Genomic DNA, 72089 nt, shown 5'->3' on the forward strand with positions numbered 1-72089 from the left:
CATGTGACCAACAAAGATGATCATCATTCAATTGAGAAGGAAAGAAAAGAAAAAAAAGGAAATACATGGATCAGCCCATTCAAAACCCTAGCAGCCCCTCCTCTACTCCTTCCTCTATAAAAGGCATGGCCTCTCTCACAATTCACGATCTCCATTCTCTCACAAACAAAGTCGAATTGCTGCCCAAGAACATCCAGAAAATTCAAGCCAAAAACCTTCATCCATCATCACCAAGCCGTGCTCATCTTCCTCCTCCACCAATTCGAATTCATCCTTGCTTCATCCTAGAAGGTTTCTAATGTGTGATTCATCCATGGCTTGTAATCTTTCTTTTTATTGTCTGCAAATTTCGAATTCATTGTATGAATCATTGGATGTTATTTTCGGTTTTATATATGAAGAGCATAAATTCAGACTTATTTGGCTTTATGTTTTGATTGCATGAACTCCTGAAATATGTGTGTATGTCGTGTGTAGCATCTATGGGCAGCATTTTTTCGATTTCTATTTAGATTTTATTTTAATTTATTCCTTGAATTTGTGCATCTAAATCAATGCTTGAGGAAGCCAAGGTTCTCCTAAGGTTGCGATTTCATTCACCAAAGTGTTCATTGATTGAATATGCGCTTCGTGTTTCAATTATGGATACTTATATAGGGCTGTGATAGTTCTAGGAATTTGCATGTTTAATCAAGATGAGTGACGCCATGCTTGTGTAACATGTCTCCAATTCGACTTAATGTGCTTATGTGCTACTTTGTTGTTTAACTAGAACGCTTCGTTATGTTAAACTCTCTTTAGCATATGTTTAGGATTGAACGCTTCGTTGATTCTAAATAATTAAGAAGTCTTAACGATTAGATGAACCGCTTCGGACTCTAATTAGAATTGGAATTGAAATGGACTTAAGAAGAATCAAAAATACTTGCTGCCTATATGTTGTTCTATGCGTGTCATACATGTTTCTTGAGTTGAATTCGTGTTTTGGTTATGTGATGAATGGTTGATCAATTGTATATAAGTAATTTAGGATTTATTTTAAGTTGTAGTTTTAGAATCCAAATCAAATCCCCCAATAATATGATAAGTGTTGAGGCCCTTTTGATTCCCCGGACTGAACGATCCCTGCTTATTCTATACTAACGATGATGTTTTTCAGGGTATTTTATAGACGTTCTAACAAAATGTTCTATCAAGACACCCATTTCAAATATAATTTGTGTATATAATTATATATATACACATTTATTTTTTGTGTTGGTATATAACGATGCATTTATTTATATTTTTCTAATTTATTTTAACATACCATTACACGTAAAATTAATAAATATATTAATCAATAACGTGTTTCAGAAAATAAAAACGAAGTGCCAAGTTTTCCTCTAAGTAATTTTATTTATTTATTTTATTAGTAAAAATAAAAATTATAATATAATAACAAGACTACCCTGAAATGCATGGCATGTAACTTAAAATTGGATGGAAACCATTAAAGTTAAAGAAAGAGGGTGCAAATCGGTAATTTTTGCTATGTTTATAAGGTAAATTGACTTAATTGCAAGTTTTGGTGCAAACTGACAATTATGTCCAAATTTGGAGTGTAAATTGTCAATTTTTTCCTAATTATTATATGAAAAAATGAAGAAGAGGTGACTCATGATAAAATGGAGAGAGTTTTTTTTATATGAAAAGAAATTACATTAACTCAAACGGAAGCTTCTCGGGCATTCGGTATTTATAATGTCAAATAAAAGCGCATTACGCGCCTCACTTGTGACAAAGTCATTCCAAATTACATCATTAGTACAACTATGACCTACACTAACAATAGCATCGGCCACAGAGTTTGCTTCTCTTAGAACATGCTTAAACACAACCACCTCAAAATTATTTACAATGGTCTTGATATCTTGGATTAGGTTGCGTAATCTCCAAGAGATCTTGACATTCCCATTTACAATGGAGAGAGTTGGTGCTCTCAAAGGCTCAAAAGAAACAATGGTAATATTGTTGGAGTCATAAGGGGGAATTGAGCAAATTGTGATTCACACATTATGTGTGTGTACTGTATTTACTTATACTTTGATTGTTTGTGAGCCTCATATTGAGTAAGGTTCACTCCCTTACACAACAAGGTAAAGATTACAGTACTTGGTACTCTCATGCTTACTTTAATTTGTTGATGTCATCTACATGTAATCTCAACTTGCTACATATGTCTTTAAGGATTGATGATTAATTCGCTTGTCTTAAAGCTATGCTTTTGACTCAGTTATATGCTCGGATACAACCCACTTATTGTGTGTGGTTGCATTTCAATCTTGCATTCTTCATCTCTTAGGGGAGTATTAATACTTGTTGTATTCTTCATACTTGCTTACGTGATTCATCCTAAAATTGTGATTCGGCTGCTCACTTTTCAATGTTTTATTTTTATTTTTTTATCTATATGACTCTAATATACAATTCCATTGAACCCTGCAATAATTGTAACACTAGATAGATATACCAAAACTGCAAATAAGATTATATGGCCATTAATTTGCAATACACAGATGATCTTGCGAAAAGGAGAACCTCTCAAATACTCATCAATTGGAAAACCAATAATATTTGACTTGAAGATGAATTGATACAACTTACTATCACCAAAAAAGTAACAATTTTGGCGTGAAGGGAAAAGTGCTTACTCTAAAGCTATTCTTGCACCTTACAGGATTGACTAGGTTATTATGGTCCTCGGCATCCACGTCAGCTCCTTGCAAATGATAAAGGAGTTTTAACGGAGCAACCTCCCCTCACTTTCCATTTGCTAGGCCTCACCGGCCTTCTTCTTGGAAGTGTGATTTCTAGGAAAGTCACCATCGATTCTCCAAAAAAAAAAATCTAGTCACTCAGAAATAAAATCTTTTTTATGGTAGGTACACATAATACTCCTTAACATACATGAAAACCAGATTAACAATGCCTATATCAATTAGGAATATGGATCGTATAGGAATTTATTAGGAGTAGGAATACCCAGCATGTGCTCCATCAAAGGGTGATTGATCTAATTAATCCCTCTTTCTATCATGCCCGCGGAAATCAAATTCCTAAGGAAACACCAAACTTATACGTACATATCGATCTCGTATTGTACGTTTGAATTTCAATATAGCCAAATGAACACAATTAATTACAAGAACAATTAATATCGGTATATTGTATAACATAAAAAGAATATTGAAGAACAAATCTGATCCTAATTAGAGTTTAAGCGTCAAATCAATTTCATTGTCACCATCTTCATCACACTTCGGAGTCTGCTCTACTCGAGACAGAAGATCAGTACTTCCACTAAAGGTCGGCCGTCGTGGCGGCAGCTTACTCTTGTTGTTGTTGTTGTTGTTTTTGTTGATTGCGTTAAGGTTCCAACTCCCACCGGTGTTGCGAATTGCACTAGTACTACACTCTTCCAATCTTGATGAAGTATTAAACGTTCGTGCACCAAACCCTAATTCTTTGGTGTTGATATTATTCTGAAGACCCTGAAAGATGAGCCTATGATCATTACTAGTATGGTTCTGCAGGAGGCTTGATGAAGCTGGCCTCAACCACCCAGCGCCGCCACCTAGGCGGTCGTACCATGGGGTATAAGAAGGCTTATGAATCATGGAATCTAGCCGAACACCAAGAGACGTCGACCTTGATCCATAAAGTGAGTAGTGTGGAGAAAGAGCAGACGAAGAATAGGGGCTGAAATTATAAGGATAATATGATTGCCCTAATCCAAATCCACCACCTGCATCCCGTCCTTGGCCATGCCGTTTTGCAAGCTGTCGTTCCGGCTTATGAGCATTTTGGTGGCCTCCCAAGGCTTGGGAAGTAGAGAAGTTTCTGTTACAGAAGTTGCACTTAAAAACCCTATTGTCTACTTTTTCTTTCTTCTGTTGATCACGCGTGCCATTGTTCTCCTCCCCGGCCTCCTCCTCCGGCGGTTGATCATCCTTGAAGAGTGCAAGTTCAACGTTGGCTTTTGCCTCCTCCGCCACCACCTCTGTCTTCTGTTGATTATGGGATTCGTCGGCGACGTTGATCTCCTTCATCTTCATAGTATTCATCTTCTCCGGGCCGGCCGAGATAATGCTCGAGGTCTCGGGAGAATTAGCACATACTTCTAGTAGTACTGGTTTCTCCATGCCAATATATTCACTGAGATTAGAAAATTTGAGGTTTGATGAAAAGATCGGGGGAGATCAACTCCTTTTTATTGAGGGTTAAACTTAATGCATTATCGTTCATATTTGGAAAGAAATCTCGAATCATAATTTGGGATTTATTGTAGTAGCTAAGTTTTCTGATACTGTTTCTGCAAGTACACTGCGTTTCGGCTAATCTCTATGTAACCTTCCACTGTGAAGCTTAATGTGTGGTGGTAATTAATCACTGCATCGACTTTTCAAGCAGTTTGAATCTCAATTTGAACATGGAACCAATTTGGCAATAATTTGCGCACGCAGGGAATGAAATTTAATATAATGTTCAATCTCTTAGTTCTTGTGGTCAGTTTATCAATTTATTATCTTCCAAGTAATTCAAAATTATGTATGACCTTCAGACCTTGCACACAGAATCAGAGAAAAAATTATGTATTATCAATTAATGAGAATATATCGATGGTATAATATATATATATATATATATATATGAGTTGTACGTTCATCAGTTACTTATCTTCAAAGATTTCAAAAAGAAAGTTTCATTAATGATTGATAATTTGGTAGAGATGATGAATTAGATTACTTTTGCCGCGTAAGATGTCTGAAATTACAAAAGGAGTCTGTATACCAATTTGTTTAGGTAATGTTATTACCAGGACACCATAGAAAATGTCCTTTTTGAAATTTGATACAGATGTACCTTGAACTAAGAAATAAAGAGGAAAATCATGATTCGGAATTGTGCCATATTAATCCCATTATGTACTTGGAGTGCAAGATTAAAGGGGAACGTAAACATCAGATTATATTCTTTCCTTGTTGATCTCCTTATCTTCAATGATCTAACCATTCAGCAGAAGGAATGTTACAACTAATACAAATCAATGCGCTGCAGATCTAGAGTTTCAATTAAAGATAGAGTTTGGCTTGGTCATGAGTAAGTAGGATGGCGAATGATAAACGTCAATGCAACATAATCCATCATTTCCATGTGTTGGGTTCGAGTCCTGTTAAGAAATTGTTAAGAAGGAACTAAAAGTTTTGCTACAGAAACTCTAGGCCTTTTGGTTCCCCACATAATATTCACTATCATTTAGTTTTGTGAATCATGACATAAGACGTATATTTTAATTAAAGTATAAGCGATTTACGCTGATCGATTATAATGCATTTTAGATTTTGAACAAGCTGTCTAATATATACTCTATAGTTTAGTTACTTAACTCATTGCACGTCATTTGGTAAGCACAATTGTAAAATCATGAACTTTATGAGTTAAATAATGGTTTGTAACTCCTCCATGGAGTGAAAATATAATTGAGATCAGAGTCAGAAGTTGCTCTTGCTCTTAAATCTCAAGGGTTTAAGGACACGTGATCAGCACGTGTTAAGATAAACCCATTAGCAACGGTCAAGAGTCAAGAAGAATGCTGAGGATAAGAATTGGAGTGTAGAAGGAGACACAAGTGAGTTAGAGCTTCAAACACTTTGATTCTTCTTCATCTGCTTCTTCTTCTTCTTCTTCTTCTAGAACATGGCTGCTGAATCCGCGTTTGTGAGAAATGGTGGGAGCAGCAGCAGCGCTACCACTGCCGCCTTATTCAGCAGCTCTTATCAGTACTCCAAGAGAAACACCCACCAATCCATTCCCACTCGATGCGTCCACGGCAAGAACAGGTTCTACAAGCAACTGGGTATGTTCTCTGTACTTATCTCTATATCTCTTGTTATGAATTGGGCGGACCCAACTCAAATTTAAGCAATTTTATGTGTTTGTATCTCGGAATTCATTTTTGAAAAGCGGGTATGGCTTAAATGTAATGAGGAACTAGCGGTTTATATAATTAAATAGTATAATTTGCATGAACATATATAAATACTTGTGTGCTTGCTTGAACATTTATTTACACAGTAACTAATTGAGGTCCCAATAGCAGGTTGTTAGTTGTTGGTCTTGTCTTAGCAGATTAAACAACTGATCATAAGGGAATTCTTTTCTCAAGTTTGCTGTTAATGTTGGGATGTAATTAATTGAAAATGATGGTTTGAGTTTTCTTAGGATTATTTTCGTTGAAAAAGAAGATTGACGATGCTGTTCTACGAGCTGAGATGTTGGCCCCATTGGCGCTGGAACTTGAAGAAGAAAGACGAAATGAGCAGGAGCAACTGATACGCAACTATGACCTTTGGGATGACACTGCTAAGTCCAACGAGATTCTTGCCAAATTGGCTGATAGCGTTAGAGTGGTTGATGCTCTCAGAGATCTGACGTATAAGGTAACACATTATCGAACTTGGTGTATTGGCAATTATACTATAAAACCATGGAGCGTTTAATGGATTTTAGCATGCTGCACCATTAGGAATTAGAAGTTTAAGTCCCCCTGGCTGTGCTGGCAATAGCCATTAATTGCCCCTCATTTTTCCAGTCAAGTCTTCTAGTTGCATATTAATTTATCTTTCCACCAAAAATGTTTGCGCGAGAAACTTGCTGGATCATATTTTTCTTTCTTCATTTGAAGTTGGGTACTTGACATTTACAATTGCTTCTTTGCAGGCTGAAGAAGCAAAGCTTATTACACAGTTGGCAGAGATAGATGCTATTAATTATGGGCTCTTTAGGCAAGCGTATGATGCATCTCTGGATATGAGCAAGATTTTGAATAAGTATGAGATTTCCAAGCTTCTTAAGAGACCATATGATATGGAGGGAGCATGTCTAATTATAAAAGCTGGCGGCAAAGGCTACCCTGAGGTTAGAATGTTCTTCCTTTAGTTTCCATACGAGAGAGAGACACTAAGTTAGATGCTTTTCCTTTTGTTTTTATATGAGAGAGAAACACTAAGTCTCATATTTATATGCCCTATATGTGAAGTCCTTGGTTTTAACCCACTCTGCATATAAATGTTCATAATTCGGTTTTTTTTTTCAAAAACGGAGAGGGACAGTGATAGTTTTTATTTGCATTAATTCAGTGTAAAGTTCATGTTGTGTTTTAAATAACACCTGAGTCAGTATTTTAGGGGAATCTCGATGTAGTTTTCATTTGATGTCAGCTCAAATCTCAGCCCAAGTCTTAGAAACTATTGCTTTCCACATTTTGTCTTTTATGATTTGATTTTTTTGTCAATAAAGAATGGTTGTGGTCCAGAGCTTGATAAACCTATATGAATGCGCTACAGATGAAGTTATTTCATTTTTTTGTCTTTCCACACACACTCTCCTCTCTCTCTCTCTCTCTCTCTCTCTCTCTCTCTCCAGATGCACATACACACTTCTATTTATCTGTAATTTGATTTTGTAAATTCCATAATTCAGGTTTGGGCAAAACAACTAGTAAGCATGTATACCAAATGGGCCAGAAAGCAAGGTTACAAAGGAAGGGTTGTAGAGAAGCGTTCTTCCACGAATGGTGGCATCAAGTCGGCAACAATTGAATTTGAACATGAGTTTGCTTATGGTTATCTGTCAGGAGAGACAGGGGTGCACTACATCATGAATTTTAACAATGAAACTGCTGTGCACGAGGTACAAGTCTGTCTTGTGAAAAATCAATCCAATACTAATATTTTCAGAATTGCTTTTATTGCTTTGTGTAAAGAAAGATGTGACTGGTGAATGAAAAGAAAAGATGATATGAATTACCTGATCTGTCATTGCAAGTAAAAATCACATGATACAAGTATTACATTTTTATGTCAAAATCGGCAGTATGTAGTTCACATTTTCTTCAAAGATGAAAGGCGGGAAATTAGACTTATGATGTAATGTGTTAAAGATTTGCTTCTCCTAATGCTCATACATTTAGTTTACCTCGGTTTGTCATTGTTTACTTTGTGAAGATTTCTGATAATATGTTGCCAATGAACAAGTTAGAAACAATGCGATCAACAGCTTTTCAGTTTTGACACCACTTTCATTTACTTAAAGAGTTGGTAACAAGTTTACACAAATGTGATGAATAGATTAGCAGACATCATCTGTTGATTACCTTGATGTACTAAGATTTTCATTTCTTTCCTAGGTTTTGGTGAGGGAGTGATGGTTAAACTTTAAGGCGTTGTTTGTTGTTAGATATTTTTTGGTTATTCAGCTGGCACTCATAGGAAAATCTTTTAGAATTAGGGGTAGTAGGGCTGGAAGAACTTGGTCTATCTTGTGGTTATCAGTAACACAGTCTTTAAGGGTTTCTCTTTGACATATTTTGTACGATTTGCTCATATTGTTCTTGCAATATGTTGGTTAAAATCCCAAGCAGTAGTTTCACGGTTTGCAAATTGAATGTCTTGCAGGTCAGCTCAGCCTGTGTGGATGTTGTTCCTCTATTTCTTGGAAGAGCTTACGACGTACAAATTGATGAAGAAGGTTTAACCATTGTACTGCCATCAGAGGTTGAACAACAGCAGAGCCAAAATGCTTCTTTAGTTTACATTCATCATAAATCCACAGGCATAAATGTCCAATCATCAGGTGCTTAATGATTTTTACTCAAAACCCTTGTACATTCGTACAGTATAGTAATTAACATCTGATCACATTTATAGAGAGAATACTAGCATAACCAAATTTCCGAGTGACTACAGTATTGCAACTTCCCTATTTTTACTTGAACAAATCCATTTTAACCCTATTAATACTCTAGCAGTCATTCTGTAATTAAAATAACCAATTATGTGCAGGTGAGAGGAGCCACTTTGCAAATAAGATGAAAGCAATGAACCGATTGAAAGCCAAGCTTCTGATCCTGGCATTGGAACAAGGGGTTACTGGGCCTAGTGATATCAGGAAAGATGATATTGTCAATGTGTGGCAAAAGGAGACCAGAAGATATATGTCTCATCCACATAAGTTGGTCAAGGATGTAAAAACGGGTATCCAACTACTTGACCTTATGTCTGTTTTGGATGGAAATCTTGAGCCTCTTATTGCTGCTCATATTAATATAAGACAATAGTGTATTAGATTCTCTACATTCTCTTTTTGATGAATCTGCAATTCCATTTGCGGTTTGAACACATTAAGTACACTAACAACTGTTTTGACATTTAGAATCTCTATGACTAGCAAAGGTGCTCATATTCCTTGTACTGCAATCACCCCCATTCCTAAGCTATACCTGTTTTAGACTGTCCTTATTGAAGTAACCTAGTGATCAAATCCGAAGCGTGTAATTGATGTATTCACAAAAAAGTCATCAACAGAAATAGGAAATTCCATAATGGTTAATTATATATAGATGTATAATTTTTGGGGATCTAAGGATGAGTATTAATATTCATATGTAAGTTTCAGATATAACTTCATCAAGCAGCAAGGCAGCAAATGATGGGCATTCATTTGGATTCTATAGCTAAGAAGACTCGTTTTATTCAATATGTTTGGCTTATAATATTTCCAAAAACAGAAGACTGACAACCAAAATACCCCAGCTGTTATTCAAACATGTACCATACTAATCCTCTAACCACGTATAAGTACATAGGCCTATAGAACTCCGCTCAACTCATAAATTCACATTTTACTGCAAATCTTCATCGATGAATTTCACATTTTACACCAACCATTTACCTGTTGAATTTGACAGAAAGAACAGTGTTTCGACCAGAGGCGGCGTGTTGAATACCAAGGGATTAGACATGCTCTTTCTTTACAGCTCCATGCATGGATTTCCCCAGAATATTTGAGTTCCGTAAGTTCTACATAACCCAGAATAGACTGTCGCAATAGGTAATGTCACTAGTATGTATAGGCTGTTGCCTTCTTGGTATGGGCGTGATACATGAACCTCAAAGTTGGCGACAATAATAGAAATCAAACTGCTTCTTGGTGTTCATGACATAGACCCAAATTATGGTCTAGAAGGATCATAGTTACAGAAAGCTAGTAATTGCAGATACCAGAATGATCTGCATTTTTAACTATGCATGAGTGTTCCATGATCTGAAGGGAGAGCATTCTTAGCTCCTTGAGGTGCATTCACCACAAGCTACAGACTTAAATCTTAAGGTAACGCATAATTAATACCAACAATTACCGGAATGTCAATCGCAGACCTTCCATTAAGTACAAACTCATGGACTAACTTAACCTAGGTAATGAGATCTTTGGCTTCAGCCGAAACTTTACGGGTGGCAGGGAAGCTCAGGTCAACCTTCACTCTCCTGCATCAATTTCAAGCATGCCATCCCATATATGGTTCAGCTCATGTTGATGAAAACAGATTGACAAACTGCTTAATTTCGGCCTCAAAAGGAGGAACACCAAAGGAGTAAAGAGAAAATCATAGCAAAGAACACCCAAAGTCCAGTTATCAACTGAGTAGTCATGAGATTTGTTATGCAACTAAGTAATTTAAAGTTCCACACATTGTGTGTCTCTTGTTCCTCGACTATAATATGACCATCCAAAACCTCTTTCCCCATGCATGGGACTAAACTCAAATTTTAAGCATATAAAGAGACATAACAATTGCTTATACTATTTGGGATTCTGAAATGTCAACATTGTTGCACACTTTCAGCACGTTAAAAACTGTTCCAAAGCTTATACATAACTCAAGATTTCAGGTTTAATGTCCCTCTGAATCACAGCTTTCTTAATTCTTATGCAAATGTACCGAAGCTTTCTGGATTTCAGACTCCGCCGTGATAATGAGAAATAGAGAGTTTCTGGGTTTTGAATCTTTGAATTTTTACTAAACAGCGGAAAAGAAATGTGAAAAAAGCTATGTGCATGGTACCTGTTAGTCTGTTACCACACACATCTAGATTATTTACTGATTGGTTGCGATCTTAGTTTTTTACCTTATGGGTTTTACCATTCTGCAGAGAATCTTTCTGCCCCAGACTTAGAATACAATTATTATATACGTGAATATCAGTAGAAGGTTGGTTATTCTACATAGAGAGATACAAACAATTTGTAAACTCTAAATTAGGTATACTTAATTGTATCTTGCTAGTTCATATATCAGTACCATGCATATATATCGATGACTTTGTACGACTTGCGATTATTAACTTGCAGGCTTGGTCTTCAAATCAATTTCGAAGAAACCTCCAGAACACTACAGTATGAAAATTCTGTCAGTTTCTCTACAATCAGAGGATAGATATGAATCAGGGGAGTTTGAAGCTGGAGGATACAAATGGTAATTAATCTGTTATGCCTAAATTACTTTGTTTTTCATTTCATAAAGTTTAAATTGGGGAGTATTAAACATGAGCTGTATAACGCTTAACTCATAAGCCAATACTTATACATGTTTCAATGTTCATGGCAGGAAACTAGTGCTCTTTCCAAATGGAAATAAGAAGCGAAATGTGGATGACCACATTTCTCTGTACTTGGAGATGGGTGGAGAAACACCAATAAGAACTGACAGGGTTGTAACGGTTGATTACAAGTTGTTTGTGCTCAACTGACAGAAGGAAACGAAGACCTACCTTGTTGTTGAAGGCATATATTTGTTAGATTCATATAATTAAGAACAGAACTTGAGTACTGCTTCAACGGACAATTTTAGATGTTAACTACATTTTTTGTATTCTTTTTTTTATTAGATGCCAATAAAAGGGAGTCGAAGTATTGCTTCTATCGGACAATTGTTGGCAGTTATGCCGGATTTGATCGGTTTATCTCTCTTAAAGAATTTAATAACGTCCCCAAAGGTTACCTCGTTGATGACCAGTGTGAGTTTGGAGCGGAGGTCTTTGTTTCTGGGATGGAAAAAGGGAAAGGAGAGATGGTATCAAGGAATCTCAACACTGATATGAACAAGCATACTTGGAAATTTAAGTTTCCAATATTAAGTTCTGATAAACCTTATTACTCTCCACCTTTCATTGCCGGAGATCAGAAATATTGCACTTGGTAACAAGACCTCTGATCAGTTATGTCCCTAATACAATTCTAAAGTAGTATTTAACATTTAACTATGTGTGTTTGTGTGGGATAATAATGAGAATGTTCTTATGGATGCATGTATGTTAATGTTGCAATAAAATTCGGCTGTACCCCAAGGGAGACGGTAGAGGATATGGCAGTCAATATCGGGAAGTAAATGAGACAGATAAGCTTCCTATTGGCTCTAGGATACTTGCGGAGTTTACACTAGGTGTTGTGGATCAGGTCCATGGCAAACATCATTTTGCCAAAGGTAATAGAATTGAATTGATATCTATACTAGAACTAATTTGGAATTATTTACTTCCAACACCAAATCCAAGTAACAAAAGAGCCACAGCAAAGCTAGACATGCTCTTTGGGAACTGAGATGAACTCTATCTGCCCAATGGCATTGGAAGCCTCAGCAAGTCCAATTAGGCAATGTTGTGGCACTAACCACCAAGCAGACATAGTCACCACACCATGCTTGTTATTTGCAAACCCTTCTTGGATTGCTGTGTATCTTCTGCGCCTTTCCACCTCTGATGCCATAGCCATTGCCAAGCAGGAGGTGGCTATCCCTGTACCCATTAGTTGCTTGAAGCTCAATCCTCCAGGCCTCTTCGTGTACTTTGATATCATGGGACTAGAATCCGGTCATATATTGCCACCCAAATTGTTTGAGAACTCCAAAGAGAGAGGAGGCTGCTGGTAGTTGAATTTGGGGGGAAAATGTGCCTGTCCATGGCGGTTGCTTGTACTACTGGAATTGAGTGTTTTTGTATATGGCTAACCCATCAGGGCCTAAATCCTTCTCACGGCTTCTAATCGTGCAAGCTTTGTTTAGATACCTGAAAATTAAAACAAGACAAAGATAAGATATCAACTTTGAACGTAACTTTAATATAGAAAGAAACAAATCAATGGTTAAGTACCATCTCATGAACTAATATACTAACATGGTTATGAGTATGTATAAGTTTATTGGTTGGGGTAACAAGCTTTGAACCTTTGAGACTATACCATCCTCTAAAATTCTTCGGTGGCAAATCCAAGTGTCTGTTTTTCCAAGCTGCAGCAATCACTTACACAAGTCCAGCAGACGATTTCTTGTCTGGGGGCACTATAACATAAAGGAAATACCCAGAAAAAATAAGAGAAGAGTAGACAACAACATGAGTCCTGCTGGAACACTAAAACCTACAACCCAACCAGCTGAGTCTTGAATATAAACTACGACTGTCACTGCAAATATAACTGAGACTCCAACTGAAGCATAATACCAGTTGAAGAAGCTCCGCAGTATCTTTGCACTCTTTGGGTTTTCGGGTTTGTACAATTGATCTGCACCAAAGGCTATTGAACATGGTTTGATGCCATCGGATCCAATTGACATGAGACCAAATGCTAAAAATAGTACCATGAGTTGAGCTGAGGTTGGTGAAAGACATTTATCTCCAGATTTCTGATCACAAAGGAGCGGCCTTGCTTGTGGAAATATTGCTGTTAAGCATAACACTAGCTTTCCCTGCCACAACAAAAATGGCAAAGTACATACTTCCATAGAAACTTGGAAAGTTGATTATAAACACTAAATTTGCTTACAAGTAGACTAACTACTGATCCTAAAGCAATCATTCAAAACCGGCCAGAAAAGCCCCATGATAGGAGTAAAGTTCAATGCGGCTGTCCACAAGAACAGGATGCATGTTCCAGTGGCCAACTCCAAGTTATACACAAATATCAAGTACAGGATCATATTTGCTTGAAAACCATAGCTTGCAACCTTTTCAAATGTCTCATGTGCTGCACATTTTATATTCACACAAATTAATCATTAAATTTCTGAATAGGAGACAAAATTCTTAAACATCAAACACTAGGAAAATTCTTAAATATGATGATAGGCATGAGAGGCCACCCAGCTTCCTGCCTGTTACTTCCTCGGTGGTTTTGGCTTTCTCCGGAGATACCTCCATCATTTCCTCTGCAACCATCGAATAGGTCTGTTTTGATGTAATCAAATAATGTAGCTAACAGAGATATATAAAGCTATACGAATAAAGACAAGAACAAACCCATGCCTTATCATAATTTAGTACTTAACAAGAAAGAAAAAAAATTGTATTACTTGCTGGTATTGTTTTTCTGCCACAGCATTTTCATTTCTTTTTTGGTTAATTCAGCATTTTCATTTCTGGATTACACAATGCATAAGATAGCCTTTTAACACTGTTAATCTGTTAAAAAAAATCTTAATAATCCAAAAAAATATTTAGTAATCTATGCTTTGTAGGTAATTCCAAGATTGTCACATAGAGCTTATTATCAGGGAAACATTTAGAAAGGCACTATTGTCTGGAGCTGGCTTCAAAATGTGAAAGGTCTTGTAGCTGAAGTTCGGTAGATTCCCTCATCTTTATATTTTTTTCAAACTCAGCATTCAAGTTTAATTATCATGCCTGCAATTCCATATTATGAAAAAAGAAAATACCTGGGAAGATCATAAGTCCAAAACTAGTACCCCTAATAATCAGCCACTATCACCCTGATAAAGGTGAAACAATACAGCTAAAACTCTGAAGCTTGAACTCTGAAAATACTATTTTATTTTTAATTTAACTTACGATCTTAAATTTCTCAATATTATTAGACTTTCAATTACTTCTGAAAAACGCTACAACCCTTCACTAATTTCTCGAGTCACTAAAAAAAATGTTACATCAACTAGCAGTCATGAATTTAATAATGAAACATTCAGACTTTCTTTCCTCAACTAGCTGCTGTCCACCCTATCATGGATGGCACAGCTGACAGTGTTCAGGGGAGTACAATGATGACCAAACAATTCATAACAAGAGTATCAGTTGAACTGTTGAAGTAACAGATGAAGAAGATTTCGGCTGTAAATACGAACAAAATGAAAATACTAGTCTCGGAAAAACTCAGTGAATAAGCTAACTTAATCTGAAAATTGTAAAGGCACTCCACAAAAATGCTAGCTAAACATAGATTTATATAAAATTATTATTATTATTATAAATATGAATAGTAATGATTCTGATTTATGATATTATCTCCTTTAAGGTCCATACAGAATTGAAAATTATATCTGAATATATTCACAAACTTTCGATTTCCGGTTTTAAGACATCAAGAATGTGTTTTACCATAACAGGTCATTTTAAAACTTGCAAATAGGAAATCATAATAGGTGGGATACGCATTATAGATGCAGATAGACACTTCTTTGCCAAAGCTAGAAAATGAATGAATTATACAAGATACAATCATAGAAAGTACCTCATACTATAGGAAAAGGTAACACTGCAATGTACAAACTAATCTGTTGTTGTTGCCAAAAACGGTGTTCAACGTGCTAGCTTTTTTATTGTTGAGGGAGCTTACAAACTATGTCGTTACCTATCTGCACCTAAGTTTTCAACACCTAATCCCGTGACCTGCTCAAACCTGTTGAGGCATTCCCAGACTCTGGACTCCCTGTTGAAGACAAAAATGCTCCCAAAGCCTCTAGAAAGAACCTCTTATTAGGGACAATACCATCTTTTTCCATGGACTTTAACAATTTGTCTAGAAGCTCCTTCATGTTAGCTTTAGTGTAAGCCTTGTAAAGAAGTTTGTAGGTAGATACATTTGGACGTATCCCAACGCTATTTACACTCAGAAAAAGGTTATCTGCTTCCATGGGCAAACCATTCCTGCAGTATACATCAAGCATCACATTAAGCGTTGAGACCTTCATCTCCTGTCCAGATTCAGCCACCCCATCAAATATCTCCCTAGCCTTTGAAACAGAGTCACAGTAGCCGTACATCATTATAAGACTCTCATATGTAATGAAGCTCGGTGAGTATTTCATGTCGATCATCCTCTTAAACACACCTTCTGCTTGCTCTTTACGCCTTGCCTTCCCATAGTTTATGATCATCGAATTAAATGTAGGTAGAGTTGGTCTCTCCTTGGAATTAAGTAAGCTCTTAAATACCTGTTCCATCTTGTCAAACTGCTGCTTCTTCCCATATGAATCAATCAACAAGTTGAAGGTGATGGTATCGGGCTTGCATTGATTACTTTTCATGCGAGAAAGCACAGATTCCATATCTCTGATCATCCCATTTTTCCCATAGGCATCCATCACACCATTGAACGTATAAATATCAGGTGAAGCAATGCTCTCATCAAGATCCTTAAACAAAGAATTGACCTTCTCCACATTTCGAGCCTGCGCAAAAGCTCTCAATAGAATATTGTACGTGACAATGTTAGGCTGACACCTCTCAATCCCCTTCATCTTATTAAAGTACGCGAGCGCCTTCTCCAACGCCTTCCCTTTGTCCTTGCTGTTAAGGTGTGCCGAGATGAGTGCATTATAAACAGAAGTATCAGGGCGGCACCCGCTATTACGCATCTCAGAGAAGAGCCACATTGCCATCCGCGTCTGGCCCTTCTTTCCCATAACCGAAATCAGTTTGGAATAAACACCATTATCAGCAACATACCACCGCTGTTTTTGCATCCATCTGAACACCTGATTGTCGGTTAGGTAAGTAAAAATCTACCTTCCGATCCTATCATATTAACTGCTACATTACGCTTGCCGCAATTCAAACTAGCCAATAGTACCAACAACATCAACAAAACTTAACTAGAACTACATCAACAAAACTTAACTAGAATTACATCAACCAACTTAACTAGAACTACATCAACAACCTTAACTAAAAGAGTTTTTTTCACCAACAGTCCCTCAACTCTGGTGTACCTACCAATGTGATACCTCAACTCTTAATCGTACCAATGTGATACCCAGACTCTAGTATTGCTATCATTGAAGTACTTCCGTTAGTTTTTTTAAACTTTTCCGTTATCTTGGTGACGTGGCAGGTACGTGAGGCCCACAAAGAGGGTTAAAAGACAAAATTAACCTCATCTGAGAGGAGCAATGTTTTTCCCGCCCTTTACTTTGAGAAAGACACCCAACAATTCCAATTTTGGCGCCAATTTTCCCTCTCTACTCCTTAATTTGTGTCTCTTATCTAAACTAAAGAACTACCGTCAACCAGTCGACCACAATCTGATAAAACCTAGATCAATCTCATTTTCTATTTTTACCCTAGCACTTGTTAAACTAACAGAATAAATATATAAATTTATATGGAACATCTCATTTCCACAATCTCATAAGAATATAAAAACACATAACTTAACGAAATTCAAATACATGTTTAAGTACCATTAGTTGCCACCTTTTATGTTGATCTGCCATGATTTTTTGCTTGTAGGAACTAATAGTACATGTAGTTGAATTTCGTTAAGTTATGTGTTTTTATATTCTTATGAGATTGTGGAAATGAGATGTTCCATATAAATTTATATATTTATTCTGTTAGTTTAACAAGTGCTAGGGTAAAAATAGAAAATGAGATTGATCTAGGTTTTATCAGATTGTGGTCGACTGGTTGGCGGTAGTTCTTTAGTTTAGATATTAGACACAAATTAAGGAGTAGGGAGTGAAAATTGGCGCCAAAATTGGAATTGTTGGGTGTCTTTCTCAAGGTAAAGGGCGGGAAAAACATTGCTCCTCTCAGATGAGGTTAATTTTGTCTTTTAACCCTCTTTGTGGGCCTCACGTACCTGCCACGTCACCAAGATAACAGAAAAGTTGAAAAAAACTGACGGAAGTACTTCAATGATAGCAATACTAGAGTCTGGGTATCACATTGGTACGATTAAGAGTTGAGGTATCAAATTGGTAGGTACACCAGAGTTGAGGGACTGTTGGTGAAAAAAACTCTAACTAAAACTAATGAGCACAACTCTCAAACTAGTTTTTTGATATTGACATGTGATTGAATTACCTCCAAGCACTGAAGCCACTTGTCGGACTTGCCGAGCTCTTCAAAGAGAAGAAAGCAGTGCTCGGTCCTGACAACCTTGACGTACTTGTTGAGAGACTTGACAATGGGCTCTTTGTCGCTGAAGCTTCTGATGAGCATGCGAACCATCTCGCGGGCCTCCGAGTTTTCGGGTTTCCGGGTTCCGGGTTTTCTTCTGAACCGGGTAGAGATGCAGGAGACTCGAAGTGGAAGGCATGGCAGGGGAGCCGAGTAAGAGGGAAATGGGGGGAGTGTGGAGGCGTGGAGAGAGTTGGGTAAGAGATTAAGGGGCATTTTGGAGATGGGTTTTTTTGAGTTAGGGTGAGAGTGAGAGGAGGAGCATGATGGGTGAGTTTGGCTTTAGCTCTGAGATGCCGGCAATGGAGACTTTGGGTTTTTGGGGTTGGGAAACAAGATGAGAAGACAAGACATGTATCTACACGACTACACTTTTAAGTTTTAACCACCCTGTCTTACCTTATGTTTTATTTTACTTTATTAAATCAACCGCGGTAATTTTATAGTATTTTGATCAAATGTACTCTTTAATTTCGTACAGTATTTTGAGTAAATGTACTCTTTGAGTTTGGTACGAAGAATCTCAAAGCACAAGTCAGAGACTCAAAGCTCCACTGATGATTTTGTACTGGTTATAATTGTACTTACTGCTGAAGGGAAGCCTCTCACTATCACTGACGGTAGTGAGGTGAAAAGAGTGTTGGAAGAGTTTCTGTCCTTTAAACTAAGTAAACAAGTACTAGGAGAGTTTGACAGCCAAAGAAAGGATGGTAAGAAGTTTTTGACCCACATCTAAGGTGTTTTCCTTATATAATTGCTAGCGCTTGGTTCTAACGGATCTATATTTATTTTCAAAATTAGGATTCTGACTCGAATCAAACGGAAACTGCCAGTGCAGTTTGGGCTGTTCCATACAGTTCGTGGGTCTAAAGTTCTAGACTTACCTTTTTCTTCTATTAAAAAAACGATGTGTAAACTACAATGCATGTGTCTTGTTAACTAATTTTGTACAAGAAAAACTCCGATCAATATAAACCAATAGAGCTTTGTGCTACAAACTTTTAGCCAACTTAGTATTTGATAAGGTATCAACGTAGATAAATGATCGAACAAAAACTATCAAATATGAACAGTTTAAGTTCATATGAGTACATCATTTATGAATATCTTAACAATTTTTATAAATGATCTACTTATATATACTTAAGTAAATAAATTAACTCAACTAGTACTCGATGTCCTCCATGGAAAAGCTCTCCAAATTTAATATCTACAACTACAAGACTACTGTTATATGGAATATGGAATTGGATCTACTCATTTTATTGATAATCTATTTTATATAAGTGTCAGGATTACAATAGAAGTAAATAGTAATTACAATGGTAATTAAGGCTACATAATGGTGATTGATCCGTTATGTCCGTTGATCATAAACGACATTAACTCATTCCGTTATTTACTTTAACGAATGCACACTATTGGTGTTTTCCTTCAACACTCCCTCTTGTGCCGAGTTTAAAGATATAATGGTGCATAGGCTCTGTTCGAAAGATCGGCGATATGGCCGATATATCCCCGATATATCGCTGATATTTCGAATCCGATACGATAAGAGCATATCGGTCAAAATTTATCGGTCAACGCAAAAATGATGGTCAACAGTCAAATATCGGTCAAACTTTGATTTTTTATTATTTTTTCACTTTTTGTTTAATTTTTTAATATTTATTTCCTCTTTTTTTTTTTGAAAAACTTATATATATTTTTCATTTTTTCATATATATTTTTAATTTATATAAATTTTAAATATATATGATGAATTTCAAGTCTAAATAATCATTCTTAAATACCTAATTTTATTATTAGATGTCGTTCGTGTACTTTAATTGTCATTAAATCAAGTATTTATTTTCTTTAGTTTACTTAGTACCGTTTTTTTAGTTTATTTGGTACATATTGAAGTATAATTTTATAAATTTTATTGAAAATAAGCAAATCCGATAAAACCGATATATCCTCCGATATATTGTTTTACCTCTCGACCGATACGATGCCGAAAACGATATTTAGACCATTGTGCATAGGGTGTTGCCTGACTTGCCTCATTAAAAATTTTGCTAAGTAATAAAATCCAGTGGGAGAAAATAAAACCTTGGTTGAAGGGGAAAAGAGCACAACGCACCTATTACATTTAAGATTAGCATATATGTGCTAGACTCCCCCTGATGTCTGCACCTCCCCCTAATATTTACATTAATCATGGGAGCTTTGATAACTTTTGCATATTTAATTATGCATTTTATTTGGTATGTATTTATTTACGCCAAATATGTAATGACGTGAATTGTATCTATTCTCATCATGTCGTTTTCTCTTTTTTTTATAGGGACTATAAACATAAACATTTAGGTATTGTTGTTACGTGGGCGCTAAACTGTACAACGAATGAGAGGTTGAGTCAAGTATATTGTGTTAAGTGAAATAATGCGTCTTTGCACTTATATAGGGAATCTCATTTCCCAACACTTAATTCGTCATCTTTCAATTAGACGAAAACGGATCTATCTTTAAAGACTTCGACTGATCATTGGAACTATAGAAGTCTCATTTTTAACCTTTAGAGTGCTTAAAGTCGATTGATGGTTAATCATTAATATTACAGTTCTCAAGATCCATTTTGAGACTGTGTCTTCCCAAGGATCTTTTTCATTCTCGACTTAGGATTTGTAATGGCAACATCTTTTTAGTTCAGCAAAAGAATCTGCAAACTCATATTGAATACGCAATGACATAACACATCTGATCCATATTCATAATCAAGTATCTTACTTCGTGAACGTTTCAATTTCTTTTGTAACACTACGTGGTCTAGAACAATTTCTTGGGTGGATAAAGTATGTTCTATGACTTTCATGTATATCTCTTAATTTTGATCTCCATAGAGATATCTTATTACAACATTCATAAGCTACATTTATCAGTTTTTCGGAAACTACCAAAGTGATAAGGTAGTGGAGTGCAATGACATCCATTACGAGAATATCTCTTTGCGGTCCATTACAAAAGAATATCTCCTCGTAGTCGATTCCAATGCGTTTGTGAGAGACCGTGCGTCATAAGGTGAGTCTAAACTCTTATTTCTCATACGCATCCTAACAAAGATATATGATAGGGTTTACACTTGCAATGTCGGCTTCACCTGCCTAAATACATATCTCTTTGTTCGTGAACCTTAGTTCATGCCAAAATTACTACGTTGCTATTTCTCAATAAAGTTTGGTTCGATATGAAGATTCAATATCCTACATCCTCTTGTGGTTTGTATTTGTAGAGATCTCTATTCAAGGATTTGTTCTAACATCTGAGGCGTCCCCTAGTGATAACCAAAATCCAGGAAACTCTTATGAGGAGGATTTGAGATTATGGATCAATGGATCCAATTGTGCCAAACTCGCTTTCTTCCTTTGATCGAGTATATATCGAACATAAGGTGGTCTCCACCTCTTCCTTTTGGGTGGGGTCATGTTCTCTTATTAAGACATTAAACCTTGCAAGCATATATGCAGCTTATATCTATGATCTCATCACTTTGTACAATAGTGGGGATCAAGATGAGACACAGTGGAGACAAACCACGACAATTCATGTCGTTCCACTTGAACATTCTTTGTTCTTATCTCCCTTGATGGGAAGACTGTCTCATTAAAGTGATATTCCACATATCTAGCGGAAAAAGAGATCGCTTGTCAAGGTTGAAATATAACGGACTATCTGGATACTTGTCTCTAATAAAAACACTTATTCACATTAATTGGATTCTCCATTATGCGATGTGGTGTCGCAATTTGGCATGTAGATTAATCTAGTTTAGCTCAAGGATTGTAGATCTGTGTCAATCCTAGCGAACTCAAGTATTTTGATCCTTCGATGTTATAGATTGTAATTCCTTTATCAATAATTATGGTGATAGCCAATAACTATGGGTAAGAGGTTGTGTATGCAAAAATTACATTACCTTAAACGAAAAGATTGGTGCGCATTACCATTTACCAATATTAAGACTAGTATTTTAGTCGTTTTCCGTGAGAACCAAGTAGATTTATAACTATCATAAGTAGCATTAGTTTTAGTAGTGAATGATATGATGACACATGACCAGCTTGTCGACACATCAACCAAGACCATAAATTATTTAAAGTGTCCGCAAGTTGGTTGAATTAATCCACATAATTTTTGTTAGATTCAATCTTTGAACATTATGAGAATACATATTCTTTTCATAGGATGATCTCAATCCAAATTTCTTTAAGAGATAAGCTTTGAATGATTAGTTTTACGTACGTAATCATAATGGATATAAGAAGTAGAATATGGTGTTAGTGCATATACTTATGCATCAAACATTTCACGGTTCCGTCTTAGGGGAGCGACGAAATCTGAGGATGAAATTACATCTTCAATTCTTCTATAAAAATAAATTTAAGGATTTTTACAGTACTTTGTTTCCTTAATTCTTGCTTCTATTTTATCCAAAAATATATAAGTGTCCTGGTGTAACTCCTTTAATATACAGATAGATATAACACGACCTGGGTATCCCAGTAAATCGTGTCAAAGCCCAAATATGTCGAAATCCTGAAGGTCAATTTCTTTTGACGTTGTTGGATTCATTAAATAGTTTCATATATACTTGCTAAATGAACATATGAACGTTTCTAATACTCGGTTACATCCACAGTCATTAGAGATAGTGTAAAAGAAGTAAACTGTAATCTCACTTATTCTTTTCACATGAAATAGTCGTTGACATAAATACTCCAAACATATAAAGGTTTGATTGTCTCTTGTTGGCTCTTGTTACATAATGTGTCAATGAGGTATATAGTTAAGACATAAAAATAGAATATTAACTCAAATGCTTTAGATTAATTGATAGAATCGTAAAGCGATATTTCTATCCCATAAGGTATGTACATTGTGAATCCTGAAGGATTATAAATTAGCGATCGTTGATTAATATTATTTGTTATATCCACGGATATAGTACTATTGTTATTCAATACTATTGTCGTGAGGATCGTATAATGCATTTCTTTGCATTTAGTTATCCATATCATACTAATTTTTGTGAAGTTGCTTTATTTTATGTTATACTTCGCAAAGTCAAAATATTAAAAATTGAACCACGTATATCTCAATTAATATTAGAATATTCTCAATTTATTGAGAAAAATTCATTACCTTGGTTTTATATCAACGACTGCATCAAAGTTTTGTCCAATCCAAAAAATACTTCAATACCGAAGTCTAATAAAAAATTTAGGCATATATAATAGTCATTATAATTATATCTTGGAAAATTAGTGGCAGACTATAATCGAAGTCTGAAACATTTTGAATTAACTTAGATTTGTGTCGCTCTTAAAATTGAAGAGCTTTTTCCGTTTAGTTTGATATTGAATATACTTTTTCAAATCGCTGTACTCTCATTATTCTATATTGTTTTTGTAAGAAGACATTCCATATTGCGCATGTCATATCCCCTATGCATATTTCAAACGTTACATTGTTATCAATTGCCACTGATCCGTTTGTATGAACCTACATGTTCATAATATTTGCCATTTGCTTTAGGGTTATTACTTCTTTATTATCCCTAGTTTGTTCTGAGAAAAATTCTTTATCCTGAGAGACATTTCTTTGTCTTGAGAGACATTTTTTTGTCATTCAAGATTTTAAGTATGCTTTCATGTTACGTGCAGGAAAACATGTTTGCATAATTCGATCATGGTTGAGCCTTCATTGGCTGGTAGGGGAGGTTGGTACTCAAATTCTTTAGAGTCCAATATATGTTGTGCTGGTTTAACCAATTGTAGATAGAGTACGAGACTTATTAGTTTTACAGTCTAAAATTCTAAATAGACTTACACGAAAATTAAACATACCAAGATACATTATGGCACTTTGGAGCTTTATGAAGTTGCTTTATCACAGTAAATATATACAGTTTAATTAATTGAAATGAGATTGCAAGACTAAGAATTGAAATGATCATATTTTTCGATGCTTCATGAAAATACTTTACCACAATAATTTGTTTGTCCTCTCTTTGTTTTGAATTATAAAATTCTCATAAAATTTCGTTATCATGGAAATGCTCATATAATATGCTAAATAACATAATTATAAAAATTATATAAACATAGCATATGCAACAAATAGAGCATACCATTTAACATGGTTAAGTATTTTACAAAACTTAAGCAATTATCGTATTCATGATACATGGCAATGACCATGTATAAATATATAATGCTTAAAAATTTAAATCATAGCATCACGATTTAATGACATGCTAAGTAATTAAATTTTGATAATAAGCATAGCATGTAACATGCACAATATTTAGAGAGTACTTTGCTCACATAACATATATAATTTCATTTATTTGAATTATTTATATGAATGAAATTCAATAAAACCGGCAATACTTATTTAGATCTTACTTGTCAGTTTGTCAAATAAACTGCGTCTTAAGCGATTTTTAATCTCGTGATTTCATGTTGCTCGTTATTTGGTTATGAATATATCACATGCAAAAAACAATAATATTTACATGATTAGTCACTTTAATCATATGTAATGAAATTGCATTTTATTTTAATTTACCTTATACTATGGAAGTAGTAATATATAAAAGATAAAATTGATTTCACATTTACCATTTATGCAGTAAATGTTAAATTATATATCAGTAGCAGTGAATAGTAAATATGATTAATTGAGGAGTCAAAGTAACGGAATAATTACTTTAAATTTTTACTAACAGATGTAAATTTTGAATTTACCGGAGGTAAAAACCTCTTTTCCTCACGGGCTGATTTGGGAATGCCCGGGTCGAGATCTGCAATCGCAGATCTGCGCTGCCTTGCAGCCTCGGGTCGACACGGTGAGAAGGAAGGGCGGCCCGGCCGGATCGTCATCATTTGGGGGGGGGGGGGGGCGCAATACGACCGTCGATTCTTCGAGGCGCTGCTCACCATCTTCAGGAAAATAAACATCGTCGGCGCGAGCTGCAGATCGGAGAAGAAGAAGCGGGGTGCCCAGAGTAACTTTCTGGGTGTCCGGCAGATCTATGCTGAGGTCAAGGCCTGCCATTGCAGATATGTGCCAAGTGTCGTCGGCGAGAGGTGGCGTCAGTGCTTCTAGTCGCAGAACACTAACAAGGCAGATAGTGCGGACTAGAGAAAACAAAGATGTCGATTGGTGTTGGTGCTAGCAAAACTCTCTAATTTCTTTTCTTTGCCTGAAAACTCAGAATCAAAACAACGTGCTGATAACATGTTGTAGGGAATATGGAATTGAATCTACTCATCTCATTGATAATCTCTTTTATATAGAGGTTATAATTACAATAGAAGTAAATTGTAATTACAATGATAATTAAGACTACATAATAGTGATTGATCCGTTATGTCCGTTGATTATAAACGTCATTAACTCATTCCATTATTTACTTTAACTAAAACACAATAATGGTGTTTTTCTTTCAACAACTACAACTTTTAAGGCAACTAAACAATCAAACGACCATAAACCCTAGAGTTTGATGTTAAATGCCTCTTGTTTGCCCCTCCATTTCTTTCTTCCCAAGTATGGAAACTACATATTAATTCAGTTAAAAAGACCCCGCTTTTTTACTTTTCTGAAAACAAAAAGACGTCTGCTGCGGCTCTGCCCATAACTCCATGGCCGGTAGAAAGCTTGTTAGGGACTTGTTCCTCCACAGACAATCCCTCTACCTTCACTCTCAGGTCCTTCTCAGCCCACATCCCTTTCAAAGATTGAAGCTTTCCTCTCTTTATTTGATTTGATTCTCACTTTTAGTTTTGTGGGTTTTCTGGGTGAGATAGGCTTCAGGCACGAAAACTCGATTGCTTATAGGAAACGGGTATTCCGGGAATCGTCTATACAGTGTCTTCAATGAGTTTTCGAAGCAAGTCAAGGAGGAAACCAATAAGTACTTCTCATTCTCTCTCTCTCTCTCTCTCTCTCTCTCTCTATTTTGCATTTGTAATGTTGATTAGGGTGTGTTTAGTGTGAGCCCGACACTCTATTTTGGTAAATTAGATTGGTAAAATATACTTGGTAGGATAAAGGTTTCAACTTTTTTGGGTAAAGATTGATTTTTTTTATCGGTATTAGTTGTTCAGATTAATGTTGGTTTGCTAGTTGGAACGAGTCATTGGTAATAGGTAGGATTGCCAGTTGATTGTGCAGTAAAAGTTTTGTGAATTTGCTTTTTTGTTTTTTTTTTAGCTTCAGACCGGTGCTTCTGATCATGAGTTTTATTTATAGCAGTTTCAGTAAAGTCAGTGTGATTTCTGTGGCTGCAGGAATCCGCAGTTTAAAAAGACGGTCAAGGAGCTGAAGGAGCAGGTGGAAGAGCTCAAGGGGGTCAAAGAAGACCTGAAAGTTAGGTAATTATGTGATACAATGCTATATGAAGTTGTAAAAATTTTCGCTTGTAGGCTGAGACATACCCTTGTATGTCAAGGCTCACGGGGCACTCTCTCATGGCGGCTCTGAGATGATGAACTCGCAAATGCAGAACAAAGAAGACAACAGAGCAGCTGTACAAGCAGGTGGATGGTGTTTGGACAGAGGCTGAAGAAGTAGCAAAGAAGGTATCAATTCAGAAACTCTAAAATCTGCAGTGCTGCATGAACATAGAAATCTGGGCGTGTGTGTGGACATAGGACTTTGTTAGAGGCTCTTTATTAGGTCTGTGTATGTGATTGTAACAACTTAATGCCCTTCTTATAGATATTTAAAATATCGAAAGAAAATTTACAATGGCTTTAACTATCTGGTCAAGCATGTTTTCCATGATTACATTTAAATGGATGTGCATTTGGGTGGTTGGATACTTCTCTTAAGCACCAATTGTTATTGCCACTTCGCCAATTGGTCATAATTAATAGTCATAAGATATTGCATCTGTTTCGACATCTATTTTTTCATTTGACAATTACATGTACAGGTCTCTGCAAACGTAAAAGAGAAGATCTCAGCTGCCACAGAAGAGGTCTGATTGTTAGTTTTTATTTTACCTTTTACCATGTACTGCTAGATACTTTGATTAGCTGATATTTTTCTGTTTACCTCTATTTGTCCAATTTAGGTCAAAGGATCTTTTCGAATAGGAAAAGAGCAGGCTTCAGGGTCTACTGGTGCTTCAGATGATCATGTTGCTGATGAGAAGAACGAAAACAAGGCCTCGTCCACTGAAGACAAACACCAGCACTCAGGGTCGAGTGACAATGCCAAAACATTCTTTGCTAAATATAGGTCAAGGGTTTCTTCATCAAATTTTTCCTCTTTCCTTCATAGATTTAAGGAAGCAAAGTTTGTTGACATGGCCAAAAAAGGATATGACATTTTAAAGGATGAGTTAAATGGTAATCCAAGTAAGAAAAAGCATCTAGGACTTGACCCTTCATCCATCCCGCGAGTTGAAAGAAGTGCGACAAGTGACATTTCTGTTGTACCCACCAAACAATCTCGTTTGAGCAAAAAGTGGGAGGCTATCAGAATGAAGGTCAGTTTATCAGCTTCTGCAAAATGTTACGAAGAATTTTATCTATTTGCCTCTTCTCATACTGTATGTGAAATATTTTTATTTCTTTCTCTTACATAGATGCAATCAAATCCTATAGTCAAGCGTATCAGTGGCATAAGTGAACCCGTTAAAATAAAAGGCGAGGAGGTAAATTATTGCAATTCAAATGTTATTTCTTATCTTTACATTCTAGTTTCTACATTTTGGTGGGAAGAAATAATCATCTTGAACGTTTATTGTTTATAATTTTCATAATATGATGCTGTTATGGATGCAATCATTTTTATTTACGCGGGTGTGTAAAACAATAGTGAATAACTGCTTCAGGTTTTTGTGATCTTGGCTTTCAGCTGTCCCCAGTAGTTTAATGTATACTACAACTAGCTCCATCATTTTCCCTTGTTGAAATTGGCAGATCATTGATGAGATGAAGGAACGCTTGGAAACTACTGATAGCCCAATAGTTCACAAATTTCTGGAGTATGCTTCTGAACATTGTTACTTGTTCTGCTCATTGGTTATAGATTAGTTTCAGCCTAAAGGTATAAAATAGAGTGCTTGATTTTGCCATCCTGTCTTGTCCAGTATCAATGAAGCTATTTTTCAAGAAACAGATGCTGCAGCATCAATCAAGGAGATCCATGCCCGAGATCCGTATGTTCATAGTGCCGTTTGCCTTGTCATATGTATCATATACTTTGATTACTGTAATGATATCTTTTATCTCATTGGAATATTTTAAATGGATTAGGTCTTTCTCATTACCTGACTTTTTGGTCGAAGTACAGAATGCGGTCAAACCGGTGCTAAATGCTTACACGAAGGTAAGTAATTCTTGAATTGTGGCACTCTCTTTTTTAATTTTCATCAGAAGAGTAAAGTTGATTACCTTCACCGGAATAAGAAAAACATTGTATCAACAGGGAGATATCGAAACATTGAAGAAGTACTGTGCTAATGAGGTTATTGAGCGGTGTAAAGCTGAGCGTCAGGCTTTTCAAAACCATGGCATCTTTTATGATAACAAGGTAGGGAAGTTTCTCTTTCCCTTGAAGATATACTAACATCATGCCAAAGCTTGTTGTATTCTGCATTGACAATATCATAAGAACACTTTAATATTCAGATATAACTTTGATACTTGAGTCTGAAGACTATCCCCTCCACAAAAGTATGAGAAGTGGAGTTGGAGGTATTGTTAAAGAGTTGATGTATAAACATATTATAACAGAATATTATTATCCATATAAGTCTCTGCTTAAGCTAAACAATAATTAGTTAATCAATGTGTGAAATTTGGTTAGTGAACTTAAGTAAGCTCCTTTCCAGTTTGACACACTCTGATATGATGGCCATGTCTTTTCATTTTAAATGGCAATAAACAGTCACAGTTGTAGCCATATCATTTTATATCATGCTGTTTGCATAATGTGGAGAGGTTATTAAGATTACTACATAACAGCTTTACGTGTTCTACTTGGTTGGTTATATTTTCTCTACCTTTTGTATTTGGTCGAAATGTGTAAGGGAAACATTTTCAGAGCGTGCTGTGTGAGGCGCATGGATGTATCCATATAATGTTACTAATAAATGGTTGTCTTTTGGGACTGCAGATTCTACATATATCTGAGGTGGATGTAAAAGAAACCAAAATGCTGGGAGACTCTCCCACAATCATTGTATTGGTAGGTGTTTTCTATTATTACCTCAATTGCAAGTGTTGTACACAATCTGATAGTCTAATAATAATGACTCTTTCCACAAACTTTGTTGCAGTTCCGAACACAGCAAGTCTATTGTGTACGTGATAAAAATGGTGCAATAACAGATGGTGGTGAGGTATAAATTTCATATATTTAAGTGCGCTAATGTTCTTTTCCAGTGATGAAATTGCTAAAAACAAGTGCCAGAGTGAGAATAGTATAGTCAATTAGTCATATAACTTCTGAAAAGGAAGTTGTTTGGGTTTAGTTGGTGATTTTGACAGTTTGTGATTCTGTGTGGGTGCATCTTTGAACCATTCATCTCTTTAGAAACATATTCTTTCTCCATTATCGTACTTATTGGAAATTTTATGTGTATTAACTCATGTTTGTGAAATATGAATTGTTCCATTAGGATACGATCCAAACTGTACTACATGGCTGGGCCATGCAACCCTGTGATCCCGAAGAACTTCCTGAAGGTGCTCTATTTTCGATATGGATAGTAAGAGAAATGCAACAATATGGAATTCAAGCCCTAATTTAGTTTATTTTTCTGATCTTAACTGATTTGTGTCATTTTGTTTTTCCTGTGTTGTCACAACTTCTCTGAGTATTGTGATTTATCACCGGGAATTTTGTATTATATATTTCAATTCAATGTAGTTCTTTACTGAGAGAAACAAATCTAGATTCCTCCAAAATTTATTTTTTGGGAGGGACAGATTTCATTCTGAACAAATAAAGATTGTCTATACGAATTCTTTGACTTTTTGTTACTGCATACTGTGGATCACTTCTTTCTTTCTTTCTCTCAGTTCCTTCTTGCTTTCTTTGGTTTTCAGATTCCCATTATCAACCCCTTGGTTGAGGTTCAAAAACTAAATTTAGGAGATGCCTCTAGTATGTCTTATTCTTGAACTTTTTTATTTAAAGGACTCTTGAACTTTTTTTGTTCTTCCGAGTTTCTTTCTTTTCGGCATCGGACTAGTTTCTATAGTAGATATTTCTCTGCAAAACGATTTCAACAACGTAGTAATTAATTATCATGAAATTTGCGGCCGTGGTTTGATATTCGAATTAGCATTTGACACTTGAATTTGAATGAATTGTTATGAATATCTCAACATATTCCCCGATGTATAAGCATAGTCCTCTCCTAGTGTAACCTGTGTGTTATTCCAAAGTGTGTGAACTAGTGACTACTTCCATAAAGGGTGTGCATGCACCATGTACGCGCAATATCATCTACGTACAAAGAGTTTAGCCAATCTGTCAATACAGAATATACATCTCAAGCATTTGTTCGTCCAAGATAGAAGACAACATTAAATGTCAAGTTAAAGCAAGTACAAAGCCATATAATCATACTTGACTAATTTCCAAGTCATAAATATTCACAACATTACATTCAGGTCCTAGATGGTCACCTTCTAAGCTAACCAGTCCCCAAAATTCCCTTTCTTCTTCAAGCCACCTAGTACCAAGACCTTTCACAATCTTTGAGCCTATCTTTTCGTTCAAGAACAAGGGATTCTCTCCGGGAACATATCGGTAATCAGGTCTTAAGTCTTTGTACGGAAATATGTTGTTAACCGGACCACAGCTCATCAGAACTCCATTTCTCAACACATGGTGAACAACCCCCTCTATAATCTCCCCCCCCCCTGAAAAGCTTGAAAGTGGTGCAACTACAAACAACTGGATACACCACATCCCCGGAGTGCCTGACTTTTCCTTCTCCTATGCTTTCCACGGTTGTGATCGCAAGAAACTAGCCATGATCTTCAGTTGCCTTTCTTGCAACAAAGCCTTCGAGCAATCGAAGAGTGATCGATCTTTTAAGCATCAATCCTTCTGCAGCCAGGTCTGCAGGATGGACTACAACATTCCACGGCAACTGAACTTTGAGAAGCATAGCTCTTAACTTGCTGTGTTTGGATGAAGTTAAGCATGATGAAGCTCATATATATAAGTTATGTGGAATATCAAAGGGTAGCTTTCTATGGGGGGAAGTATGTGTTAAATGCTATAAGGTGTTGCATTGAATGACAAATATTGAGCTTTCTCGTTCAATGCATATGTTAAAAGAAAAAAGAGGCGACGGATTTCCACTAATTTGGACGCAGTTCGATATGTAACACATTACATTTCCCCAAATGTGGTATTCCAAATGACATATTGCTAACATATATTTCCAGAACATACTTAGATGGAAAATGATGAACTCCTGCGAAAATCGATGTCGTATACTCATATGTAATATGATTTATCGTAAATTGGATTTTCTTTTCTCGAAATAAAATAAAAGGAAGGCCAAAATAAGCTCAGAACCAAGAATGAGTTCCATGCTACAGTGCTAGTTATGTTTTGGTGGGATTATGAAAGAGCAAACAATCATGTGCCTATAAGTAGCAGCAAACTCAATTACTGCAGAAGGGATACCATTAGTCATGAACAAGAAAGAAGACGAGTCACAGACACCTGATAGACATAACGATTGCAGACTGTTAAGGCTAACAAAATAACTTAGTAGTAGTAGTAGTTCGACACAAAATACAGCCAACAGCCAACTTTGTTAAACACGGTTTCAAATGATGGAAGCAACCTTCCAGGTCAAAAATATAAGAGAATCACACCAAGGGACTGGGTCCTAGATAGTCAGCATGTATCCCAACCAATGCCTGAAACTCCCTTTCTGCCTCAAGCCACTTCGCCCCGATGACAATGAAACGTACGGCAACACCTTTCTCAATCCTAGAATTCTTGTCATTCATGAAGATAGGATTCTCCCCTGGAACATAGTTGTAATCAAGCATTTTCGAAGAAGAAAGATACACATTCTCAATTGGACCACATCTCAATATAACTCCCTGCTTGAGCACCTTGTGCACCACTCCCTCTAGGATCTCTCCTCTGAAGAGCTTAAAGGAGATGGCTTTGAAAGTAACTGGAAAAAGAACATCCCCGGTATGCTGCCTGACTTTTCCCTCTCCTATTTTCTCAATAGTTGTGAGAGCAAGAAGGTATCCAAGGTCTTTAGTAGCCTTTCTCTTTGCAAAATCATCCAACAGTCGAACAACAATTGCCTTTTGGAGCATCAATCCCTTTGCATCCAAGCTTTCAGCTGGGATTACAACATTCCACTGCAACTCAGTTTTGAGAAACATTGTCTTTGTTTTACCTGTCAGATAATTAACAGATGAAGCAGCAAGCAATTGCATATTAGCTGATATCGCTGAATTCTTGTCAAAAAGTATACTAACTTGCCCGGTTTAGGTCAAATAAATGGTATGGATTTACAAGAGAACTAGAGTACAGTGAAAATGACAGCTAAAGTCTTCAAAAGAACAAAAAATGTGTGCATATAATAGTGTGTTGATAAGCAAGTGCAGGGCATATCAATTGTTGTATTCATACACTAAAATAAGCCATGACTTTCTGGCTTTTGTCCCATATATCACCATATTAAAAAAAGGCATTCCCAAAGGAACTGAAAGATTCTGAATTACAAAATAGAGCAGAGAGAACTCACAATAGTATAGAATTATGTACAGAGAGAGATTTATAGATAGAAGAGGTAACACATAACTCAATAAATTCATAGAACTACTTCAATGCATCTTAACCCAGATAGGGACCAAAAATTAAGCACTGGAGTCTAACTCAGAAACTTGATAATAGGTCATACAGGAGATCAGCCAAGGATTGGGCTATATTTAAACATTCAACAAAGATAACCATCATTGTCTTGGCTATAAGACCACAACAAAACTTAAATCACTCCCGACATAATTTCGGACACTCCACATGCATATATGATAAACAGAGACAGACTTGTACACTAAATGTTGCGGGGGTTTTCGCCCATGGCCCTTTTCTTCTTCATTGATTGCTTGCCATGGGATCAAACACACCCAAACCACAAGGAACTCAGGGAACCATTACCCATTTGACTCTACAACGAGGCAGGACTATTTTCTGGACAATAAGTATATATTAGTGAATGTTCAAGCAAGTTACAGCGAATTCACGCATATGAACGTAGATTATTAAATTTTATAAATTTTTGTAATAATTGTGTAGATTTCGTAAAAGCAAACCTTTAATTTGCAAACATGGATCAACATGATCATAGAGCAACAGTAAGTAATGAAAATGTACATTCCATGAAACTTTTCAAGTCAGCTTATAAACTCGAAACTGAACTCATGCAACCCTATAGGAGTTATCACAAAGATTGCAAGTTCAAACTGCTTAAAACAAAATCGGGATACTAGAACAAGTCAAAGAAAATACCCCAAGACATAGGGCTATACGGTAGTCATTTCTCTGAAATGTGGGAAAAGTTTTCTACAAGACTGAATAATTATCTGTTGTAGATGATTCTTGATTCTACGGAAAGAGGATGAAACCTTCTACTATGATTTAGAAGCTTAATCATCATTTGAAGAACTGAATAAACCAGATGAGCTTTGAAACTCAGTCGTCACTCACTGTAAGCACCTAATGTCTATATGATAACTCTCGTTTCTCAGCCAAATTAAGCCGATAATATATATCAATATTATGCTACTGGAAGAACCCAACAACTTGTATAATCAGTTCATGGATAGGAGGACCACAACTGTAAAGGATAATTGTGCTAATAACCAAGCTTTGATATATTTGAAATATTTTATTAAAATAAAAGGTAGATCATTTAGATTCTAACCAGAAACCAAATTGTTGAACCATGAAACCTGTAGCTTTTACTCACCCGAAAACACTTACCATATAAGTTTCAATTTCCCTCCCAGTCTTCGACACTGCTAGAAGCAAAATGTCTCTCTCTTTTTCTACTTTGGTTTCCCAGAGAAAACTAAAAAAACAAATGAGTAGACCTAAACTACATACAGCTGTAGGTGAGGATATGTAATGACCTATTTTCCCTTAAGCTATTTTATATCAATATAATATTTATTCCAAAGAGAAAAATAAGACACTATTTATTCTACACGATCTACATGATTTCTTTTGTAAAATAACAAAATCAAATAGAACAACCGCACAATGTGAATTAACAGTTATTACCATTTGATGTAGTGATATAAGTCTCATCTTCTTTAGAATTTATCGTGAGGGTTTGACTAACAGAAGACTAATCGTAGTGTTAATCATTTGTTGATGCGATGAAAAGAAACTCGAATCATTATATAATACCCCAACCAAGAATATATTCTTCAAAAAGACAAAAAAAAAATAGCTTAGCATCCTCCTGAGCTAATTTTTATTACTGAACTAACAAGTTTTTAATTCTTTTTTATTAAATGGAACTTAACTTACAATTTATCTTTAACAAAGTTAGGCAGTAGATCAGTTTAGATTTACAATGAAAAGTTACTCATGATTCATTACTGTAATTCTGCCATACCAATTTATGTAGATTAAATTAAAAAAACTCAATGAAGATAGCTGTACGCCTATACTCAAAACATGAGTTCCAAACAGTTGCATGGGAGGAATTGAAAAACATCTAAAGAGAGAAAACAGATTAATATGACACATATGCTATCAGTCACAACTATCAACCATCAAGAAGCATTTGAATCTACACCTGAGTAACTAACTATTTAATGACAGGAAACACAATTTCCTGAATGATTCCTCACTCAATACCTACTTGATAAGAAGGTTCAGTGTGGCGTAGTAGTACTAGTTCCTTTGTAGAATGAAATACATGATAGCATAGATATTAATACCCAATTTCTCATGTGGTACACTAACCCCCCCTCCAAAAAAAATACCCGAAATAGTTGCTCAGATTCCTTTAAAATCTGTACAAGCCGGGTCATTTCAGTAGAAAATGCTATTCTTTCGTCAGTCTAACACATTCCCATTACTAAACCACAGAAACCCTTACTCCAACAACAAGAAAATTCCACAAACTCAATTCTAACAAAAAAACAAACTTCTATAAATTTTCTCCACATAAACCAATACAACACACAGCTGTTCTATTACTTAAAATTCCCTTAAAGCCTCCCAATTTTCCATGAGAAAAGACTCAACCTTTGGTAAGCTAGACACACATCCCATTTTAACTGACAAAAGAAACCCCATTTCTTCAAATTCCCATCAGACCCATCAATTTACATGAGAAAAGAATCAATCCTTCTTCAAAATCCAAGAACAAATCTTTCTTCAGTACGAGACAACCCATTTTAACCAACAAACACTAACCCAATCACTCAAGCATTCGACAAACAAAGACATATTCACAAACCCAAGTCATTTTCCTCACGCTATATCAAACCAAACTAACCAAAACAACATGGTAGAAAAGTAAACATAGGAAAGGATTAAGGAAAAGACGTGACCTTTGAGAAATGAAAGCTTACCCTGAGACAGAAGGGAGCGTATTAGACCCGGTGTAGCTGATGAAGAAGAAGCTCCAATTCAATAGAGTGGAGTTGTGACTTGGTCCTCTCTGCTCACTGGGTTAGTGGGCACTGTGAGGAAAGACGCACCCTTTTTGTTTGTCTTTGACGTGCGTTTTGGTTTTTATTGGCTTTGGCTGCATTCTCAGTGAGTTTTACTTTTAACTATTTACTTCGGCAATTTTTTTTTCCGATTACACTTCGACAGTATTCCAGTGTAGGGTGTAGAACCAAATAGAGGATTCAAGATAACTTGGTCATTGGATACATTAGTTACTTGCCTTCTTGGTATATTTTCAACTTTCAAGAATCGAAGTTGTCATGAATCAAAGACAGATGGAATGTAGAAAGAAAGAATCTTAATAGAAATGATTCATGAACTCTCTGCCCCTTGATTATGAAGTTAGGAGTTTTTGAGGAATTGATTTTTAATAATGATGAGGTGGTACTTATAATTTTTACCTATTACTTCATGTTAGTCTTCATAGAATACTTTACCTGGAAACACTCGCTTTCAAATAACTGTTATTGCAATTCGAGAATATATGAATTATTATGGAAAATATTTGTGTCCAGACTAGTATGTGTCGTATGAACACATACGTCTAATCCTCTCTTATTCTAATATTTTTGTATCGTGATTTTATATGTTAACCGTTCAAAAATTTAATCGTTTAATAAAGATCGTCTCTGTAAAATATGAATTGAAACAAAAATCGTTTGCTAAGTCGATTACATCAAATAAATGAACGGTACTTGTGAAAGTTAGTAATCTCATAATCAGCCGTCTGTTTGTTTGATACAATCGGCTATGCAAACAATATTTGTTTACATTGATTTCTTGCAAAAGTGATATTTATTGATTAACAAAACTTTACGGTTAAAATTTTGTATTCACACTAACGAATGTATAGAGATAAGAGGAGTTTGAACGCACACGTCCATATCAGTATGAGTACAAATATTTTCCAATTATTATTGTTGTACGGTTAAATCCTCATTTATATGAATAAATGATTTAACTGAACTGGCATAGTATGGGATTCCAATTTCACCGTAGCACCAATTTAAGTATACAAGGTGTATCTTGCAGCAGTACTAACAGGTTCTGTTCCATATTCTATTGCTCGTAAAGAGAGAAGGCAATCCCAACAACACGAGGCACATTAAGTGTTCGCGCTCTCTAGTATTTTGTGAGTAGGGTTGGTGAACGTTCTCAACGGGGAATGATGCGTAGGCGTGCCAATACTCTGCGTACGATGATGTTGTTGTTGATGATGTTGTTGTTGACTTCTAATTTAACGATTGTGATGAGGTTGAGAACTTTCCTCGCCTTGGTCCACCGTGTAGGTCGCCTAGATGTCCAAGCCTTCTTTCACGTCTCTTCGCAAGTCACCTATTGATACTTAGCCGCTGAGATGCGAGTAAGTAGAGCTTTAAAATAGGTGGATGCAGGTTGTAGGTTGCTAAGGGCGTGAGGCCTTTAGCGGTTTGGATGTTGTTACTTCGAGAAAGACTTTGAGAGATAATTGCCTCGAGGAGGACTTTGATAGCTTTTCCCCGATGGGTCTTTTGTTTAGCAGATGTGCTAGTTTTGTGTGTTGAGAATTGTGTCTTTCTTCCTCGTCAGAGCCTCTATTTATATAGGCTTGCTTCCTCCTTGATGAGATTTACTTTCTTATAGGATTCATTGACGGAATAATATTTTTAACTGTAGATATCGATTAAGTATATCAAAAAACCTTTGATAAGATTACTTCGTATGTAATTATACTAAATAATAACTTTTAGGAGTGATAGGTATTAAGCCACAGATATTGGCTTAATAATATGTCGTAGGCAATAGAGATTTAATTGCCCTTGAGAGGATCTTCTGTTCGTGCACATCTCCTCGAATGCAATAATTAAGGAAGATCACTTGATAGCAGGCACTTCTTGGACGTACGTAGAGATATCTTCTAGGTTAAGTAGTCCCCTTCTGCGTGCAGGGCTCCAACTTGATTAAGGAATGTCATCTCCTCCGGCCGTGCATATCTAGATCTTCAATCCATCCTTGATTAACAAAATCTTCCTCCTAGCTCCATCTTTGTAGGCAAATAGTACACCATTAATTACCATATATTTGATAATCAATAATAATTCGATGTATAGCCGAATTCGCCTTATATATTACTTGCTCGTTAAGTAGGTTTGGTGTAACCCTAATTAAAACTCGCAAGCGCACGAATCGTCGTTAGTTTAATGTGCAAGTACGAGATCTTTCCAATTAGGGATTGAGAATCGATTTAATTCTAACTTAATTTATCTACACTAAGAACATAGATTTTAGGTTTCAAATAACAAATTATAAAAGAAACAAATAAGATAGAACTTAGAGTATTAGAATCAATCACTATCAATCATATTTATGTATCAATGCAACTAATGGATTCTTTTGTATATCTAAATGACAATTCTCGTATCTAAGTCCGGTACGGCACTTAGACCATCGTTTCCTTAAGTGTATCATACTCTCCAAGTACGGCAGAGGTCGTATATCCTAGCATGCAGTATATCCAGGTACGACATAAATTTAACATAAAGGACTCATTATGTTCTAGAAAACAAGAGAATCATGCAAACCATTACTTCAGGTACGATAATAATGTAATTCACAACTCTTGATCACATGAAGCTAAGTTGAATTATATTGTAGGTACGTCTCAAATTTATTTTCTAATTACTAGATGTAAAGCCCTAAGGTGATCACTCAAAGAACTTAAACATAAAGCATCAATTCAAATAGTGACTAAGAATTCATCATAAAAACAAAATTATAAATCCATCAATTAAACATCAAATTTCATAAACAATCATGATAGGGCATCATCCTAACACTAGAAAAGGTTTAACAAACTATGACTCAATAACATAAAAGAATGGAATGGTGAAGATGGATGAATGGTCTCTGCTCTTTTGGCGTCTACATTGTGCTCCAGAGACATCCTCTTATATGAAATTCGTGCTCCCTTATATAGGGAAGATTATTGCTCATCTTTGACTTCAATTTTCTTGTAAGACTTAGATTTTAGACTCCTATCTTAATATGGAATGGGAACATCTTGAATATCTTTTGTAAAAGTAGGAATCCATGTACTCTTTGCATCTTCATCTGGATAATTGACCTTGATGTATTGGAATTGAATGAACTTGGCAACACAACTTGAGTTCTCCATAAATGCTAATGAACCTGGACAGGTTTCAACTCTGACTTCTTATTACTCGAACGATTATAACTTCCTCTCAGAGTATCGAAATCAAGTTCCTAAAATCCTACATAAAATAGACTTATGTATCTTTCCAATAATTAAAGACTCACGGTCTGATTCGATCTGAAACTCTCACAGTAGCTCAGAAAATTTGAATGTTCTGCACATGCAGATTCTGATAATGAAGAATATAATCGCCATTTAATCTTTATTATCTCATTTTAGCCTGTTTTCTTCTCTCTTTGAGACAAACCTAGAAACACACTAAAATAACATTAATCAATCATAAATTAGAGAACTAAACATATAAACTAAGGATATGATGCATATAAATATAGGATAATATGAACACATCAATACTTGAACTCAACGACATCGGGTTATGGGAATTTGCCCGGAAACACGTATTAAGAATGAATATTTTTTGCTCAAACATTAAGCACAGAAACTCATCTACTAACATAACTCCTCTACAAGACTACAATGCTACCAAACAATGCAATACGCACAATTAGAAACTGAGCATTGACAAATCAACCAGCTAAGTCTGGAACATGAAATTTTGACATGACCATCTGAACATATGAACATCAAATTTGCTTTACAAATTGGAAAAAAAAAAAAGGATAGATATCGCTCTAGAATGGTAGTATCTAAAAAGAGTGGTGCTTCCGCCGACAAACTGTTCACCCCAAATTTTGGTTGTAGTTCATCCGCAGCTTTATCATACTTGTTACCAACAATTCAATATTGTTTGCCACAGACCAACTCACAAGGAAGCACACAAGGATTCTCCAGGCTCTAAACTGATGACCCTTAATTAATGCATCTCTTCCTCATCGCCACTACTAACCAATACTCGAACAGGTTATCATTCAATTGTTTGCTTTCATTTGTTTGATCCTTTTCAGTGTATCTGGAATTTCAGTTCCGTATTGGCATCCTAATTCTTCGAGTCCAATATTCAATCCTCAGTACACAGACAACCATGCCAGTTAACTACTGTAAACTACATAAATCATCTTTCACCAAGCTAAGGTTCAATATACTCTACAAAGTACAAACTCATCACCTCATATCTGCATATATGAGATATGAGATTCACAAGCTGTGAACGGTGCAATTGGGACTCTAGATTCATGCTGCTTCTTGTTGTATCATTTTCTGTAAAGTCAAGAGCGTAGGTTAAGAAGTAAGCTACTAACCTTGTAAAACAAATTTGAAATCCCCCAAAGCTCAAGGAATAAGTTGAGAAGCTTACCAGAGATACCAAATAATTGCCTTGCTTGAGACCGAGGCTTCCACCAGCCAGAAAGGCTTGGATGGAACTGAACTGCACAGCAAGCTACACAAATGCAAACCCATTAATAAAAACACAATTAGATTCAACTCATTCAAGCAGTTGACTACAAGTTGTCTCAGATGCGCTTGTAGTTCAACCTTAATTATTGGAAATCAAATGTTCTTTCTAATAGAACTATGTACTGGTCGTCTTCTTTCTTAAGGTACAAGTAACCCTTGTAACTGGTACAAATTACAGAGTATCTAAATTTACTAACTGCCTAGCTAATTCCGGTATAAAATCATCAAAATTGCATAACTTATTTAGAATAAGGAGGAAAGGCAAACCTGAAAACAGCAGCTAGTCTCTGAACGAACATATTACATATCTAAATAACATGGCAATTATTGGAACTCCAAGCTGCTGATGACGACGTAGGATCAAGATTTGCAAGAGTTGACTGAAAATCTGAAAGAGGATCAACAATTGCTTGATCATCAGAAGTCTTGAAGATTTGATTCCTCCGCATATCTGAGGTGGATGCAGATGCAGAGCAGTCTGAGGAGGAGAGAATAGAAATGTTGTCGATGGGAGCCATTGATGGTTGCTCCTCGGTGCAGTGTCGTTTTGAAGGAATCCTTAACATAGGTTGCTCCTGCTGCTCTAGTTGATGATGATAATCTCGTTGGCTCCAGTATGAGGCCTCTTTCGTTCAGGATTAGCAGAACAAAGAACCGAAGGTGAACTCCACTGCTTATATTCCATTACAGAATGTTCATTCGTTGGTTCACATATGAGGTGACCTCCACAGCTTTTAATTTCGCGGCTGGCAAATTCAACTCGATATACATACGGCCTACTACCCAACAGCGTTCCTTTTATATCACCAGATAATGGAATATAACTAAGCCACATATAGTCCGGGTCTGAGTAATTCTGAAACACTAGAGGTGTATTCTCTCCAAAACTGAACTGATATATATACACCCCATTGATCGTAATATTCACATGTAGAATTCTAAAGTTAAAATAAAAAACCAGAAACAGCCAACAACTCCCCAACAATTTCATCAATAAACTCAGCCTCGTACCTATGAATTTAAGAGAATATATTTTTAAGAAATGAATAAAGTTCAAGACTAATTGTATCTTAACAGAATATAAACTTGCAAAATAATCATCTAGTTAGTAAAAGGGTTAAACACATACTTGCCCTCCTGGTAATGCCATCCAGACAAATTTGCTGCTTCTTCAAGAGCCTTCTTCCATTTGCATATGCTATCCTTGTACTTGCATTGATCATGTTTAGCAAATGCGTCGCCGAAATCACTTGTTTGGTTTCGTACATGTGAGGGATCTACCATGTAAAAAATTGATCTGACCTCTTGTCCTTTTGAACTTTTGCATTCAAGTATCTGGACCATGCCAGTTCATCCAAGCACCACCTTGAGGATGCATAAGTTTCAGAGAAGACAATTGATGGAAACTCTAGACTCCTCAACTGCTTTGAGGAGCTGTTGTGATATGTCTTCTCCTCTTTCAAGCTTATCATCTCTGAAGGTCGGAATTCCCCTGCGCACAAAGCCTTGTACAAATGATCTGTAAAATCATAGCGCGTATCCTCGCCTCGAAAACTGAGGAACACCTCGTATTTGTAATGATTTTGGTTATGATCACTGGGAGATACTGAGAGAGAAGATGAAGAACTGTCTGCTTCAATGTGCAGAGAAGCTATAGTATCCGTGCTTTGCTTTTCTCAATTCCCCTCTAACTCTAGTAGTTAGATAGTTTCTTTGTGCCTGCTGCAGTAATTGCATATTCTATGCAGCTATGAAAATACCTAATTAACATATTCTATGCAGGATGCAGCTATGAATCTTTGATTGCGTACTGTAAAACATTATTTGGGGACATTTGATGTAATTACTGTGTAAAGCATTTGGAATCATATATGGTTACTTTTCTTAAAAAGCCCCTGACAAAATACCACAGAGATAGTTTTACAGGCAACTAAAGAGCCTCATGCTACTTGAGTATGTATGTACAAGCAATGGAATACAGGCAGCCAGACTTTTCAAGCGTAACAAAATTGCCATCAAATCACAGAGCCAGTTATTAACAAAAATGTTTTATCGCAGTGTAAAAGAGGTACTTGCTCCTCTTTCTTAAGCTGCCAGTACCGGTAAACCCAGATCAATGCCACCCATATATGATGATTAGCTACTGACTTAATGCAGTTCCAAATGTGACCAACCATTATGAATTGAAATCTTAGCAAAAACAATAAATCTCAACCATAGCCCGATAAGAATATATACATGTAGAATCTGAGGGAAAAAGAAGAAGAAAAACATAACCTGTAAAAATAGTAGAATTTTGATTCTCTCTCAAAGTTTGAAGCTTGAACTCTTAAGACTGTTTTCAAGTTTCAGCTTCAAATTTATCCAACTCTGAAATATGACAACTAAATGCATGGCATTCTTGTCAGAACTCTGAAGTGTACCGGGAACAGTGAGTGAACATCCTTTTAATTTAATGCTATACTAGGTAGCAGTGGCATTCCAGCTTCGTGCTCTAGGGCTGAATTGATATAATAATGTACAACAGTATACAACACTTGTTATTATCGTCCGAGTAGTCAATGAGTTTGGGCAATGGCAACGTAGGAGATTAGCTTGTGCATATTGCCCCTGAAGTACGGCTCAACGATAACGGGAGCACTCTTGGATTGTGACAGTACTATGCTGGCAGCGCGGATCAAAGGCACTAGATAATGAGAGTGCAGAATAAAGAAGAAGAATACTTGGGGGAGAGTTCTCTTCAAAGTTATAATTCTATTACCAGTAATCACTGCAAGAGCAAACCCCGTGATTAAAGAAGTGGAACCTGTTGTTATCTCGAACAATAATTTCCCTCTCGTATATTCTTGAAACTAGTTTGGCAAAAGAGTGACAATCAGAACACATTCTCAGATTCTTCACCACGCGAATTGGCACTCCTCGCTGTGTACCTATAAGTCCAAAAGCTATGGCCATTTTCTCACTATGTCGACTGAGCAAGTACTCTTTCTCCTTTTCATCAACATCGAGCAGGACATTCTCCAAATCAGGAACGTGACCAGCATCTCTGAGTCTGCTGTTTATTTCTTGCAACATCAGCTCAATGTGGCTCTTCTCTATGTGTGTTCCAGTATCACCACCCCCGGAGATGAACTCATGGATCACTCCATTTATTTCGATGGAACTGCATCCGGGTACCTTTTGAATCCCTTTCTCTTTCAGTTGTAGCCTCACTTTTGCAACATCAGCCCATTTCCCAGCTGATGCATATATGTTTGACAGAAGCACATGACTACCAGTTCTTTGAGTGGTCAATTTTGATATCTGTTCAGCTGCATATGCTGCCATTTCAACGTTTCTGTGGGTACGACACGCAGCCAATAGAGTACTCCAAATGACATCATTAGGTTCCATTGGCATGCACTCTATCAGATTAGCAGCTTCTTCTAAAAGCCCGGCTCGGCCTAGTAGATCGACCATGCAACCATAATGAACGATATTAGGGGAAATGCCATGGACCGGCTGCATTGACATAAAAATGTTGCGCCCTTGTTCCAAAAGGCCAACATGGCTGCACACCGTTAGTACTGCTGCAAAGACTACTTCATCTGGTTTCACCCCCTGCTTAACCATGTCATTGAAAAGCTGAAGAGCCCGTTCCCCATTTCCTTCCATGGCCATTGCTCCAATGGCAGCAGTCCAAGCAGAAACATCTCTTCTTGCCATAGTATTGAACACCTTTATCGCACTTTGAGGGTCTCCACATTTAGCAAACATGTCAACTAAGGCTGTTCTGAGCCGCATATCGCATTCAATTGCATTTTTTTCTATATAAGCATGAGTCCACTTTGCAAGATCAAGAGCTCCCAGATATCCGCAGGCAGAAGCAACCTCCACCATGGTCACCCTATCTCCTTTTATTCCTTCAGTCTGCATCATCCGGAAAAGTTCAATTGCTTCCTCAAACTTGCTCTCTTGGACCAAAGCACCAATCATAGTGTTCCAAGAGACAAGATCACTCCCTGGCATCTCCTTGAACATTTCCCAGGCTGACTTCAAATCACCACATCTTATGAAACCAGATATCAACGAGTTCCTTGATACGACAGTCTTATTTGACATATTGTCGAAAATTCTGCAGGCCATTCCTTGTTGGCCGCACTTCATGTACATATCAATCATGGCATTACAAATGGTATCCCAACCTTCCAGTCCATTCCTCAAAACATAACCATGGCAACACTTTCCAGAGAGAAAATCATTTAGTTGTGCGCAAGCTGAAATCGCAGATAACATGGTGACCCTATCAGGTCTTGGTCCCCGTTGCAGCATTTCACCCAATACAGAAACTGCTTCAGTTGCCAGTCCCTGGCGCACATAATTCGACAAAACTGTATTATAAAGCACCAAGTTCTTATCCACACATTGGTCAAAAAGACTCTTTGCAGCTCTAGTATTCCCACATTTCATATACATATCAACAAGTGAATTCACCATAAGCATATTACTCTCCATTCCAGACTCCCCAATGTAATCACACACTCTCTCGCTCAGCTCAACATCCCTCAACTTTGCGCAAGCCGAAATGACACACACCATAGTCACCGAATTGGGCTCAACACCGGCCCCCACCATCTCAAAGAACAAAGAAACAGCCTCCTTCGGCATACACTTCCTCCCATAGCCACAAATCAAACTCGTCCAAGACACGGTATTTCTCTCAAGCATTTTATCAAACACTTTCCGGGCATAACCCAACTCCCCACATTCCGCATAGAAATGCACCAAAGAGTTCCCAATGTAGACATCTCTCTCCAAACCCATCTTCACAATCGACCCATGGAGCTGAACGCCTTCACTGAACCCCACAAGCTTCGAGCACGCACTCAACGCAAACGGAAAAGTGAACTTATCCGGAGAAACACCCTGAAGCACCATCTGAACGTAGAGCTCAATAGCCTCGTCGCTAAGCCCAGCACTAGAGTAAGCCCTTATTAATGAGTTGTACATGAACACCAGACCCTTTGTTTCTTGCCGTTCAAGGAACAAGTCGAAGGCTTTTCGGGCATAGTCCAAGCTTTCAGAGGTGCCCATTTCGGCGTAGGTGGTCACGAGCTTGGTGACAGTAGAGGGTCTATGACTGAGGCCGTTTTTAGTGATTTGGCAGTGAAGTTGCTTCACTTGGTTAATGGTTTTGCAGTGTTTGAGTGACCCAGTTGGGGAAGGGTCGACCTTGGCTATGGGTTTGGTTTGGTTAATGGGAGCTATGAAACTTGGGGTGGTTGAGATGACCGGAGGCTGAGGCTGGAGCGTAGCAGCCATGGTGAATGGGTCTGTCGGCCTATTTTGGGGTTGCAAGTTGCAACCCACTATAACTAACTAAATCGACACTGTATCAAGTTTCATGTCGGCTGAGGGTGAGGGATATCATAAAACAGGATCCGATCCTCGCCTGATCTTGCTTACCTTATTTGTGATTGTGACACGTGTCCAATCATGATCTATTGGCTCACAAACTCTTTAGGTTTTCACTCACTTGGCAACAGAGAAGAACAGAGACTACACTGACTAAGTAAATCTTACTCCAACAGCTACAATTCTTGAGCAACTTAATGATCATTCCTCACAAAGAATTCAGATGTTTTCCTAATTAGAATACGCATGATGTCAATCAACATGAGGAAGATGATTCCAACTTTTATGGAGGCACACAAATTTGTCTCTCTCTTGGTCGAGGAATACACAAACGTACCGCGTTTTGCAAGGCATGGAGTAGAGAGTGTCGTCGAGTTCAATTCAGCTAGGAAAAACAGTAGAACCTGGTGACTGGTTATAAGGTTGTAATAGCAATTGATGATTTAGCAAATCAAGAGATACATAGTAACCGTAAACGAACTTATCATATTCTCTGAAAATCAAACTAATTAAGAGTGCTAATATGGTCGAATCCTCCTATATATATTAAGTACCTTAATGACACAACCCTTCGAGTTGGAAAAAGATCTTCCTCAGAGAACAATCAGCAAGTTCCGGTGTCGAACCCTAGATGGGTCGAACCCTAGATGGTTCTAACCTTCGTTCCCTGTTGTTGCTGGCGTGCCAGTACCTTTAAGTTAGGTACAACTATTGCTTTGTTTGACAATGATTGCGCTTACGTACTATCTTCTTCTCAAACGATTGCTCCGCAGTTGCTGATAAACCGCTGAAGTTCGAATGACCTATACACAACCAGAGTTGCTAGGTACCTTTTACTCCACCTCAAGTAGATGGCCGATCTTACTTTAGACCGCTTGGGGAAAAGCAAAGCTTATAATGTGTCGTTGATAGCGGGACTCTCTCACTGTAGGGAATTGCTGACTAGTGCAGACTTTTGTGTTTGCTAGAAGCTAGGCTAGCGACTCGATGGACTTGACTCTAGTTGCCGAGGTTAATCGGACTTGTTTACTACATGCAGCGCGAGGCGTAGATCTGGGTAGCTCCGCTCCGATGGGAGACTTGGTTGCCGAAGCTAATCGGACTTTTACTCCGTGGGGAGATTTGACTATGCGGTTGCGCGATAGTTTGTTTGACGTTGTGTGTGTTATTATGCACATTCGACCCCTTTATATAGAGAACACAAATTGTTCTTTCTTGCGGATCAAGTCCTGAGAACCTCCTAGTTGATTTGGATTCACATTCCTTATTCAACTCAGATTCTATATAGCATTAGTCCCCTAAATCTATTCCAATACAGCAGGTAATCTTGCTCTATGATAGATTTTCCCCAAATAACTGGTCCACGAGCCTAAAGAGTAGATAATACCGGAGTATTATTTTAGGCCCAAACATTGCCCCCCAGGCCTTGAAATTGAAGACCCCGCGAAATCGAAAAGGGCTAGAAGAAAAACCCAAACGGTTATCTTTTTAAAATAATTCGAAACGCTTTACGTTCCCCCCGTTACCAACTGACGCGCGACTTTACCTCAAACCACTACAACCTTTCGAGCTGAAGTACGCGAGAAACACGTACTGTTTCAGAAACTCAAACAAGTTTCAATCGAGCAGACGCGACTCTTCCCATAACCCAATCGGTTTCAATTTCAGAAACCCCTTCAGTTTCTATATAAACCATGATCTCGAACTCTACCAGTTCATCCAATCCGATTGCTCCATCATCAGAAAACCCATAAAGCCCCCTTTTGAAATTCTTAATCTTCAGCAGCAATGGCACCGAGACCCAATCACAATGATGTCCAGGAAGGTGCAAGGCCCCTTCTCAGCTACCCAAACAACGAACCCACCAATCACATCACCATTGGAGTGATTGACGACAACACCGTGTTCTTGGGCCCTTTTCTTGCCGTAATCCCAGAACACATCAACGATGACTATCACCACCGCTCGCGAATTCCTCCACTTGCCTTTAGAAACACCCCAGCCAGCTTCAACAGATGCAAATTGCACAATCATCACTGGTCCCCCGTAGGAGCATGGCCCATTGTTTCCACAGCTATGCGAACATGGTATGAAGGTCGCCGCTTGATCGATCGAACCATCTGGGAAGCAGCAGGAATCTTGGAATGTATCGATCTTTCCTTCAACCTGACTCAAGATGGAGGTAACAGATGTGCCATCATGACCGCTGCTTATTTCTGGAATTCCGCAAGTAATACCTTCGATTTTCAATTTGGTCAAATGGGTATATCTCTGCTAGACATATATGCTATCTTAGGTCTACCAGTTGGTATCAAGCCTTATAGAGATCAGGATTATCTTGTTGTTGAATGCCCAGTCACAGCCACCCATGCGGTTGGTATTTACCAATCGTATGGTTCCTGGCTTTCCAGTTTTAATCGCAACCATACCACCAATACTGGAATTGCCTTCTGGGAATTTCGGCTATCAAAGTTTATGTTCTGCTCCAACTCCAAGAAAATGATTGGGCGCCACCTGGAACTCGCGACCCTCCTCTACAATGGCCACACTGTGGGCTTAGCACAAATAGTTCTGACAGAACTCTATCGGATGATGCGTTCACTCACTATGGAACCTCTCGATTATCACAATCTCTCGGGCCCATGTGGATTCTAGACCTCTGGATCCAGGTCTACTTTATGCAATTGTGGAATGAAAATGCAAGGGACTTTCGTCTGAATCAAGTATTGGGAGAAGCATTTGTTGGTTTGGAGCCCAATTTCACTCTTCACTATGCAGCGTGCTTCGAGTACTTCTACACCCTAGATGCCTCTGTTCTTGACTCAGAACGGCTGCTCCTAGACCGCACTCACCCTGATGCCCTCCGTGGAGGTTTTCTAATCCTCAAACGCTATGACGGGGAGAGTCCGCATCTATTTGAACATGTTATTTCAATGGCGGACTTACCCCGACACCCTTGCACTGGAGTGGAACTCTATGCTCCCCATCTCTTCGCGAGGCAACTAGGCATGGCTCAAATGGTTCCATTCCCTCCCATTGAGAGTCTGAACTTGTTTTCATCATGGCGACGCCCCATGGTTCCCGCCACTGCCGCCAATCCTGGGAATCAGTCTCAGCTGCGACCTACACCATTTCCTGTGATAGCAAGTGGAAGTATCCTTTTCTGCTTCCATGTCGACAACTCTTACCCCCAATGGTGGAAAAAGATTAATTATGGCCAGTGGGAACAACGATCGCGGGTCATCTTTCAATACATCTTCCAAGCTGGGCTCAGAAGATACTTGCAGGAATATCCTGAGGTTCCTGGTGATGAGGATTTGCTGCGGACAGTAATTCCAAATACCGCAAAAATTGTTCACTCAAGGGTAAAATCCTAACTCTCCTTAGAACTCCCATAATTCTATTCCAACTTGATTAAAAACCACTAACCGGTTCATGTTGCAGGTTTTTGAGGACACAGCTGGTGCTTCCTCCTCCCAAGGCCGTAAACGAGGGAGAATAATGCAATCTGACAACGATGAGGATGATCCTGACGCCATAGACTTCAATCCTGTAAGTCTTCATCCATATTTGATTAAAAATCTTAAAGGCTGTTGTAACCTTCGCCACTAACCAACGTCTGTGATCATCAGTTGATTCAAAGGAGAAGAATAACTGCCTCAAGCGCCTCTACTCCGCTCGCGATTGATGCAATGCCGTGTGCATCAGTTGACCAAGTCAACCCTGAGCCAGTAACGGGGAACAGCAACCCAGAGACAGCAGTTGAGGTAAGAAGAACACATTATTTGTTCCAACTGGCTATTCACTCATGAACCACTTTAACTGATTCTTATTTGATTTGTAGGTTCGCGAGAACCCAACATCACCACCTCTGTCCACCACTCAAGCTGCCGCAACCGCGACGGAAGACGTTTCTGTAAGTAGTTAAACACACTGTTGCCCCTTAAGCAACACTTTGTTGTTTGCTAGGATGTAGTTCATTTATCTTATATTGTTTGTCTGTGAATCAATGATGTACTACATTGTCTCTAACACAGGCTCGTGCTGAAGCTCAGTCACCTACCATGGGAGTCGCGACTGCTACCCTATAGGCTGTGAGCACATATAGAGAACCAATTCAAGCTACTCCCCTCAACACGGTGGCGAGCACTCGGACCTTGGAGCCACAAACATCAATCAACCCAACAGCAGTACTCTCCCACTCCTCTTCAACTCAAAGTTTGGAGAATGAGGTAGGAGATGAAGAAGGTGTGACCAGCTCTCACCGAGAAGGTGAAAATGTGGAGCATTCCCTCGCGAATGCGGACTCAGTGAACAATGATGCTACACCAAAACCCCTTTCAGGAAACAATATTCCCTCCTCCCAAACTGATGGGGTAAAACACTTAACCTCATCTTAGTTTATATATTTCTTTTCCCCTTTGTAAACACTTAACTGTCTTATTAACTGTTCTATACCATCTGCAGGTTTTAGCAATCGCGACCGCTTCCAGCTCGCGAATTATGCTAACTGTTGGAGCCTCCGGATCGACACCAGTTGTTGATCCATCAGAGAATCGTTCTAGTCCATCTATGGAAGACCTTATAGATGATATGCTAGGTCCTTCCAGCCTCTTGACACCCCTATAGTCTCAAGAACCTGTCCAGGCCCGGGCACAACTTACGAAGGTATATTCTGAGGATCTAGCTGATCTAGCGCACCTGGCTAAGGTCCAAGATGCCCTTCGCTACCTCAAACTACACTCAAATGATCCCAGCCTAGTAGCGAAGGCTGAACAGGCACTGAGCACCATTCTATGCCTCATGGCAGAATGCCAAGCTTTGAGGAACCAATCTCAGAGTCTGTCGCAACGCAATGCTGATGCTAGAAACTTCATTGCACAAAGCCCTGCCCAACTTAAGACCAAGCTTCAGCATGCCAAGACCAGCCGTTCGCAACAAATTAGTGCATTGCGGCAACAAATAGCGGAGCTTGAAGCTGAGCAAGCTAGAGAGCTTAAGGCTGTGGAGGAAGAGATAAGAAGTACTATACCCCAAGTACAGGAGCGCAAAAGGCAACTGGTAGTTGCGGAGGCTGAGGAAAGGAGGATCAACAACCTGATTTGCGATAAAACCAGTGACACTGGCAAGTTACTCCTAGATATCCGCCTTGTCGGACATAGAATGTAATTTGAACACCAAAGTATTTTAGTAGTAAGAATTACAATTTATCTCTGTCTGCTCATCCTACTTGAGTCTCTTTGACCCGACACAAACCAAGTAAAGGCCCAAGGCCAGAGCCCAGCTTAACTCACCATCGTCCAAGTTTGCAGGTAAACTCTCGAAAACAGGAGCAATCAATATCGGGAAACGCACAAATCGTTTCAGTTTGACCAATATTGCTGCAATAAATTCCGGACGCGATCTCCAAATCTGTATCTCTAATCTCAGCCCTTGAATCCCAGTTTCTTCTGCTATAAAACGAAACCCTAAGGAAAGAACACACAACACTCTCTTCTACAGCCTCCAACCATGTATGTTCCATCTCCTCCTTCGAAACCCCTTAGGTTTCTTAAGTTTCATCTCCCAGATTTGCAAACTCAATAACAAATTTTGAGTCTTAATCTACCCTCAAATGTGAGGTGGGAGTCTTATTCCACCCTCACATCCTCCCTTCTTTGTAGTTCAGCACTAGGGATCTGCCCTGCATTAAGAGTTGTTCCTAGTGAAGGATTACAAGTGAGAGAGGAAATGGCAGCCCTTCCTGCGGCCCGTTCATCATTGTTTAATCTCCGAGCATCAGGAAGCAGGCAGCCAAATTCAGGACCAGAGCCAATAGGTGCTTCATGCTCGTTATGTACCTCTTTTGATACGTGATGCAAGCTGTTGCATCTCCTATGTGCAATATCCTCAAATCTCCCTTCTTCAACGGAGTGCGGGGAGAAGTGTACAAATCAAGGCTCTGGATCCCTCATGCTACCACCAGTCTTCCAATTAGAACCTATGTTTGGCACCAAGCTGGTTCCAATTAGCCTTCAAATGGTGCAGCTTAATCTCAAGTTTCTCGTGGTGGTGGGATGAACAGGAGAAACCGCGAAGACCTGTCCACCTAGCATAGCTTGTTAAGGCTCATATGTAATAATATAGATATTGTGTAAAGTTTCTGGCCACAAAGCCATATGAATAAAACACAACTTGTTTCAAAAACACGTGTATTGTTTTATTACTGCGCAACAAAAGTTACAACAAATTCTTGACCACAGGTATTGGTCCAATGCTGTTACAAAAATGCTGGAGCATAATGAGGAAACTCATAAAGTTTCAGAAACTCGAAATGTTAGTTTCAAAAATTTTCTGGTTCGCGACCGTTAGTAACACTCGTGACCATAAGTGCTACTCGCGAGCCTCAAAATTTTCTGGGCTCGCGACCGTTAAGTACTGATTATCCATGGTATTGCCCCCCTGTTTACGAGGTTGAAAGGATGAAAACCAAGGAAACACTAAGTCCGAACACCAGCTACTTTGCTTGCACCTCTGCCGGTGGATCTTCATACTCCCAAACACTAGAAAAGTACTTCTTAAGATGGCGACTATTCGTGGGATTTCTGTGAACATTCCCATCAGTGTCGCGAAGGTAGTAAGCGCCTTTGCCTATTACTCGATCAATCATAAAAGGGCCTTTCTATTTAGCAGACCATTTACCACGACCATCAACTCGCTCACCTTAGCGCAAACAAGCTTTCCACACCAAGTCACCAACGCCAAAGCTGCGTCCTCTCGTGCGTTTGTCATATAGCCGTGCTATCTTCTGCTTTTCTGCCATAAGGCTGTCAAGAGCTTCCATCCGGCGAGAATCCAAGTCTTCATGTTCTTGATACATAGCCTGGACATAGTCTTCGCCAATCAACTGGTGCTGCTCGCGAACCCTCAGCGACTGAACATTAATCTCAATAGGAAGTACTGCATCATGTCCATACATCAAGGCATAAGGTGTAGTAGCGGTTGGAGTTCTTTGGGAAGTTCGTTAAGCCCATAATGTGTGATCCAACTCGGTATGCCAAGAGCGCGGATTTGCATCCAACATTCGTTTAAGGATAGACATAATCACGTGGTTGCTAGCTTCTGCTTGGCCATTCGATTGAGCATAATAAGGACTGGAATGCAGAAACTTGATCCCATAGCCAGCTAAGAACTTCTGAGTCCTTTCAGCCATGAAACCTGCCCCCCTGTTTGCTACCAAACACTCTGGAATGCCATACCTGGTGATAATATATTTGAAGATAAAGTCAGTGATCACCTCTGAAGATGTCGTCTTGACTGGTATAGCCTCGACCCACTTGGTGAAGAAATCTGTAGCCAATAGAATGTGTTTGTGCTGTAAGGAAGAATTTGGATGAATCTCCCCAATAAAGTCTAAAGCCCAACCGCGACCTGGCCAAGGTTTAATTATTGGTTGCAGAGGAACGTCTGGCACATGCTGGACTGGCCCATGCATTTGACATTCGATGCAACCTTGCGCAAAGCTGATGCAGTCCTTGAGCATGGTAGGCCAATAGAAACCATATCGGCGAATGAGCTATCTCATCTTTGGACCAACTTGGTGAGAACCACAATTGCCACAATGAACCTCTCGCAAGCACCTCTTAGCCTAAGCTCCATAGATGCATCGTAGGTATAAGCCGTCTTCTGCCCTGCGCAATAGTTCACCGCCTCGAAGGATGTAGTTAGTCGCAAAATATCTAACCCTCTTGTCCACCGGTGCAGAAGGATCAGTGAGGTACTGGATAATCGGTTGTCGCCAATCTACATCAATAGTGTTGATAACATCAACCAACCATTCATCGTTAACTTCTTTCCTTGCCATAAAGGAAGGTAATGTGTGTGGGGAATCGGTCAACAAGTTAGTCAGAGAAACAGTTTAAGCACAACAAACCAAGAGAAACAACCACAAAGAAAAGAACACAAGAACACAGATTTAAGGTGGTTCAGCAAATAGCTTTGCCTACATCTACCGAACAGGAACACACACTTCCACTATATTAATAATGGGTACACAAGAAAGACTAATAAAACAAGGACTCTCTTCTCTTCCTATGTTTCTCCTCTCTTCCCTCTCTCACCCTCTAACCGAGAATGGAACACACTATGCTCTTTGTCTCTGTGATGCCTAAACCTAGAGCATAACCCCTCCTTATATAGCCATAAGGACAAACATATTTCCTCACCAAATAGGAATCCTATTCCTAATAGTGGTAGGCTATAAAGCCTCCTCCTTCTACAAGTAAACCATCATCAATAAGGATTCTCTATCCTTACCGGAACATCATACTCTAAGAAACCATCTTAGGAAAAACACATGGGCTGGAAACCCAACAATGTGCGTCTCTGAACTTTCAGAATCCTCTCGCGAACGCCATCTGCCAAGTGAATGCCAGTAGCCAACTGTGCCAATTCATTGGCAGCGAAATTTCGTTCCCTAGGAATATAATCAAGCACCACGTCTGCAAATTGGTCTAACAATTCCGATGCTCGCTCCCAAAAATGGAGTAATGTAAAATTGTCGCACTTGTAGACACCCTTGAGCTAGTTAATGACGAAGAGTGAATCACCTAATACCTCCACCTTGTTTACTTCCAGATCAAGCAAAAGTTACAGGCCAATAATGATTGCCTCATATTCCGCTTGATTGCCTCAGCATTTCTTGGTGTAGAGTAGAAGGGATGCAGTAAGCTCTATGTATCCAATCCCTGCCAAGTATGATGTTGTACGGAGCGGTGCAATCTGTAACGAAGAATGTTTAGAACAGCTCAGAAGGTCCTATCTTGACTTTGAGGATCAACACTCCCAAGGTCTTAGTTAAGTTGCCAGCAAAACTCCTGACCTTAAGATTGCTACTGAGAACCTTCTCCTTTGCAATGTCAAGTGCTTCAACTGTCTTTACTGTAATAATGCTAACTGCTGCACCGCTATCGACGAGGATTTTGTTCACTCTCTTACCTTCCATCTCAGCTGATATATATAAGGGTTTAATGTGCTGAGTCATGGTAGCTGTAGGCTTTGTGAACATCATAAAGAATCTTTGGAGCTCTGTCATCGTGTGAGATTTAGAAGCTTCCTCTTTTCTCGTGTCTTTATCAACAGTTGGCACCTCTGTAGAAGACAACTCTGCATTTGTACCCACCTCCTGGGCATGTGTCTCACCTCCGAGGACAAAGTGAACACCATGTTGCAACTAGGAACAATATCTAGCCCCGGTATTCCTTCCTCGACGCTATCTTCATGACAAAGGTTAAACATGTTGCAGTCTGGGGTAGCTGTCATTTCTTCATCATAACCTTCCTCAAGCTCGTCCTCTGGATCAGAACATTCTAACCCTTGCTCATTACAACCTGGTTCTCCCATATTGTCGTCCGGAATTGACCCAGTTGGTGTTCGCGAGGGAAACTTGTTTCTGAGATACTCCGTTAGCAAAATCTCCTGATGGGCCTTTGGAGGAGTAACCACTGCCGCAGCCTCAACTACCTCTGGAACCACAAGTGTTGGTTCTTTTACTGTTGGAACCACTGGTGCTGGTTCTTTGATCTTCAGCTTCCATTCAAATTGTGGCTTAATTTTCTCTGGACCTGGTTCCTGGTGGCCTAGCTTACTTACAGACCTTTTTGGCACCCATTTAGATTGCGCAGGTTGTGCAACATTACTTTGCTGTTATTTCTGCTGAATAGAAACACCATGTACGTGATGTCTGCTTGTTGCTCTGCCGTCGGTAGACGCGTAAGACAACCTATCATGGATTGAAACTCTTCGTTTAGGAGCAGTTTCCATTGGTCGTTCGATTCGATTATGAACGCTTTCCCTGGGGTATGGCTCATTCCTGTGATTATCATTCCGACGAATGTGCACGTATGGCTTTAGACTAAGTTTTTCAATTGTCTCTCGCAACAGCCAAGGTGGTTGTTCTAGCTGGTCGCGAGAGAGTTCTCCTTTATTATACGCATCTAACATTCGCTTGGCCCATCCCCATCTTTCCTGTACGTTCCTCTTCTAAGTTTTTGTAGCTTCCATAGCTCTTCCATGCTCCTGAACGTACCAAACATCCGGTTTTAATGACCTCGGTGCAGGCGGTATGCATGGCCGTTGTAGCGCCTCGCGCGAAGCTTGAGTTTCCGGCATATTCGCCCCAACTCACTGCCCTCCAAGAACGTTCGCGACCCCACCAAGAATTACACCATTGACACTGTAGGGAAGGGATCAATATCTACCCAAGCTGCAGCTCTTTCAGTGTCTACCCCAAGCATGCCTTTGTTAATCCAGGTCTGCAATTAATCCTTGTGCTTAACACAATTAGCTGTGTGGTGATTGAACAAGTTGTGGAACTTGCAGTACTTCTTCCTTTCTATCTGCGCTGCGGTAGGCATTGCAGTATCATGCTTCACTCTTCCACTCGCGAACAATTCATCCAGAATTTCCGGAGCCTTGTGAGCGTTGTAGGTATACGAGTCGTACTTGGGCTTGGTGAATGCTGCTGTAGAAATCTTGACAGGGTCCCTGGACATCTTCAAAGCCTTAGACTTCAATGCTTGTCTTCCAGCTATCTCTACGGCAGCCACTTCATCATCTACCTCTTCGACCCACTGCTCTTCGTATGGATACAGTGTGTAGAAAAGATCTATATGCGAGTAGATAGTGGAAACCCTCTTAGTTCCGGAAGGAACTGCATAGCGTGGTTTCAAAGTTCCAGGGTGATAGGAAACAGGCGGACATTTTGGAACTGTGGCATTGTCCTCCATCTCCCTGAGGAACACTTGGTAGGAGTCTACCTTGTTCATTAAATCTGCCATGCTATAAAAGTAGGCATCATGATGTTTGACCCGCTGACGGGTCTCCAAACCCTTTATAGCAATGTGAATGGCATCCTATTCCGTGAGCGGTGTTCTGCACTTTGCTTGCTGAACCTTGAACCTCTTCAGGAACTCCACTGCCGACTCCATTGGCTGTTGATACATGGAAGTCAAAGATGACAAATCCACTTCAGGCTCAACACTTCCAAAAGTCGTTTTAAACATTGTTTCGAGCATGGACCAATCTGTAATGAACCTTGGTGCTAACTTGGAGAACCAAGATAGCGCCGGTCCTAACAGAGATGAACCGAAAGCCCTCATCTTGAAGACTGGATCAGATGCATATGGCCCGCAATCGCTGTGGAAACGCGAGATATGCTCAACTGCATTCTCGGAACACTCTCCTGAGAAAGTCTAGAACTTGATTGGTCGATAACCCGAGGGCCAAGGGTATGCTGTCACCCATTCCGGGAATGGACTTGTATAAGATATGTTCGCGGCAGCATGACCATGAATGGTCCTCACACTCTCCTGGATCATCTTCTGAACCTGCTCCTTGGTAAGGATCTGACCCTCTTCTACTTCTTGCTCAGGCTCTTCTCGATGCTCCTCTCGTCGCTCGCGACGGAACTGGTGTTGACGCTTTTGTCTTCTGTCTGGTTGAAAAAGTGCCAATGCCCTTTGTAATGCCTCAACCTCGGGTGTGTTCGACCGTCTTGAACTTCCAAACGTGAACTTTCCCTTTTTAGCCTTCGTCTTCTTCTTCCTTGCGAGTTTGACAAGCTCAACCTCTGACTTGTCAGCCTCATTACCTCTGGCCTCATCCTCTTCACCACCGTCGTCGTTACCGGCACTATCTTTCTTGTTGGACCTAGCCTTTTTTGTGGTATTAGGCTTGTCATGGTTTTGTTTCTCGTAAAGCCCGGCGACAGTCCGTTGGATTCCCAACGCTTCTTCAATTTGCTTGAATCGTTCATCCTGGCCTGCAAACTCTAAGCGAGCATTGTTTGCGTGCTCGTTAGCACCCAAAACCAGCTTCTTCAATCTGTCGTTGGTCTCAACCTGACGCTGACCCTGTGTCGACTGTAGTTGCGACACATTATCCAACGTTCTCTCAACCGCAGTCATTCGATCGCCGAATTACTCCTCCAACGACTTGACTACCTTCGTCAACTCCTTGAAAGCTAGTTGCACGTCTTTCGGTGTCGCCATCACTCCAAATGCAGTAATGCCTCAACCGTCGATAAACCTCTACAAGTCGCTGTGTTGTGAGGAACACATTGTGAGTGCTCTGGTTTCGAGCAAGGGGGATATCCTCGCGAGTAAGGATTCTGGCTTGCTATCTTGACACGGTCCCACTGGGCATGCCAAATGTTCGAGCTGGAAAAAAGCTCCTCAGAGAACAATCAGTAAGCCTCGGTGTCGAACCCTAGATGGTTCTAACCTTCGTTCTCTGTTGTTTCTGGCGTGCCAGTACCTTTAAGTTTGGTACAACTCTTGCTTTGTTTGACAATGATTGCGCTTACGTACTGTCTTCTTCTCAAACGATTGCTCCGCAGTTGCTGATAAACCGCTGAAGTTCGAATGACCTATACACAACCGAAGTTATTAGGTACCTTTCACTCCACCTCAAGTAGATGGCCGATCTTACTTAAGACCACTTGGAGAAAAGCAGAGCTTATAATGTGTCATTAATAGCGAGACTCTCTCGCTGTAGGGAATTGCTGACTATTGCAGACTTTTGTGTTTGCTAGAAGCTAGGCTAGTGACTCGATGGACTTGACTCTAGTTGCCGAGGTTAATCGGACTTGTTTGCTACATGCACCGCGAGGCGTATATCTAGGTAGCTCCGCTCCGATGGGAGACTTGGTTGCCGAAGCTAATCGGACTTTTACTCTGTGGAAATATTTGACTATGCGGTTGCGCGATAGTTTGTTTGACGTTGTGTGTGTTATTCTGCACATTCGACTCCTTTATATAGAGAACACAAATTGTTCTTTCTTGCGGATCAAGTCTTGAGAACCTCCTAGTTAATTTAGATTCACCTTCCTTATTCAACTCAAATTCTATACAGCATTAGTCCCCTAAATCTATTCCAATACGGCATGTAATCTTACTCTATGATAGATTTTCCCCAATAACCGGTCCACGAGTCTAAAAGTAGATAATACCGGAGTATTATTTTAGGTCCAAACACCCCATTAGCAACAAACTCCGGGTCCCCCCCCCCGGGACATTAGCTTAATTTACAAGTCTCACCTCTTTTGAGTTACATGACCTCATTAAGCAATTGATCAACATTTGTTTTCCTCTTTATCTCTCGTCTTCCTTTTTTAAGAAACCAAAAAAATTAAACCAAAACAGTTGCACTCAATATAATTCCGGCCATATGCCCATGCCATAAACATCAGGACGAACAAGAACATATATAATCAAGCAGAACAAAGGTATAATAGAATAAGTACGAGTTGTGGGGCGGGTGAAGCAATTAAGCAAATGCATTATTCAATTACATTATATTCTTGTCCTTGTTCTTGTTCATTTTATATACATATAGATATCTGTGATATTATACATGCATATAGTACGTTGGTTATATACATATATAGATTTCTATGATACATATTAGTTGGTGCCCCCAAGAAGACGCTTAAGTTTCTGAATCTGAACGGTATCAAGTAAAGTAGTCTTGGCTATAATTTCAGTTGGTAAGTTGTTTCGAAACAGAGCCGTCTCCAGGGTTTGCACTACTGAAGCTGGCATATGCAAGAGCTGGAGTACGACCCACATTCACCAGGAAATGAAACAAACCTTGAGGAATGACCATAGTGTCACCCTTGTTCAGAGTCTTTGCATAAGGCTTGTCATTAGAGGCAATGAACCCGGCAAGAACTGTTCCTTCGAAAAGGATGACAAGCTCTGTAGCGTCAGGGTGTGAGTGAATCGGGACAACTCCACCCACAGCAAAATCTGCACGAATCAGTGAGACGCCAAGGCCATTGAGACCGGGAAAGTTGACAGCAAATGCAGCAGAGAGTCCGATTTTGTTGATACTTGAGATATTACCAGCAACTCTTAGGCCAGAAAACACGAAATCATCCGCCGTAACCTTTGTGGGATCTTTGCAAGCGTACCCTGCAGGGCTTTGAGGAGCTGCATAATCTGCAACACAGAAGTCTTGCATAGCAGCATAGGAACTGGAGAGTATGAGAGAAAATACGAAGAAGACACAGGATATCATCTTCAAATATAATGATAAACATAACAATTATGCTGTGTAACTTTGTAGACACATAAAATGTAATGAAGTAAATCATCTTTATTAAATGATTAAATCAACCAAGAGCCTGATAAAATTGCACACGTAGCCCAAAAGTCAACAAAATTGGTGCAGATCCAAATAAAACTCGTGTCATCACATAAACAGATTATCGTAATCAAAACTACGTGATTCCGACTTATATCGAAAATTGAATGTTATTGACGATTCGAAATGGTAATCGAACATTTGATTAAATTAATAAATTTCTTAACGGTTATAATTAAGTCAATTATTTTCTGTTTAATTTAGTTATGAGAATAACTAATTTTAAATTAATCAGAAAATACATATTGATATAATTATACAATTAAAGAAATTTATTATTTTTAGTGTCATTAAAATATTCTATAAAATATAAACCTTGACACTATTAATACCCCCTTCAACATGAAGAGAATGGACTTGAGAAGAAGAGAGAAAATCACATGAGTAAGATCATTCTCGACAAATCCTGAAGTCTCCCAAGTCCACGAAGAATCATCAAGCTTCCGAATCGATCGTTCTTCACCAAATCCAAACTCAAGTCCACGAAGAATCATCAAGCTATCAAATCGATCGTTCTTCATCAAATCCAAATCCAAATCAAACTCAAATTCTCAAGATCAAGTGCACGTCACCCTTGAGCCAAGTTACATACGGAGATAGAATCAGAGGTGTTCACAAAGATTGTAACCCCGCGCTTGATTATAAATAAATCACATTTTATTTGTACACGTGTCTGCACTCTTGTTTGTTTTCAAATTCCCGTTCTACAAACTTATATATGTATTCCTTCTTTGGTCGAGTTAGGTGTCTTGGTCGATCACCAGATACATACACCTAATACTGACTTTAATAGTAAAGGTTGGCCGCCTGTAGGGCCTAAACTATTACTAAACGGTCTTCCTTATCTTACCACCATCTATTAGCTCGCTTACAAATATCAATATTTTAAAAAACGAGACTGAGGCGCGCCTCAAGGCGTAAAAGGCGCAAGGTGTAAAAGACGCAAGGCGCAAGGCGTATGTTAAAAGGCCTTAACCTTAGTTGCCTAGGCGCGAAAGGCGAAGGCCTCAAAAAACAATTAGTTCAAGATTTTTTTTTTGATCGAATAGATAATTTTTTTTATTTAAAAACTATTTTTTTAGACTTGGTTTTTTAGGTTTTGAGATTGAGACTTTAGAAAGACCACCTCTACCAATCCCCTCAACCAAACCTATGTTGGTGTTGGAGGTGATGGTGATGATGACATTTGGATGATGATTTAAATGATGATATTCTAATTGATGATGATGACGATTTTGAAGCTTGAAGTTAGTTCATACATTGTTTTTGTTTTTTAATATTTCAAGACTAGTTAGTACTTTAATATTTTGGATTTATGTTATGCAAGGTGATTTGATTAATTTCATGGTTTTGATATATATATTTGTTATGAAGAAATAACCATTTATTATGTCTATTTTAGTTACAAATCATGTTATATATAAGACTACATATAAAACTAATGAATGCACAAGTATATGAATTCACACATAAGGCTTACGCTTGGTAAACCTCTTCCAAAAATACCTCGGTTAAGTCTTAACATTTTAAAACATTGACAAGTATATACATGAATTTTCAACAAGCTTGTTCAATCATATCTAGAACGTCTACCTTGTCATAATATACATGCATGCGGATTAGTACATATGTATACGTACGTATATTGATTACCACAATCAATTTTTTTTTGCAAGTAGAGACATGCATTATTTAGTTTATTATACGCACACGATTTCTATGCTAGCTGTTCTTCTTGGCAACAGAAGTATACCCTTACGCTGCCCATGGCAGCCTCCAATATATGCAAGTTGCTAAGTAAGTAACTTTTCATAATTAATCTACAATATATATATATATATATATATATATATATATGTATTTAACGTGCGTGAGCTATGATGAAGATTATATGCGCGCAAGAAACTATATATAATTAACTTCCCAATTCTTAATCATATGATTCAATCGTCACTGTTTTTTTCATTTTCTTTTTTAACAGAACTCGGCAACACAAAGGCGTCTAATGTTTCATCAATTGCATATTGACAACACCATTCGTCAAGAACTAATATTGTGATGATTGTTTACTTCTTTCACAGGTCCGGAAGAGAACAGAAGCTGGCTATGGATGCCGACACGTACATGCTCAAATGGCTTTGGAAAATGGCTAGCTGTAACGTTAACATAGATTCAAGCCATGTTATGCAATTTGGGAATAAGAAACAAATTAAGCGAGGAATTCATCTTCGCTAGTTTACATTACATGGGTACAAGTCCTGAAAATTATAATGAACAACACTAGCTTACTTAGAATACACGTATACCTCAAGGCCAATGCATGTAAGCCATGCCAACGCAACACAGACCTATCCAAGGCCAGCTCCAAGCTATCAATTTGATCAATTAAGTTTCCAAGAATATATATCTTAGAATTCACAACTTTGAATTGGACGCTGTTAATTTTAGTTGTCAGCTCCAGAATGCCACTGATGGCTGTAAATCCTAATTTGTGTGAAGCTTGAAGCTCACAAACAGCTCATGGACGAGATTTCTCGGAGAAAAGAAGCTAGGTGGATTGATATCACATGAATGGAAACTTATGAACACTACTGCTGATATATGAATTTGCAAAGGAATATGAATTTACCGATCAAAATTTTAAATAAATGGCCACGGTTGATTTTAGGAGTCTTAAAACTAGCATATCATCTAACTTAAAGTTGCAATACGAACGTATTGTTATAAAATATTACGACCTAGGTGTGAGGTTTCCTCATTCTAGCTTGCTGCTTTCATTCTTAATAATAATAATAATTATAATAATAATAATAATAATAATAATAATAATAATAATAATAATAATAATAATAAAGTCTCGGGTTGTTTCAAAGAAAATGATATATACATAATGCAGTTAAGAGTGTATATATACATATTTACAAGTGATTTAAGGGTAATTATTCTTAATAAACGTGTGAAATCACGTGTGTCGCTCATTTAGCACGTCTAATAACTAATAAGACATAAAGATGACTTTTTAAAATTGATTATACCCGGAACATTTCTAACATTTCATTTAGCTAGTACATAGATTATGGAGAAAGATCGAGTCATGACCTAATAATTTGTTTCATTAGGGCGTTTTATTTATCTATTATTTGCTAACGAAGTTTGAGAAATGAAACGTAGAAGTAACCATTCCTTTTCTATATGTAGGATGGATTATTGTATTACGATCGATCTTGTCTTGCGTATCGTCATATGATCTAATTATAATGTTGATCCAACCGAGCCTTGAAATACCATGATAATGTTGATCATATATATGAACTTACGTAATGCATGACATTAATTTATATCATAGATCCGAAAATGAAACTGATTTATTAGTATACGTACATCTTATTTTAAGCTAATTAACCTCAATGAAATTGTAGTCAAATTTAACGAAGAAACAACAAGCTGGCTCTATTAACTGAAAATAATGTTGTCCCTCCTACAAGTTTTCTCTAAATGGGAATTGAAAGAAGCCAATAACCAGACGAATCGATTATAAGGCATTATATTTGTAATATATAAATGTGAAAAGAAAGAATATAATAAGAAAAAAACCACGATTCTATAATTGTAAAAGCCCGCCAAGTAATAAAATATTATACATACATATTCTATTAAGTATAGAATAAAATTGTCGCATTATGAAACGACTATATGAAGGAAACTTCTCGGGATCGATTGACACCAGCCGATATGATTGGTATATATACATATATATATATATAGTGACCTTATAAATTATCAAATTCAGACATCTTTTGACCGTCAGAATTTCCGGTAAATTAAAAACACTACTAATATGCCCTAAGGGAATACCCATACCAAGATATGAACACTGAAAGCTATTTACATATCTAAAATCACATAATTTTTGTCACCGATCGTGCAAGGTTGCACAGAGAAAACCCATTTAGTAAAGTCTCGGTCAAAGCCCCCAATTAATATGTCAAAACGCCTCTTTTTTGGTTGACCGTAGGTACGGACAGTAAAACCATGTCCAAAACGGACGAAATTTTAACGGAAGCTCTAAATATATATACCGATCACATCTGCTGGTGTCGATCGACCATATTTCGAACTGGAGTTGTCGATCGCCGAAGTGTCCACTATTATATTATAATATTTATATTAGGTTTAGAATAAAATTATCGCATTATGAAGCGATTATATGAAGGAAACTTCTCGGGATTGATCGATACCAGCCGATGTGATCGGTAAATATATTTAGTGACCCTGTAAAAATTTCATCAAATTCGGAACTCGTTTGATCGTTGAAATTTCTGGTAAACCAAAATTACCACTAATGTGCCCTAAGGGATGACCTATTACAAAGATGCGAATGCCGAAAGCTGTTTATATATTTGAAATCGCCTGATTTTTGTCATCGATCATGCGTGGTCGCATCAAGGAAGCCCATTTGGCAAAGCCTCGGTCAATGTGGCTTTAATATGTCAAAACACCTCATTTTTTGTTGACCGTAGGTACGTCCGGTCAAACCATGTCCAAAATGGACAAAATTTACAGAGTCCCTAAATATATATATCAATCACATTTACAAGAATTCTTGTATTGTTCCAAACCTTTAAATAAGAGTATTATATTTTTTTTTCTAATACAAACCCGTAAGGCCCGGCTTGCAAAAGCTCACTTTAGATGGACATGTCTGGATTTTCATATTTGTAAAGATACCCAATCCGGCCCGGCCCGGCCCGTTACTTATCTAAATGTACTAAGGTCCGAGTCCGCTACTTATGGGTCGGGTCGGGCCCGGTCTGTTGAAGAGCCCTAATAATAACTACCTACTATCAATTTTATTTTGTTTTTCCACCATTTCTGTTAGAAAAAAAAAACCCAAAATTGTACATGCAGAGTATATAGCCAATAATTTGGGTCCAATTAATTAAGTCTATTAGCTCCTATTTCGTATGGTGCCAATGCCAAATAGGGAAACACCCTTACGCAGACGATAACGAACATCACTCCGTACTTGATTAACTAACCCTTCCCAGATTTAATGACATTAGTTTCAAATTAAGAAAGTGAACAAATAGGTCGACGGTGATGTCGGAAGTTTTACCAAGCCGAGCTTTTTATTTTTTTTTGGACAAGTTACCAAGCCGAGCTCGAACAAGCAAAAAGAAATCTCCCAAGCGCCAGTACGAAGATAACACGCGTGCGATTTCCGATCGAACCAGCCGGTAAAGTTGTCTATATATTGGTTAATTAGAATAGACCGGCAGCTGTTCAACAGCGAACTTAAACCTAACACAAACGCAAAGCATCACTTCAGAGGAAATTAAGTAATCAAAAGATTTAGATTAGATCATGTTAGATTAGGATAAAGCAGGAGAAGATAGAAGGTTCCTAGCTTACTCATCCATCACCAGACAAGAGGGGCAACGGAACCATGTGCTTTCATGTGGTGGTTGGCCCTTTCCCGGGTCCATAACGCACTTCTCCTACCTCTTTCTATTGCCTGACAATGAAAGCAACACCTTATGGCAAAGAAAGCACTTGTTTTACACGCGACTCATATCTTCATTATTAGGGCATGCATTACTGCATTCATTTCCAGTTCTCATCAAGTTCAACGTACTCATATTAAGGTAAACGCTCCAACTCGTGTGTACATTATTTTGTCGAGTTTTGAAATGCTGTAAGAAAAGATAAATTTAACACTTCAAATGAAACATAAACGCACTCCAAATTAAAATTAAAATATAAGCTTAGAGATTATGTTACCAACTTATTTTTAAAAGCTAAGCAAAGCAACAACGTATATTGAGATATATAAGACGTCTCTCTTTAATCATAACTTGCGTAATTCTCACGCTCGTTTTTGGAGATAAAGATATATAGAACGCCTATAAAGATAGGTCGACCAATTAAAGTTGAGTTAGATTATTCAATTAATTATCCATCTAACTTTGATTCTAAACTCTTAACGCTCCGTAAGCCATCCATTTTCAATCCCACTGATAATCTATTCCACCATTCTTCATTATATCCTCCAATTAATGTCCATTCTAATCACTACTTTAGCTAATTAATTTGGACTTTGAGCCTTTGAGCTCATGTCTTTTGTCCTAGCAAAAATCAAACTAGAGGACCCTCTATTAGAATGAAACTCTCATCTTCCAATCTCCTAAAAAAGAAGTGATTTCTGTCAGAGCTAACTGCTTGTACTAGGATTTCAACTACATTAACATCCCAATTTCCCCACCACCACAACTGTAAACCACACAAATACCAAAACCCTAAATTCTTTCGTCACCCTTGCCTTCTCAATCCTAACATGAGTACCAGTACTGGTACCATCCCAGGTGGTATCACCCTAAGCACGAAGTCATGTAGAATCAAGTTTGCTAGAAAATTTCTTCGATCTCTCGCGCAAATCAGAAAGCAGAACCGACCCAGCAGTTCATCATCAAGCGAGGAGGAAACCTGTAAGCGAAGCAAGAGGATAAAGATGGCAGCTTATTTCTCCATGGCTCGCACGGTTGGGCCAAGAATGAAATGGAGCAGAGCTCTTCTTTTCAAGCTTCGGAACCGGGTGAGCTATCCTATATTGATGAAGAAAAAGAAAAGGGTTACTACGAGATCGAGGAGTACCAAAGTTTCCAGATCGAAGGGTTCAGTTAATATTGACAGAGGCAACAAGCTCCGAAAGCTAGTTCCAGGCGGTAAATCCATGGATTTCTGCAACTTATTGGAGGAAACTGCTCATTACATAACATGCCTTAACACACAGGTGAAGGTCATGCAGGCCATAGCTGATAATCTGTCTAATTTAAATGAGCATGCATAGTAGCTAGAAAGACGTTCTGGAAGCAAAATGAGGAAAGAAGAATTGATCGAAATCGGTATATATATATATGGAATACGTACAGGTACGGTGTGTGGTATATATCTATGTATTTATATATTGCGTCCATCAATTACTGTGTAGATTAATACCGTGTAGATTATGTTGCAATACTCCCAGGAGTCCCAGCTGTGAAATTATAAATACGTACCCAAGCCAAAGAGCTAGTTTTTCTGTGTATATTTCTGACCCCAGACTATTGCAAGGCGGCATACATATATGTATGTGTAAATGTATGTACATTATGTGCATACTTTAGGAACCGAATTATTATTCAAATGGTTCAGATTATATGTATTTGAGAGTAAGAACTGTTAGGAACCGAATTGTTTAGAATTGATTCAGTTCCGGTTCCAAAACAGTTCCTGAAATTAAAGACATGAGCTGCATCATCTACAACCATAATAGCACAATCTCAGTATCGTCACTTCAGAATCATATTCATCAGAAGAATCACTCTCTCTTATCCATACATTGAAGACCTACACATTACAATAAAAGCATCAGTCATACTAAAACTGTAACATAAACCCATTTTGCACTGTAATATAATTAGAAACAAGATCGAAAATTATTTATCAAATATAAACCCTCTTTGATCAGAAACCCATTTTCCATTGTACTATAATTAGAAACAAGATTGAAAATCTCCGAGATCAAAAGCTATGCCTCCACTCAAGTTCGAATAAGAAATCAGAGTGTTGGTAGAGATCGAGTATCTTACTCAAATTTGGGAATTAATTGGGCACGAATTGACTTCGTGAAGAAGCGGACTGCTGCTGGTGGAGATTCGGTGGGTCAACTCGTTGCCAGACTTTAGCAAGTGGACGTCGCAACGCGTATTGACGGCGTGAACTGAGAACTGAGAAGTGGATGCCACGGTCGGAATGGTCTGTTGAAGCTAGGTGGAGAACAGGGAGATGATAGTGTCAGAGGTACAGTAGAAGAGAGGGAGAGGATGACAGAGTTTGATATAGGGCTGGACTCGGTGCCAACGGTTCGGTTTATGAGCACTAACCGAAAACTGACACTGAATTTTCGGTTTCATGTTTTCCAAAACCGAAACTGAAAAATATACATAGAAACTTCGGTTTCGGTTAACCTATAATTCGGTTCAGTTTCGGTTTTGTTTCGATTACAAAACCTAATATCCTTATTGACATTTCATACTTGACTAGTGAAAATAAAAAGATTAAAAGTGAAGGAGTAAGCTACAAGTTCAATACTTTAATTAAGTTATATTCACCAAATATCAAAAACTCAAATATTAAGTAAACAAAAATAGTGTTTTGCTAAAACACAACAAGTTAACCAAAATAAACATTAAACCCCATGAGTTTCATCACCGGATGTTCAGACTTTTCTTAACATGAGGGCTAGTTGACAAAACCCAAAAACATTACATTAGATCTCTGCATGCATAATTGTACACATACAAAAATCAAAATCATATATAACCTTGTACAAAATCACATATCTATACATGTATATATTTATTACCAAATTTATGTTTTACATAAGCACCCAATCGATTACATATGTTCATCAAATACAAGTTATAACCTTAAATGTCAATTCTCGGTTCGGTTCGGTTTCCACCGGTTTTTTGAAAGTATGAAACCGATAACCGGCACCAATTACTCAGTTCGGTTTGGTTTCTGACACCGACGCGGTGATTCCGTTCGGTTCCGGTTTCTCGATTTCGGTGCGGTTCGATTATGGCCGGTTTCGGTTTTTTCAGTGTCAAAAAGTCCAGCTCTAGTTTGATAGGTGGAGGCGGCGGGGAGTTTGAAGACACAGACTCTCAGAGATTAAAAGACTTTTGGCCGTAGCGAAGAGACTGAGAGACTCACAATGAGCGACTAGGGTTCAAGGGGAACACGCGTACGTACATATACATCTAATTAATCTAACATCTAGTCTTATAATGATTTAAATTCAACGGTTCTTATCTGTTTTTATAACTAGAACCGAACCAAACCGTTTGCTTATAAAACGGTTCGGTTCGAGTGATAACTTTTTTTTTTACATAAACCGAACTGAATTGGGTAAAACTGGTTCAGTTCCAACGGGACCGAATTACAGCCCTTATATTAAACGTACCCGGCTCTTCAATAATCGGAGGAGAAGCACGTAGGCTATTAAGGTTCGATCATTCATGAGTTAATGGCTGGGGTATATGGAAGGGTCGTCGTATATATAAACCCTAGCAGTGCGACTGTGGAAGCTAGCTAGCTAGACAGGAGGAGGAAAAGCACAAATGATAAGAGGATGAGAGCAGAATTCAGTTTAATTTAGTACGTATTTCACGATTCAAGAAAGAGGACAGTGCGTACAGCTAGCTTATATAGTTGTAAGCTAGCGGTTGTGAGTAAACCGCCTAGACAAGCCTAAGACCCCAACCTTACCAAAGACGACATTATACACTACACCATGATCGAATACACTTGAGCAGTGGAGGAAGCTACGTCAAAAATTACGTCGCGGCGCATTTTCTTATTCTTGTCCTCACGCTTACGATCGATCCCTATATATTAATATATTATTTTTTACATTAATTGAAATCGGTGATTATGGTCCTTGAATTCAATAGCTACCGGTAGCTAATCTAAAGAAGAATAAGCAGTAGAAGAAACAAAATGAATTAGAAGGATTATACGATATTGGATCTGAATGGCATTGAGCTTGCTTTGGCTTGTTCGTAATTAGCATGCATGCACCACGTAACTTATACCACCTGTATATGTACGTTAGTACGTATATATACTTGAAGTTATATATTTTGTATAATATTATAATGTCATTAGCTAGCCATGATCGATCCCGAGAAGTTTCCTTCATATGGTCGCTTCATAATGCGACAGTTTTATTCTATACTTAATAGAATATGTATATATAATATTTTATTACTTAGCGGGTTTTTACAGGCTGGTTTTCACATCTCTAAACCAAGTCCGGCCTCTACCCATAGAAGTGGGGTTTGACGGGCTTTCTCGCTGGCCAAGCTGGTTAAAAGCCCATCGGGCTTGCGAGCATCCGTGAGCTTATCGGATTTGTGGGCTAGTTGATGAGGCATAGTTATCTTTTTAACACACTGGTAGTTATTATCCATTTAGAATTTTGGACTAAATTATAGAATCATGGTTTTTTTTCTTATTATATTCTTTCTTTTCACATTTATATATTACAAATTACAATCATATCCTTCTAATCATAGCCAGATAGATTTTGGAATTTAATAAATCTTGGACAATTTGGGTAGTTCAAAAATTTAACCAGTCAACATGTCAAATTTTTTTCTCACTTTATTATTCGAAGATATGTACGTTCCAAATCATGCATGTTTATAATTTGGAAGGAAATGCCGACACTCTAGCTTACTACAAAACTAAATTGCTAAACGCTTTAAATTAATCAAATAACATATAATGTGTTGTAGGAGGTTACTCTATGTAATCTTTCGGTGTATCTTATCCTAATTAATAAATCATAGTTTCTCTGAAAAAAATTAACAAAACAAAATACTGGTCACTCCAATTTTTAGTAACTCGACAATTTAGTCCCTCATGTTTCAATTTCAACTGATCACTCCTTATATGTCATCAATTTTAAATAATTTGGTCATTCTGTTAAGTCTTCGTTCAATTACACCGTTAAGTGATTTTTTTCCCCTTGTGATGTTTACCAAGTTAGCAACGTAACGGTGTAATTGGACGGAGACTTAACATATTGACCAAATTGTTTAAAAATTGAGAGTATAAAGAGTGATCAGTTGAAATTGAAACATGAAGGACTAAACTATCGAATAACTAAATATTGGAGGAGTGGCCCGAATTTTGATAAAAACACAGAACCGTTCGTGAACTGGGCACCTAGGAAATTTGATTTGGGTACAACCATCTCGTTTGATCTGCCCTGATCGGGCTCCTAATCGCCCTCTCAGCACCACCTAGCTACGATGCAGCAAGTCGCCAAGGTATTGAGCCATAAACAAAGTAGCATCCTCGACGACCGCACAACAACACGACGCCTCCCAGAGCCTCTGCCTCTGCCTTGCAGCTCAAATCCAACTGCGCGCAACCCAGCCTTGGGATTCGCAACCCAGAGCCCTGACGATCTCACACGACCTAGCTTGTTCGTCCTCCGACTTCCGTCCCAACGTCGTCGAGCAACCCCGTCTGCAACAAACGCAGACAATCCTAGCGCTGATCTTCACGGCTGCAAACATAGCGGGATCGACCCGGATAGTAGGTCCGACCTGACTGGGTTAAGAGATTTCTTACCCATCTGGTAAACTGGTAAAATTGGGGCACGGTAATTTCGCCCACAAGTAAAACACAATAATTTACTGTTGTAATTTCAGTAATTTAATTTAAATTTTACTGATTTACAATGTGATGAATTTAAACTAACTATATGTTTTCATTTTAGTGAAATTTATCATATGATGATACGAAAAAGAATAGCGAGAGTTACTTCGCGACGTATATTCGTATATTCAAAGCATGATTGTGGAATCAAGTAAGAGCAATACTTATACGCTGTTTATTTGGCAAACAACTAAGTATGTTTTATTTAACGTTGCTACTTTCATGTAAATTTAAATTTCTTTGAATTCTTTCTTTCATCGGGGACTTCCAATCTTATTTTCCTTTTCAACTAGATTCTTTTACTTCTTGGGTGGTATACAGGGACGTGATTCCCCTGGTACCAAGTTTTAGAAGCGGTTGGAAGTGCCGTCATTACCATCCGTAGCCATTGTGTGTAGCAACATATTTGAAATAAAAATGGGAGAAACATCAATTTGCGATGGAAATTGTCGCTTATACTATTGGTATGTGAAAAAAATTGTCACTTATACTATTGTGATGGAATTTGTCATGATTTATTAAATTGAGTCATCATACTTTGGGACCTCACCTATAATTAAGTACTTGGAAGTTGTATCGTATATTTATACCAATGAATCTTCCCTCTTGTTGACCGCAACATGTGCCTAGAATTTAATGGCAATGTCTGACCGGTAAGTAACCGAGTCACCGCCATCATTGGGTTATTCATGTTAGATGTGTTTATGCATCTAGTTTGAATTAATTTCTTTTGGTGCAACATCGTTTTATTGAAAGACAAAACATTATGGTCAAAATATGCAAGAATTAGATATGAGAACTTCTTGAAACAAAACACTCATTATATGGAAGAACATGAAAATATGTTCTCACAATTATGGATTACAAAAGCA

At 38.1% G+C, this 72089-nt stretch overlaps 7 protein-coding genes and 3 pseudogenes across 7 annotated transcripts; 3 read left to right on the forward strand and 7 right to left on the reverse strand.

Moving 5' to 3' along the window:
- Nucleotides 1-3251: 3251 nt before the first annotated feature.
- Nucleotides 3252-4184, reverse strand: LOC126792171 (zinc finger protein 4-like). The gene has a single exon (XM_050518651.1). It carries the CDS (start codon nt 4182-4184, stop codon nt 3252-3254), a length of 933 nt encoding a protein of 310 aa, XP_050374608.1.
- Nucleotides 4185-5703: 1519 nt separating this feature from the next.
- On the forward strand, nt 5704-9286 carry LOC126791614 (peptide chain release factor PrfB3, chloroplastic). Its single transcript, XM_050518090.1, has 6 exons — nt 5704-5899; nt 6265-6482; nt 6763-6960; nt 7525-7734; nt 8499-8676; nt 8886-9286. Exons 1-6 carry the CDS (start codon nt 5740-5742, stop codon nt 9158-9160), a joined length of 1239 nt encoding a protein of 412 aa, XP_050374047.1. The 5' UTR covers nt 5704-5739; the 3' UTR covers nt 9161-9286.
- Nucleotides 9287-11764: 2478 nt separating this feature from the next.
- LOC126792172 (protein NRT1/ PTR FAMILY 1.1-like) lies at nt 11765-14090 on the reverse strand (annotated as a pseudogene).
- Nucleotides 14091-15348: 1258 nt separating this feature from the next.
- LOC126790864 (pentatricopeptide repeat-containing protein At4g39620, chloroplastic) lies at nt 15349-18343 on the reverse strand. The gene is made up of 2 exons (XM_050517223.1): nt 17973-18343; nt 15349-16642 (listed from the first exon to the last, which is right to left on the reverse strand). The coding sequence occupies exons 1-2, from the start codon at nt 18282-18284 to the stop codon at nt 15542-15544; spliced, it is 1413 nt and encodes a 470-aa protein (XP_050373180.1). The 5' UTR covers nt 18285-18343; the 3' UTR covers nt 15349-15541.
- A 7348-nt stretch (nt 18344-25691) lies between these two features.
- LOC126791117 (mitochondrial import inner membrane translocase subunit TIM44-2-like) lies at nt 25692-30097 on the forward strand. The gene is made up of 14 exons (XM_050517522.1): nt 25692-25825; nt 25925-26031; nt 26408-26491; nt 26623-26698; nt 27055-27099; nt 27196-27612; nt 27712-27780; nt 28049-28113; nt 28219-28287; nt 28385-28457; nt 28557-28661; nt 29247-29318; nt 29410-29472; nt 29752-30097. Exons 1-14 carry the CDS (start codon nt 25760-25762, stop codon nt 29881-29883), a joined length of 1443 nt encoding a protein of 480 aa, XP_050373479.1. The 5' UTR covers nt 25692-25759; the 3' UTR covers nt 29884-30097.
- A 604-nt stretch (nt 30098-30701) lies between these two features.
- Nucleotides 30702-31254, reverse strand: LOC126792173 (DNA-directed RNA polymerase V subunit 7-like; annotated as a pseudogene).
- Nucleotides 31255-31738: 484 nt separating this feature from the next.
- Nucleotides 31739-35856, reverse strand: LOC126791390 (DNA-directed RNA polymerase V subunit 7-like). Its single transcript, XM_050517838.1, has 2 exons — nt 35717-35856; nt 31739-32520 (listed from the first exon to the last, which is right to left on the reverse strand). The coding sequence occupies exon 2, from the start codon at nt 32504-32506 to the stop codon at nt 31970-31972; it is 537 nt and encodes a 178-aa protein (XP_050373795.1). The 5' UTR covers nt 32507-32520; nt 35717-35856; the 3' UTR covers nt 31739-31969.
- A 6446-nt stretch (nt 35857-42302) lies between these two features.
- LOC126790747 (pentatricopeptide repeat-containing protein At3g22690) lies at nt 42303-45708 on the reverse strand. The gene has a single exon (XM_050517091.1). The coding sequence runs from the start codon at nt 45664-45666 to the stop codon at nt 43123-43125; it is 2544 nt and encodes an 847-aa protein (XP_050373048.1). The 5' UTR covers nt 45667-45708; the 3' UTR covers nt 42303-43122.
- A 13493-nt stretch (nt 45709-59201) lies between these two features.
- LOC126791690 (auxin-binding protein ABP19a-like) lies at nt 59202-59822 on the reverse strand (annotated as a pseudogene).
- A 6177-nt stretch (nt 59823-65999) lies between these two features.
- On the forward strand, nt 66000-67323 carry LOC126791144 (transcription factor IBH1-like). Its single transcript, XM_050517550.1, has one exon. The coding sequence runs from the start codon at nt 66278-66280 to the stop codon at nt 66788-66790; it is 513 nt and encodes a 170-aa protein (XP_050373507.1). The 5' UTR covers nt 66000-66277; the 3' UTR covers nt 66791-67323.
- The last annotated feature ends 4766 nt before the right edge of the window (nt 67324-72089 follow it).

Source organism: Argentina anserina, chromosome 4 (genome assembly GCF_933775445.1).
Source record: "Argentina anserina chromosome 4, drPotAnse1.1, whole genome shotgun sequence".
Taxonomy (NCBI): Eukaryota; Viridiplantae; Streptophyta; class Magnoliopsida; order Rosales; family Rosaceae; genus Argentina; species Argentina anserina.

Coding starts and splice junctions, on each gene's coding strand:
- LOC126791117 (XM_050517522.1), top strand. CDS start 25,760: ATGGCCGGTAGAAAGCTTGTTAGGGACTTGTTCCTCCACAGACAATCC. Junction 28,458..28,556: donor TGCTAAATGCTTACACGAAG/GTAAGTAATTCT, acceptor TTGTATCAACAG/GGAGATATCGAAACATTGAA. Junction 29,473..29,751: donor CAATAACAGATGGTGGTGAG/GTATAAATTTCA, acceptor TTGTTCCATTAG/GATACGATCCAAACTGTACT.
- LOC126790747 (XM_050517091.1), bottom strand. CDS start 45,666: ATGGCTGCTACGCTCCAGCCTCAGCCTCCGGTCATCTCAACCACCCCA.
- LOC126791614 (XM_050518090.1), top strand. CDS start 5,740: ATGGCTGCTGAATCCGCGTTTGTGAGAAATGGTGGGAGCAGCAGCAGC. Junction 6,483..6,762: donor TCAGAGATCTGACGTATAAG/GTAACACATTAT, acceptor GCTTCTTTGCAG/GCTGAAGAAGCAAAGCTTAT. Junction 8,677..8,885: donor CATAAATGTCCAATCATCAG/GTGCTTAATGAT, acceptor AATTATGTGCAG/GTGAGAGGAGCCACTTTGCA.
- LOC126790864 (XM_050517223.1), bottom strand. CDS start 18,284: ATGCCCCTTAATCTCTTACCCAACTCTCTCCACGCCTCCACACTCCCC. Junction 16,643..17,972: donor AGTGGCTTCAGTGCTTGGAG/GTAATTCAATCA, acceptor ACCGACAATCAG/GTGTTCAGATGGATGCAAAA.
- LOC126791390 (XM_050517838.1), bottom strand. CDS start 32,506: ATGTTTCTCAAAACTGAGTTGCAGTGGAATGTTGTAATCCCAGCTGAA.
- LOC126792171 (XM_050518651.1), bottom strand. CDS start 4,184: ATGGAGAAACCAGTACTACTAGAAGTATGTGCTAATTCTCCCGAGACC.
- LOC126791144 (XM_050517550.1), top strand. CDS start 66,278: ATGAGTACCAGTACTGGTACCATCCCAGGTGGTATCACCCTAAGCACG.